Source organism: Balaenoptera physalus, assembly GCF_965194825.1.
Source record: "Balaenoptera physalus genome assembly, chromosome: 6".
Lineage (NCBI taxonomy): Eukaryota > Metazoa > Chordata > Mammalia > Artiodactyla > Balaenopteridae > Balaenoptera > Balaenoptera physalus.
Genome location: NC_138885.1, coordinates 84,751,562 through 84,823,650, shown reverse-complemented (window position 1 = coordinate 84,823,650; position 72,089 = coordinate 84,751,562). Strand labels below are relative to the sequence as shown.

Sequence of the window (72,089 nt, the reverse complement as noted above, 5' to 3'; positions counted from 1 at the left end):
TATAAATCTAGTGAAAGGAATCGCTGATAATGTACACAATTCCTAAAATCTAAAATATTTTTAAATTACTCTGATGGAGAATAACTTCCTGATAATAATGCCCAAAAAAAATTCCCGTCACATGATTCCATAGAGAAGACACTATGCAAAGCATCAAACACATTTTTTAAAATGCCTACATATTTAATACATAAAAGAAGAAACTGTTTCTTGCTGGACTTCTAGTTATAAATTCTAAATACTTTTTAGGGACCAGAAGAAATCCTCTGCCATGGATATAACTATTCTCAAGCCAAAGAGAGGTATATTTTCCACATACAGTTGACAGACAGAATAATGATGAGGACTGGGAGAGTGACTTCTGAAATTTAGTGGGAAGAACCATGAATAATGAACATCCTGTGGAAATAAATCAGTCCTTGTCAAAGACCCACCCAATTTGTCAATAGTGTCTTGGTGAGAAACTCTATATCTAAACCCTCCTTTAATCATTCATTAGCCTATAGACTTTGAACAACTATTAACTATAGCTTCCATATATACAGATTGGGAAATATTATGTCTGCCTATTTTACAGTAGTGATGCCCCTTTCACATTAATCAAATTATATAAATGGAATCTTATGAAACTATTCCCCACTGTATTAATAAGTTATATCCTAAAATTAAGTAGAATTATAATTAAGTGAGCTCTCTTAAATTCTCTCAAATTATTCCTATAGTGGCATAAATAAAATTTAAAGATAATTTTGAGAAATCCAGTGGAGCCTAATCAATAGTAATTTTTAAAGCTATATTATCTTATATATAATAAACAGAAGATCTGCCACTTTCCCTCTCATATATTTTACAAAGCTCATTTTCTTTTAAAATCATATCAAAGAATGACATATTTTAAATAATGACTGGTTCTTGGTTTATAATACTGTCAAGCTAATAACAGCTTATTTATATCTCATATCTATTTAGGAAAAAGTCTAAGAAAGACCAAAAAAAGAAAAAAAACATAAAAGATGTGAAATAAAATTATTTACAAGATGGCAAGAATATGGGAAGAATTTCCATTAATTGTAAAAACTTTATTGTTAAACAGTCCAAGTGAAGATTCAAAGATGTCTGCCTTTGCATCATAGGCATCAAGAAAAATTAATTTCTGAGATAACTAAGGTTCCCTTACCCTAACTTTCATAATCAATTCTAAACATAATGTTCCCAAAGTGACACTCTGCCTTGCTCAGGTGTCCCTACAGCTTTCCCCCTAAGCCTAAGACAGTGAGCAACTGTGTCATTTAGATATATTAATAAAGAAAGGTGTGCTTACTTAGTGCAAGTAATAGATAGAAAGGGAGAAATAGTAAAAGCAGGGAACTTCAATACCTCACTTTCAACAATGGATATTATCATCCAGACAGAAAATCAATGAAGAAATAGTGGACTCAACCTACATCTTACACCATATGAGCCTAACAAACATATATAGAATGAATATTCTATGCAATAGCAGCATAATATATATTCTTCTCAAGTACATATGGAACAGTCTCAGGATAAATCATATATTAGGCCACAAAACACGTCTAAGTAAATTTAAGAAGACCAAAATCATGTAAGTCAGCTTTTTAAAACACAATGGTGTGAAACCAGAAATCAATTATAAGAAGAAAACTGGGAAATTCACAAAAAGGTGGAGATTAAACAACTTGCTCCTGAACAAACAGTGCTTCTTCAAAGAAATCAAAAAGAAAAAAATATATATCTTGAGACAAATAAAAATGGAAACACACATACCAAAATTATGAGATGCAGCAAAAGCTGTTCTAAGAGGGAAATTGATAGTGATAAACATCTACATCAAGAAAAAAGAAAGATCTGAAATAACCTAATTTTATACCTCAAGGAACTAGAAAAATAATAACAAAGCCCACAGTTAGTAGAAGGAAGGCAATAAAGATCAGAGCAGAAATAAATGAAATAAAAACTAAAAAGACAATAGAAAAGACCAGTGAAACTAAAAGCTATTTTTTAAAAGATAAAATTGACAAACCATTAGCTAGACCTACCAAGAAAAGAGAAAAGACTCAAATATGTAAAATGGGAAATGAAACAGAAGAAAATACAACTTAAGCCACAGAAATACTAAGGAATATAGTGAACTACCCTGAAAAAGCATATATCAAAAATTTAGATAATATAGTAGAAATGGATAAATTCCTAGATACATACAACTTACCAAGACTGAATCATGAAGATAAAGAAAATCTGAACAGATCAATAATGAATAAGTTGACTGAATCAGTAATCAAAAATCTCCCAAAAAAAAAAAAGGCCAGAACTAAATACCTTTCTCTAGGGAATACGACAAAATGTTTAAAGAAGAATTAATACCAGTTTCCCTGGTGGCACAGTGGTTAAGAATCTGCCTGCCAATGCAGGGGACACAGGTTCGAGCCATGGTCTGGGAAGATCCCACATGCTGCAGAGCAACTAAGCCTGTGTGTCACAACTACTGAAGCCCATGTGCCTAGAGCCTGTGTTCCAAAACAAAGAGAAGCCACCGCAATGAGAAGTCCATGCACTGCAATGAAGAGTAGACCCCATGCGCCGCAACTAGAGAAAGCCCATGCACAGCAACGAAGACCCAACGCAGCCAAAAATAAGACAAATTAATTTTAAAAACAGAATTTGTTAAAAAAAATTAATATCAATCCTCCTCAAACTCTTCCAAAAACTGAAGAAGAGGAAATACTTCCAAATTCATTTTTTTGAAGCCAGACAAGGACATTAGAAAAAAAAGAAAATCACAGGCCAATATCCCTCATAAACATAGATGTAAAAATCCTTGACAAAATACCAGCAAACTGAATTCAACAGAACCTTAAAAGAGAATCATACATCATGATCAAGTGAGATTTATCCTTGGGATGCAAGGATGGTTCAATATAGGCAAATCAATAAAAGTGATACACCACATTAATAAAATGAAGGATAAAAAAACACATGATTATCTCAATAGGTGCAGACAAAGCATTAGACAAAATTTAACACCCTTTCATGATAAAACTCTCAACCACCTGTGTATAGAATTACTGTACCTCCACAATAAAGGGGAAATATAGGGCATATATAACAAGTCACAGTTAACATTAAACTCAAGGATAAAAACATGAAAGCTTTTCCTTTAAGATCAGGAATAAGACAAGGATGTACATTCTCACCACTTTTGTTCAACACAGCACTGACACTCCCAAGCAAAGCAACCAGGAAAGAAAATGAAATAAAAGACATCAAAATGAGAAAGCAGTAAAATTGTCTCTGTTTGCAGATGACATAATATTTTATGTTGAAAACCCTAAAGACTCCACCAAAAATAGATATAATAAATGAATTCAGTAAATTTGCAGGATACAAAATGAATATATAAAAATCAGTGGTGTGTCTATATATATGGACTACTGGTAAGAAAAATTAACAATCCCATTTATAATAACATCAAAAGCAATAAAATACTTAGGAATAAATTTAACCAAGGAAGTAAAAAACCTGTACACTTGAAAATTTAAAGACACTGGAGAAAGTAATTAAAGAAGATACAAACAAATGGACAGATATTCCATGTTCATGGATTGGAAGATAATATTGTTAGAATATCCATACTACCCAAACTATCTACAGATTCAATGCAATCCCTATTAAAATTCCAATGGCATTTTTTGCAGAAATAGAAAAACAATCTTAAAATTCATATGGAACCACAAAAGACCTCGAATAGCCAAAGCAAACTTGAAAAAGAACACAGCTGGAGGCCTCACACTCCCTGATTTCAAACTATATTACAAAGCTATGGTAATCATAACCTTATGATACAGACATAAAAACAGACACATAGATCAAGGGGACAGAATAGATTTAATTAATTTAAGACAGAGGAGCCAAGAATATACAAAGGGAAAAGAATAGTCTCTTTAATAACTGGTGTTGGGAAAACAGGATAGCCACATACAAAAGAATGAAACTTGATCCCTATATTATACCATACACAAAAATCAACTCAGAATGCATTGAAGATTTGAACATAAGACCTGAAACCATAATACTCCTAAAGGAAAGTGTAGGAGGTTAGCTCCTTGACATTGGTCTTAGCAAGAATCTTTTTGGATTTGACATTTTTCCAAAGAAGACATACAAATAACAAAAAGACACATGAAAAAGTACATAACACATCATTAATCATCAGGGAAATGAAAATCAAAAACCACAATGATTTTTCACCTCACACATGTAAGAATGTCTATTATCAGAAAGATAAGAGATAATAAATGGTAGCAATATGTGGAAAAAAGGGGACCCTTGTACACTGTTGAGAATGGAAACTGGTATAGTGACTATGGAAAACAGTATGGAGACTCCTCAAGAAATCAGAAATAGAACTAAATGTGACCCACCAATCCAATTTCTGGGTATACATCCAAGTTTCATTGTCAATAATATCTGGAGGAACAATACTTTAATGTGTCACTTAGAATAAAGCTTTTTAAGAAACAGTTATATGCTACATTCTACAGTAAACATGTTTTTAAATTAATATTAATACATAATTATAGTTTTTAAATTATAGCAGCAGCAAACACATGCTACAAGGCATTAGAGATTAGTGATTAGATGATCGATTACATTGATTTCATTGGAGAACTGTGATTATATGTCAATTTTTACCTATTTTAATATCATTTCAGTTTCTCTAGGGTTCTAATCAAAGAATAAGTACTGTATTCCCTTTAATTCTTAAAAAATATTAATATAACTTCACATATACAAATTAAATCAGAGAAACAATTCTAGAATCCTATCTTTAATATTCCCATATTTAGTAAGCTACAGTAATCAAGACAGTATGGTACTGGCACAAAAAACAGAAATATAGATAAATGGAACAGGATAGAAAGCCCAGAGATAAACCCACACACATAATGGTCACCTTATCTTTGACAAAGGAGGCAAGAATATACAATGGAGAAAAGACAGCCTCTTCAATAAGTGGTGCTGGGAAAACTGGACAGCTACATGTAAAAGAATTAAATTAGAACAATGCCTAGCACCATACACAAAAATAAACTCAAAATGGATTAAAGACCTAAATGTAAGGCCAGACACTATAAAACTCTTAGAGGAAAACATAGGCAGAACACTCTTTGACATAAATCACAGCAAGATGTTTTTTGACCCACTCCTAGAATAATGGAAATAAAATAAAAAATAAACAAATGGGACCTAATGAAATTTAAAAGCTTTTGCACAGCAAAGGAAACCATAAACAAGATGAAAAGACAACCCTCAGAGTGGGAGAAAATATTTGCAAATGAAGAAACTGACAAAGGATTAATCTCCAAAATATACAAGCAGCTCATGCAGCTCAATATCAGAAAAACAAACAACCCAGTCCAAAAATGGGCAGAAGACCTAAATAGACATTTCTCCAAGGAAGACATACAGGTTGCCAACAAACACATGGAAAGATGCTCAACATCACTAATCATTAGAGAAATGTAAATCGAAACCACAATGAAGTATCACCTGACACCAGTCAGAATGGTTATCACCTGACACCAGTCAGAATGGCCAAAAAATCTACAAACAGTAAATGCTGGAATGGGTGTGGAGAAAAGGGGACCCTCCTACACTGTTGGTGGGAATGTAAATTGATACAGCCACTATGGAGAACAGTATGAAGGTTCCTTAAAAAACTAAAAATAGAACTACCATATGACCCAGCAATCACACTACTGGGTATATACCCTGAGAGAACCATAATTCAAAAAGATACATGTACCACAATGTCCATTTCAGTACTATTTACCACTGCCAGGACATGGAAGCAATCTAAGTGTCCATCGACAGGTGAATGGATAAAGAAGATGTGGTACATATATACAATGGAATATTATTCAGCCATAAAAAGGAACAAAATTGAGTGATTTGTAATGAGGTGGATGGACCGAGAGTCTGTCATACAGAGTGAAGTAAGTCAGAAAGAGAAAAACAAATACTGTATTTCCTTGAAACTATTTTTAATATCCAAACCATATCATTCATTGGTTACTCAGGAACACGGAAGCCTCTCTAAGGGTATTAAGTATTAAAGGTAAAAAAGTTTCACATATGTTTTTGGATCCAAGACTTGGTAGAGCTGGAGGACCAAAAGTTAGAGAATCCAAAACTGAAGACCTCTGTTTGAAACAATGAAGGAGAAACTTCTCCAAAGCCAGAAAGTTTCTGGATTTGAAAACAAAAACAACAACAAAAAAATTTTTTTGGAATAAGTTTAGACTTACAGAAGAACTGCAAAAATACTAAAAATACTACAGGGTTCTTTCACCCACCTTCCACTAATGTTAACAACTTACATAACCACTGCACAATTATTAAAACTAGGAAATTAACATCAACATAATATTATAATTAATCTACAGATCTTATTATAACTGTACCAGTTTTCTCACTAATATTTTTGTTTCTTTGTTTTTGTGGTCCAGAGTCCAATCCAGGATTTCATATCATACTAACATTGTCATGTCTCTCCAGTGTCCTCTACTCTTTACATATTTTCAATTTTTGTTTGTTTGTTTTGTTTTATTTTTGAGACACTGCAAGTTTTACAGAGCACTGGCGGAATGTCCCTAAATTTATTTTTGAATGATATTTACCCATGATTATACTTAGGTTATGTATTGTTGGCAAAAATACCACAGAAACAATGTTACACGCTTCTCAGTTCATCATGCCAGAGGGTGTTATAAAAAACTATAACAATCTGAAATTAAACTACAATCTGAAATTGAAAACACTCTGAGCCTCCAATTGCCATTACTTTTTGTGTTACCACTACAAAAATAATAGTTTAACTAGTACTGCTGTTTTCCCATTGATCATCTGAACGGGTTAACAGTAAGCCCAGCGCAATGAAAATTGCTCTCAAGGCTACAGCAGCTGTCGACAAAATGCATTCCTTGTGGAAGGGTTGAAATCAAACAACCCCCAGATAAATTTCCACTATGTAGTAGTAGACTAAAGCAGATAAGCAAATGCCTTTTGTTAAAATACTCTCTAAAGCTTCAACTAGCCTTACCAAAATTTAGATTTTCTGGTCTTTTATTTAGATTTATACATTTACAAGGGAAGCAAAAGAGAGAGTACTATGTGGTTAATATTTTATTTAATCTTTTAAAAAACACTAAATTTTAAAATGTATGTATTGCCTTCACTAGATTAATTACAACCCATTTACTGTTTTAGAAGGCGTGCTTCTCAGTTCACTTTATGTGATAGGTATTATCAAATTATTTTATATTCCTGAAAAATAAGAATTATGTGTTCTTCAGTTAAGTCTCCCCTTCAAGCATACAATGATTCCTCGATAGAAGTTGTTGACTTATAGTAATTATGTACTGTGAGATACATAATTTTGCAGAAATGGATTAAGATATATAAACTATGCATATGAAATATACTTACCTAAGTTAAGACATAAAAATATAGCTGTACAATCAAGAAATAAACCCACTACAAAAATAATCACTTATTATAAATCCCTTACTCTTTCTATTTGCAATGTTTCATCTATTGCAGGATGTATTATATTTTATGGTATTATATGTATTATATTATATTGTATTATATTTTATGGTAAGACTATAATTACTAACATATTTTGTTTATACTAAAGAGAAGATAGCAGCATGCTTTTTTGGGCATGTTGTCAAGATTCAGTGACGTGTGTCCATGCAAATTACTTAATACTATTTTGAGTTTGAATATACATATCAATGCATAGATTTTTTATATGTATTAAGTGATTTATAAATTAAAGAAGTTATTATGAACATAAAGATTACATGCATTATTGCTGGTAGATATTGGTAAACATTCTTATTATGTCATCCAGAAAACACTACCATATACATTATAATAATAACTAAAAAGAGAGAAAAAAGCCTTAAACTAATAGTCTCATAGGACTATCCAAAAACTTACAAAAACAGATTATGAAAACAACATCCGGAAAGGAAGAATAAATAAGGGTAGGATATTAATAAGAACTAATGACATGAAAGTTAGTATCTGAAATAAGATGAGCTATTAGAGCATATTATATATTTTTTTAAATTGGCTATTCAGACATAGTGAATTAAATTTCCTTTTCACATTGAATTACTCCAGTGATGTGTAGTACAAACATGTAGTATGGCAAATGTTTATTTTAGTTACTAAATATTATTGGTATTTGTTAGTTTCCAATGAATATATTTAATAAGCTTTATCTTATTAACCAGACATTAGTTTAATGTTAAACTCACATATATCTATAGTAGCTCCATTTACCATTCAATTATTCTTATAATTTTAAAATGTAGGAATACTCTATACTTTCCAAAATATTTGAGAAAATTCTCATTTTATGAGGAAATGTAAAAATGCCAATGTACAATGACTGCCAAGAATTAAACCAAGTCAGTTACCTAAATTTTTAGGCAATTAGAGTTATTGGCATGTTATTCTCAACAAGTTCTTAACAGCTTTAATATACTAAGAATTTTGGAACTCACACTTGTGTCAGAAGCATCTTCATTTACCAACCTTTATCTTCATAGTTTTATGTCTACAGAGGAATTCACCATGTAAAACTTAACAAGTATCTTATCTAACATCCTTATTTTGAAAGTTAATATAAATCTATGTAATTTTTCTGCAGTAATTCGGGCCATTTTTCGGAGACTGTTTGGTCAAGGGTCATTGCACAACTCTTCATATAATAAAGTTTTGTCTTCAGAATGAATATTTTTACTGGAAAATTGGAATCAATTAGCAAAGAGAATGTTCTTTCAGGACACAATCAGAGAGAAAACAACTGATGACCATTGCTACATTTTCTATCACATTTCTTATTTTCAAAATCAGAATACACACAGAAAATAAATTTATTAAAAAATATTGTCTCCTTCCACAAGGGCCAGAGAGACCCTAAAGCTCTCTGGAATGGCACCCAAGCACCCCTCACAGGCTACACAAGTGATCCGTCTTGGCAGAGGCCACCAGAACCCTTCCAATGCTGCACCAGAATAAATACACATCCCTCTTCTGACTGCACTGGCCAGAAGATTGATGCCCCATCTTGAGGCTTTCTTCTCACATTTTTCTTTCCTGAGTCAAAGTTTCACATTAATGTGTCTGATTGGCTAAACCTGCACTTCTTAGACGTAGGGTAGTTTGGCAAAAATATTTTTCTGGTTTCTAGCTTTGAATTGTAAAACCCAAAACCCAGGAAGGGAATTGAAAGAGTTTTAGTGACTACAAATGTTCCAAATACCCTGAAATAAGTAACCACAACCTTGAGGTAGATACAAAGTGGTAAGGGAGCAGGTAGAGATGTGTACGGGGTGTGAGGTGGTTACATTAGACAATGGCAGCAAGTGTCTTTTGGAGGACCTAGTAATTTGGAGGTGATTCCAGAAAGAACCTTAAAGATATGACAGTTTGCCTCTCACCTAGCAAGTTTCATGAGAAATGCTGGCATTTACCAGAAAAAAGAGAATAAAAAAGATGAATGGCCAGGCATAGTGATCTGACATTTCAAAGCGTGCAGAGGGCTACAGGAAGTTGTCAGCTTTTCAGAGGTATGATAGAATACAAATATTGGAGTTATTAAATGTTTCAACGTGTTGATTCTAAAACCTCAGGAGCTAAAGAAGTAACTAATATTACATTATTTAGAAATTTCAATATTTGCTTTAGTATTAAAATTAGTATTAAATGGCATTTTTCTCATATTAATAATATTAAGCAAAATTAATGTAAATATGATAGTCATTAATTTTCTTTTATAGGTCAAACCTATCATGTATAATTAATTACTATCCTTTAGGCTATTTTCTCACTTGTTGAAGACCATTTTCTATATCCCTTCTTTTCTTGTGATCTCAGGTTTTTTTTTAAAGTTCTGTTCCTCTTGCTTCTTGAACCTATTCCGAACAAAATATTCTATCTCCAAAAGTGGATATCGATTCTGATTCTCACTTCAAGGTGGAAAACTTTCTGACCTTCATTACCAGTCTCCAATTTCTGATTATGCAGCTCAGCCCTCTCTATATCATACAAGAAGATGGCTCATTTGTGTTTACTAATCATGAAATTACTCTGGTTGATGTCTTCCTGTTTACATGCTTGAACACTCAGATATCTGCTTTAGGTAGTAATCTTTTATAGAAAAATGCCAATGTACAATGACTTATACAGAATTAAGCTAAGTCAGTGACCTAATTTTTCAGGCAATTAGAGTTACTGACTTATTGTTCATAACATGATTCTTACAGCCTTTTATATATTAAGAATTTTGGAACTTGAAAGACTTTGTATAGATATTTCACTTTTTGAATAGGTAAAGTTTTGTCTTTGACGTGTAACTAATGTGTCTGAAAGGCACTTCTAAAAAGGATCTTTAACTAACACACGGCACCTGCTTTTTCTTAGAAGAACAATGGTACGTATGAGTTTCAAAGGATGGTTAAATGTTACTTTCAGGCAGAATGGTTCCAAAGTCCTTGACTTATTTAAATAACTGAAAACAAAAAGGCTGTGTTGAGTCACATGAAAAGAATAAAATAGATCACCTTAACCCTTTAAAAACAGTACGTCTTTTCAGATGGTCTCTTAAGGGGCTGGTGAAGGGGACATTATACCTAAAACACACAAGAGATCCTAAAAATGCTTACTGCTACAAAAAAAGAGATTTCCTACAACAGCTGCTCAACTTAATTTTCCCTGTTCCTTTCATTTTCTCATTACTCTCTCCTCCTCTCCCAAATTTATTTTCCTTAAATTCCTTAGTATTCTTCAGAGCTTTCTCCTGTGGATTAATGGGCAAACATCAAGTTTTTGCCATTCTCCTCTGTTTTTCACCTGAGAGCAGAATAAAATCAAAAATGGAAGAGGGGGACTGTAAATACACACACACACACACACACACACACACACACACACACACATATCCTAGACAGAATTATATACCACCTGCTATATACATGAGTTAAGGATTAAACATGTGTTCATCATTCTACTTTATGTATTTGACCGGTCATATATGTAGATTATTCATACTCATGTATTTACTATTTATTTTATACATTAATCCTCAACATGGCATATCACAGTTTTTAACCTAATATCAGAGATTATGAATAGTTTATAAGGATTCATGTTGCTTGTTACTAATTCTTACTTTCAATTTGAATATTTCCATTGACTTTATTTTTTATTTTTATTATTTGGCCGCATTGTGCTGCTCAAGGGATCTTAGTTCCCTGACCAGGGATTGAACCCGTGCCCCCTGCAGTGGAAACATGGAGTCCTAAGCACTGGACCACCAGGGAATTCCTCCATTGACTTTAAATAGAAGTTTTCAAACTTGAAAAATTATTTAAAGCTAATTATTTAAGAACTATTTAACTAAATTAAAATTCAGAGGAATTGCTCAAAATATTTTATTTTTGTAAGAAGAAAAAATAGCTAATTGTTTTAATTTTGCATTAAATTATTGTATTGTATTGATAATGGTATTTAAAATGTTATGTAATTTCCTTTATCTACAAAACTGTGATTAAAGAGAATGGTTTTTAAAGGTATACATGTCAGAAGCAAAAATGAGATAAAAATAGCTATTAATAAAAACTGCCTTTTCTTAATATACATTTATTCAATGATTTATTTATTTATTCAATCAAACATAGAATTCTAGGTGTCCTAAGACATAGGTTCTCAAAATCTGCCTGATCCCCAGGAACACCTGCACTGTAATCTTTTTTCCTTTTTTGTGGCAGTTACTTTGATGCATGTATTTTGGACCCAACATTCACTCCAGATATTTTTATTTCCCCAGAAGAATTGTAATTAGCAGTGAGACTTGGGAATTTCTGTACCACAATGCTGTTTCAGCCCTATCCCCTCACTCTTCTGACTTGCCAGATTCATGAAAGCCTCTCACCCCCATATACTGTTGCTGTGGTGAATGTTTCCAGGTACTTGTTCCTATTTCCACTCCTCAGTCTTATCTTCTCTCTTTTATTTTGCTGATTGTTTACTTTAATCCTGTTCTTGCCTTCTAACTGTGATCTTGGGTGGATACTTCTGACCACCCATTGCTTTCCAGGATCTATATGCCTCGAAACTGAACTTTTATCTTATATCCATGGGTTAGTCTACTCACTCCCATGCCCATTTATGGGTCATAGCAGAGAGAATGAGCCAGACTCTATTCTCAGTTTAGACTAGATAGTTCACATGTGCAGATGATATAATAAAAAAAAATTATTCTGATAACCTGATGTTTTTCAAAAAACACATTTTTAAATATATAAATTTTTATGAACTAAATTGTGCCCCCCCCAAAATTCATATATAGAAGCCCTAACTCCAAACGTGACTATATTTGGAGATATGATATATGAGGTGATAAAGGTTAAAGGCCCCATAATAGTGGGGCCCTAACCTAACAGGGCTGGTGTCCTTATAAGAAGAAAAAGAGATAATCACAGCTCTCTTTCCACCATGTGAGGACACAGCTGGAAGGTAGCCATCTATAAGCCAGGAAGAAATTCCTCATCAGGGACTGAACTGGCCGTCCCCTTAATCTTGGACTTCTCAGCCTTGAGAATTGTGAAAAAATAATTCTGTTATTCAAGCCACCCAATCTGTGGTATTTTGTTATGGCAGTCTGACCAGAGTAACACATAGGTAATATGTGTTAATCTAAAAATCCTCTAATCTAAAAATAATCTGTAAATAGAATTGGCATGATTTTGAGAAATTGTTAATTTCACTTTTAAAATCAACTTTATGTCTATGTTACTTATTTGGTAAACTATTATGCCTATTTGGGAGGAATCAGGCAGATTATATGGCATTTTATCAGCCTGAAACCCAAATATAAATATCTCCTAGGCTGAAATTATACAACTGAATTTTTTCATTCTAATTTATAGACGAAAAACAAATAAACTAGGCCAAGATATGTTTCTTAAGCAATCTCTATAAAATATGTTAAGGCCTTATCAAGTGGACATAATCACTGACCAGTCTCCATCTGCAGTAATGTAATAACTGAGGTAAAAAATTACAGTGCTGAGAAGAAGTTATATATATATATATAATTTAAATGTATTTTGTTTTTATTGATACATACATAGCATAAAAACCACTAACAAGATTATTTCTATTATTATTCAGTGTTCATCTAGTCATTCTTTAAATGCATTTTATGGAGCATCTAATATTTGCTTAATATAGAATTGGACATATCAAGACAAAAAAAGCAATAGTCTGTGATTTCAGAGTACAGATTCTAAACATGTGGAAGGAGTGTAGACAGGGCAATCATGTGAGTGCATGGATGAAGACCCAAACCTAGGGTGGGCTTAGCAGAGAGGGAACAAAGAACAGTTAATCAACTGTTCAATAAGAGAATGTAATGAAATGCTTCAGATAAACAGAGTAATTTATGCAAAGTAGTAGAGGGTAGAGGGAACAGTTCCGCTATGAATAAGAATTTGGCAGGGCAGGGCAAGATAATGAAAGGTTAGAGGGAAATTATAAACATATCAGGAACCAAATAGTTAAGAACTGTCCACAGTATGTAAGAAGTCAATGAGGAGCTTTTGTGAAAAGTTCTAAGGCATAATATTGTCAGATTTACATGTTACAATGTTTGTTGTGATCACTGTAGAAAACTGATAACAGTGGGATAATGCTGAAGGGAGATGAGTCACTCTTGGAGCCATTTAATAGGACAGGTGAAAGTTGGTTGGGCTTTCTGTAGAAGGGTAACAAAGAGGATAATACAATTATTCCAGTTAATGGTCATAATGGAACAGATAAAATGTGAGAACCAACTAGAATTGTAACCTATGGGAAAATGAATAGTCAATGTATGTTTTGGTTTCTCTGACATAAGGAAAACATGAGAGAAAATATTTTCATATGGCCAATAATGAATGTAGTTTTGTATTCTCTTATGATATTAAAAAATAATTTATAGATACTTCATAAAGGCCTAATATAACTTTAATAATATATTATTACTATAACTTTAGAGTCTAACATGTGCTAAAATAAAAATCCAGTATAGTGGGTTCTGGTGAGGGTCTGTTTTCTGGTTCATAGATAGCTGTCTTTTCCATGTAACCTCATATGTCAGAAGGGGTAAGCTAGCACTATAGAGTTTTTTAAATAAGAACACTAATCCCATTCATGAAGTCTCCACCCTCATGGCCTAAGCACCTCCCGAATGCCCACTGTCTAATACCATCACATTGGGCATTAGATTTCAACATATGAATTTTGCAGGAAATATTCAGTCTGTAGCATATTTGTTTAAAAATAATAAATTTTCCTTTTGGTGTCTAAGTCATTTTATTTAGGTATTTTAATTACATGAGCCAGTTGCTCATAGATTAATCTTCTATATAAACTGAAAACAGTAACCAGAAAAGCTTTCTGAAAGGAAGCCTAGATACAGAAACTCAGAATCTAATAGATATCTCATTTTTCTATGGAAAATATTCACGTAAATGGAATAACTACTGCTTTCTTTCATCTCTCATTTTCAAGTAATTTCTACATTAAGAACCTGTGCTTTGAGGATTAATATGTTTAAAAAGAAAGTTCATGCATTAATGTATTAATTTATATAATAAATATTTATCAAATATTTGGTATTATTAGGTGCTTTGAATGCAATAGAGAACAATTAAATGACCTCCCTTCACAAAAGTCACAGTTTAGCAGGGTATGGCATTAAACAAGCAATAACAAATGTGATAGTTACAAGGAAATAAAAATGCACAATGCTCTGGAAGTTCAATATACAGACAAACCCTTAGGTGGAGGTTAGAGAAAGCTTTACTTGAGGAAGTGATTTTAAGCTCAGAAACTTAATAGATAACTGTAAGTGATCTAGATAAATTTTCAAGTGGTGGACCTTATTTAAACCCAGAACATGTAGACATATTCTTTCAGTACACACAAATAAAGCAAGAAACAGAGGAAGTAAAGAGAAAGTATTTTTTGTTGTGATTGCCCTGTTAATTAAGATAAACCTCTAATTCTTATTTCATTACAAATGTAATCTGCACTGATGGAATCACTGTCTTTCTCATTTGTACAGTGAAAAAATACATGACAAGTCTCAAAGACCAGGTAAAAGTTGCAGGACAGCCTTCTCTAGGTCAGTACCGTCTGAAATAACACAGCCATGCAAAACCCTAAAAGACTGTGTTGGAAATGTGATATTCGTCTAGGGAAAATATGGGTACCTTCTTTTACAGTCTACAAAATAATAAGTTTAACTGACACAAAATACATAGATACATACTTTGTATGATAGAATTTTATTGAAATTTTGCTTGAGACAAATGGAATTACTCTGCTAGGAACCTACTTAGAAATAAACTTTGAGTCAAAGATTATAGATAGATTTATACTTTAAAAAATGCCAGTCTCCCCAAATAAAATGATTACATTGTCTTACTAAGAAAATATAAGCTTTACATAAACCCTTATGTGACATTTCCCAGAAATCAGAAGGAAAAAAGTTAAGCCACAAGAAGTGAGTTGAGAATTTGTTATGAAAGCTGAAAATGAGACTATGAGATTGTAAAAATGAATATGACTTGGCAAAAATAACTTAAAAATCATAAGCTCACTATAAAAATATAACAGACCCCCCCCAAAATGCATGCAACACATCTGACAAAGAAACAAACAAACAAACAAACAAAAACTTTAAGAGTAAAGGTAAAGGAAAGCGAGTCTTCATGGCTTTATCATTTAAGATCTTTTACAATCTAGTTTTAGACTTAAAGAAAATATACAAAGATAGTACAGTGAATGTTTCTGTATACCACTCACCCAGTTTCCCCCTTAACATCCTACGTTACCATTGTACATTCATCAAAACTGAGTAACTGACATTGCTATATTACTATTAACTAAATTCCAGACTTTATTTGGATTTCACAGCTTTCCATTACGTCCTCGTTCTGTTCCAGGATCCTATCCACGATATTAAACATTTCGTGGTCATGTCTCTCCAGTATTCTCTTGTCAGTGACTGTTTCTCAGTCTTTCCTTGCTTTTCATACTCTTCATAGTCTTGAGGAGTACTGGCCAGGTATTCTGTACAATGTGCTTTAATTTAGGTTTGTTTATTTTTTTCTCATGTTTAAGTTGAGGTTATGAGTTTTCAGAAAAAAAATACTCAGAGGGAAAGTGCCCTTCTTGTCTTTTCATATCATATAGCAAGGGAAATTACTATCTTAATGACATCATTGGTAATGTTAATCTTCATCTCTTAAAGTAAGGTAGGAACTGACCAAAGCAACTTTGCAACAATGGTGTTTTGATTACATATTGCAGGGCTAAAGAAAAAGGAACTATAAATAGTGTACTCAAGTTAAATTCATTTCTCAAGGGGATATGGTTAGCAATTCTAACAATTCTTTATCTGTATACTGGGATTGAACATATAAGTAAATACATGGTGGATGGTGGGAGCCAGGCTTCTCACTGTCACAGAGAGAAGTTAAAAGATAAAGAAGAATGGAAGATTAGAATTGTGCTGATGGATTAGAAGCAGAAACATTGCTATATACTAATATGTTTATGGCATATATGTTTATGGCATCCCACAAATTCTGATATAGTATGATTTTTTGATATAGTTAAAATACTTTTTAATTTCTCTTTTGATTTATTATCTGACCCAGGGGTTATTCACAAGTGTTTTAGACCTAAATATTTGGGGAATTTTCCAGAATTCTATTATTGATTTCCAAATTAATTGCACTAGGGTTAGAGACATACTTTAAAATTATTAAAGCTTGTTATGTGGCCTAAAAGATGTCCTAAGTTGGACAATGTTGCAAGCGCACTTGAAAAGAATGTGTATTCTACTGCTCTTGCCAGTTCTAAAAATGAAGACAAGTTTGTGAATAATGTTGTTCTACAGTTTCTATCAATTTTTGAGAGATGGATGTTAAAAATTCTGCCTATATTTATGGATTTGTCTATCTTTGCAGATTTGTCTATCATTGCAGTTATATCAGTGTTTGCTTCATTTATTTTGGAGCTCTTTTATTTTGTTCATAAACTTTAAAAATTGTTACATCCTCCTGATAAATTGAGCCCATTATTGTTATGAAATGACCGTTCTTAACCCTGGTAGTATTCTTTGCTCTGAAATCTATACTATCTGGTATAAGTAAAGCTATTCCAGCTCTTCTTTTAGTACTGTTAGCATGCTATTACTTTGTCAATTGTTACTTTTAAACTGTATATGAATTTATACTTAAAATGCATATGCTATCTACACACAGCATGTAGTTAAGTCTTGCTTTATATTCATTCTGAAAATGTGATTTTTAAATGGGAGTGTTTAGATTATTTACATGTAATGAGATTAATGATACGTTTAGGTTTATATTTATCATTTTGGCATTTGCTTCTTACCTGACTCTGTTATCCTTTCCTTTTCAAAGTTTTCTACCTTCAACATTTGAGTATTTTTATTATATTTAATCTCATTTTTAAGTTATTAGCTATAACATTTTATTTTAGGGTTCATTTTTGGTTTAGAGTATATAACTTTATTAAATTATATCTTCAAATGATATTACACTGCTTCACAAATAGCATAAGAACCTTAAAACAGTATATTTCCATTTCAATCCTCCAGACTTTATGATATTAAGATAAATGTCAGACATTTTTATTATATTTTTGTATAGACCACAAAACACATTGCTGTTTTTTCATTTAAATCAATTATATTTTATAGAGATTTAAGTAATAAAATGATCTTATATTTTTACCCAATTTACCATTTCTAATGCTAGACAAATAGATCAAATAGATCAATGGAATAAAATAGAGATTTCAGAAATAGAACCATACATATATAAATCTTTGGTTAGGCAACCAAAGATCTAACAAAATTGCTAAACAAAATCTACTAAGCGAAAACATAGGCATGAATAAGCTGTTATTTTTTCACTTACTTTTATTTACTGTAATTATGCAAATACTTTGTCAATAGAAATATAGGAAGGTAAGTACTAGTGACCTTCAGATTTTATTAAAAAGATGAACTGATAATCCTAAAGGATATGGTCAACTTGGGGAGATTTCTCAGCACTCTAGAATCAAGTTTCTGATATCAGAGATAATTATTAATTTTAGGTGAGGAATACAAAGTACTAATCAAACTTTTGACGATTAGTGTGTATAAAATTAGAAATCCACATGATTTTCAATTTGTAAAAATTCAATTGTTTGCATTTAAAAATCAATATTTAATTTGTGAATATAGCATAGAGCACTAAATATATAATGTGGTTCTCCTTTAGAATCATCCAGCAGAGATATTAAAAAACATAGATATCCAATACGTCCCATCCCATACAACATAAATCATACTATCAGGGTCAAAACTTGGGCATTTTAACTCCTCTCCATGTGATAAAAATATTCAGTCAAGACTGAGAGTTACTGATGAAAGTTAGCTTGGCTTAGTCATCTTCATTCCCAAGTAAACCTGTGAATCATAATCCTGTTGCTTATGTGGCTTGGGTAAATGACTTGATATTTTTGGAGGTAATAGAACTGTCTTTAAATATACTTAATAGTATGGTATGTGCAAGATAGTTTTGAACAGTTTGAATAATATATACAAAAATTCATTTTTTTAAAAATGCCTTCCATCTTGAAGGGCTCAATCAATATTAGTTCACATCCCCAATTAAGTACAGTTTATATAGATTGTTATAAAACAAATATTCTATAAAGAAATATTCTGTTGAATTTATTATTTCTAGAGATTTATTGACATTTATTTACGTATGATGGTGAACTACTTGTTGCCAAATAAAAATTACTATAATCACTTTGAAATTATCTCAGTGTTATAAAAGTGTTATTTCAGTGTCTGAAAATTGAGTAAAATTAACCATGTTGCCAGTGGAACTGTTTCTCAGACACTTCTATCCTTAGCTCAGTAAAAGAATTTTAATTAGATTTTTATGTGAAACTGGTTTATTTTGACATCTAAAAACTATGCTTTTCATGTAATCATTGGGATAATTCTCTAAGTAACCATTCATAAAATATGCCATGTTTCAATAACGTCTGTCTAGAATCTCTAGAAAATAGTGTATCAAATAAAATTATTCCAGCCTAAGTGCAGATGTCTCAGATACCTCAGTGTCCTTCTCAGTATATGACACATGGCAAATAATAATAGTAAAATCATGATTAAGGCATCAATTTATCCCTTATGTCATGGAGATCTGGTAATAGTCACTCACTCATAAAGCTTTTCAAATTGACCAATATAAGAAAAGCATTTTACCCTCTTCCAGTCTCACAAGTAAGGTTTCATGTATTATGAGAAACTCAAATTATAGGGATTCACAGTTTACATAGTTACCAAAAATAAACAAATAAATGATTTAAGGGATGGAAAAATTCATGATATTTCTTAATTTGAGCAACTCAGCATGAGATACTTATAGGTCAGACAAAGAATAAGATGATTTGGTGATTTTAAAATTGCAGCTCTTTCAAGAAATTAAAATAATAAAAACATGCTTAGAAAAGAGAAATGATGAAAGAACACTCTTAGTATTTCTGTAAGATAGCAGGACTGAAAAAATAACTGTAAAAGAATAATACTAACACTGCTGAAGAATAAATTAATTAAAAAAACTAAAAATCACTATGGGAAAACCGTTTCTTACTTGATATAAAGAGAGAAGTGGGAGGTGAAACAAAAACTATGAATGATACAGAAAAGAGAATTGGGAGAAATAGGGGAGGGGGATATGATTTGCTTAATTTAAAGAAAAATGGTCATTAGAAAAAGATGTTTTTGTTTGTTTGAAAATTTGAAAGTAATACAATTTTGATAAAAAATATTTTAGTTAGTAATAATAATATATCAACTTTCTCTCAGGAAGTTCAAATTTCATTATCAACTTTTGCATTTCCACAAAATCAAATTTAGCTTTGACTTCACAGGATATATAAGGTACAGTTACTCTCTGCATTGTGTGTATAAAAACAGATAAATATTTTTAGATATTTGGCTGAAATATATGAAAGATATTACTTTATTGAAATCAACAAATCAAATGTGCTAATGTATCATTAACTTATATCTGCTAGTAATATTACTCTAAAGTAAATGGGTAAATGAATTTAACTGGATTTAAAATATGAATATTTTAAATAAATGGAGCAAATTCATTTTTAAATGGTTAATGATTTTTTAAAAGAATAACTAAAAGTGAAATAAATATAAAACAATATATTTTTTTAAAGTCACATTAATTAATTGATGAGGTTATATGCTTAAATATATTTGAATTTAATTCATTGAATTATTAAGAACTTTTATGGTGACATTGTTAAAAAAGCCTATATATATGCAACAGCTTACTGATTCAGATGATTGTATATAGTATCACATGTTTCTATTAGAATAACATTATCATTAACTTAGTTAACTTAAATTTATTGAAATGAGGTCAGCATTCACTTAAAGGAATATAATAAAACCCATAGAACAGCAGCCACACACACACACAATTTTTCTTTGTCTTTTGCCAAGTCATCCAGGTTAGACATATGAAAAAAATGTAAAGCCTGCAAGTTAACAACTTTTCCTCAAGTCAGCAGAAAACCAAGATCAAAGGAAAAACAAGTAATTCGAAATCTGGAGAGATACAGGCATCTACAGAGAAAACAGGATCTAAGCATTTACTTCCAAAGGATAGACACAACTGAACGGACAATATATAAGCCAGTAAGAATATCCAGCTAGGGACTTTATAAAGAATTGCGAAAGACTGACCGAGTATGGGCTAGCATGAAAGTGTGAAGTATACAAACTTAAGGGAGTTTGTACCTCTAAATAGGCTTTTCCTCCATGAATTCCATGAGGGATTTCCTCCCTTCCCCATGAGGCACTCACAGGGAAGTTCAAAGAGAATCCCAAGAAAGCTTCCTATATGGTGCAGGCTGAGGAAGGAGAAAAGGAGCAGTCAAAAGGTTTAACCTGAGTTCAATAGTGAAAACCTGCAGCTAGTTGATGGGAACAGGCTCTAACATTGCGGGAAGGGCTGTATTAGGAGCTAGTCCCAGCATTACTTGTGAAGGAGGGGCAGGAAAGCTTGTGAAGGCTACACTCTCCAGAACTAAGTGCTAGTGACTTAAATAAAATTGAGGTTTAATAAGAATGTCAAAGAATGACCCCTCCTTTGTCCCTCACTACCAGCCTAACATGTGTCTGGTAGGAGAGCTGCAAGAAAAAGTTCTCCCTTGAGAACACCATAAAGGGGAAACTCTAAGATAAGTAGGGAGACTCAAATGGGAAGCAAATTTTCAACACTCCAATTCCTATGAGAGTAACACAAATTCACACTAAAGACCTCAGGAAAGATATACTGATATCCAAGCATAAACATATTTACTTTATTTACTGTCCAATAAAGCAAGTCTAGCTTTCAACAAAATGTTTACAATACATATGAAAAAGAAAGACAAATCACAGTGTGGAGAGACAAAGGAATCATCAGAACTGACATAGATATGGACAAAAGTGGACCTCTGTGACACAGAATTTTAAATAGCTATGTTAAAGACTGTTATTGAAATGGTAGATAACTTGCAAGATCCAACAGGTAGTTTTGGCAAACAGATAATAACTCTAAGAAGGATTCCAATGAAGTGCTAAGAACAAAAGTACAGTAAACATACATGTCAGATGCCTTCTGAAGTGCTTATCAGTAGACTCAATACAGCTGAAGAGAGCAGCATTAAGCTATAATATACATCAACAAAAATCACTGAAACTAAAACACTAACAGAAAAGAGTGAAAAATATGGAAAAGAAAATACAAGATATGTAAAAATATACAAAATGGTCTAACATATGTGTTATTGGAAACCCAGAAAGAGAACTTTCTGGGTTCATGGAAAATTAAACTTTAAATATATAATAGCTAATAATTTTCTAAAAGTAGTAACAGAAACCAAACCACAAATTCAAGAGCTCAGAAAACAGGAGAATGAATAAATATTAAAATAAACAATAAGTAAATTTTAAAAATAAAAAATAACCCAGGCATGTCATGTTCAAATTTCAGAATGCTAAAGAGAAAGCAAAAATCCTGAAGGCTGGAAGAGTAAGACACATTAATATGAAAGAAACAAGGATATGAATTACAGAAGTCTTCTTATCAGAAGCCATGAAAGTAAGAAGACAATGAAGTGACATTTTTAAAGTGCTGAAAGAAAAAAAAAGTCAACTCAACATTCTATACTCAACAATAATACTCTTGTTAGTGAAGGACAGCTAAAGACTGAAGGAATTCTTTTCTAGCACTCCTACACTACAAGAATGTTAAAGGAAAATTTTCAGACAATAGGAATATGATACAGTAGGAAATGTAAATCTATACAAAGAAAATGAAGAGCACTGGAAATTAAATTAAGAAAAAGTATAAATATGTTTTCTCATTGTAACTCTTCTAAAAGCAAAAAATTAACAATATATTATGTGTTTATAGAATATGCAAATGAGAAATTTTTGACAACAGTGCCACAGATTACAAAAGAGATAAATTGGAAATAATCTAAGTTTCTTATATCACACATGAAGTGAGTAGTCAGTCAACATTATTTAAATTATATTTTGTAATTATATATTGTTAATGGAGAAAATAAGTGGAATTATAAAAAATGCACAAAGAAGAAAAACATAGAAACAACATAAATATAATGAGATAATATATTTTAATCAAAACATATCCATAATCATTTCTGTGAAAGTTTTAAACACATCATTAAAAAATTAAAAGCCAATAATAGACTGAATAAAAACGTAAGACGTGATCTGCTATCTACAAGGAAACAGTTTAAGTATAAATACTTCAATATGGGAAAAGAAATGACATGGAATAAAACATACACTAACCAAAATAAAGCTAGGTTAGGTATATTAATTTCAGACAACATAGACATCAGAGTAAGGACTAATACAAGGATACAGAGGAACAGTACATGATATTAAAGGGGTCATTTTTCCAAAAAAAAACACAAAAAAACCCACAAGGCTTGATGTGCATACACCAAAAAACAGAGGTTCAAAATACAGGAGGTAAAATCTGATAGTTTGGGACTTCAACACTCATCTCTCACTAATTGATAGAAAAATTAAGGAGAAAGTCAGTGAAGATATAGATGATGAGAACAACATTATTAACAACTTTGACCTAACTGGTATTTATAGAATGTTCTACCCAACAACTGCAGAATACACATTCATCTCAAGAACACATGGAACATTCATCAAGATGCCATACTCTGAGTTACAATAGAAACTTCAAAACATTTTTAAAAATATGATTTATATAATGTATAATCTGAGATCACAATACAATTAAATTAGAAATCAGTCACACAAAGGTATCTTGAAAATCCTCTAATGTTTAGAAACTCAATAACTAATTTCTATGTAAACAATGTGTCAAAAAATTTCAAGGGAAATTTTAAAATATTTTAGCAAAAATGACAATGAAATGTTAACTATCAAAATATGCGGGATACAGCTAAATCTGTATAACATGCAATAGTCTGTTGTTACTTAACTAAGAAAATTGAAAGCAAATATTTTATTATTCATTTTTGCTTTCCCTAGACCTAGCAGAGGTCCTGAAAGACATACATTTTTAACCGAATACTGAATATCTCAAACAACAACCACAAAAAAAATCAAGTGTTGAATATATGTTAAGCATATTTGACATTCAGTGCTTGTAATTTTGTTTTGGAAAGCAACATAAAATATGAGAAAATTTTGAATATATCTTCTTCACATCTTTTTTAAAATTTTGCTCAGTTCTTTCATTGGAAAATTAATATAATGGTATATTTTGTGCCATAATTATTAATAGCCATCATAAATAGAGATAGAGTAGTCATTGATATCTATCAAGGTAACATTTAAGTGATCTAAAAATCCTGGTTTACATAAGTAAAAGGAAAAATATTTTTGTTTCTTTGTACTTCCTATTATACTCAGTATTTTTTTAAGTTTATTTTTAGACTAAGTGTATATATATTAGATCTAGATATTTTGGAGAATTGAAAATTGGCTTTTAATTTAAAAATAAACCATTTACATATAATATATTGCATATAATTATTATATAATGTACAATAATATATAATACATAATACACTTGCAATATATTTCTGTTAGCAACATCAATCCCTTATATGAAATAAAAGTAGTTACAGGTAAAACTAATCTTTAAAGTTTAATATAATCTAATTTTGAATATAAAATATTTAAAACTAATTTTTAGATAAGTACTTAAGTTAGAATTTACGTAAGATATTACACTTATTTTTTTCCTTGTTTTTAAATTCAACTAACATGTTCAAAATGATTGAAAAATCTTACACCATTTAAAAATGTTATTAACATATGCAATAGTACTTTTCTATGCAATTAAATGTGAAGGAAACTTTCCAATTATAATTTTTTTGAAAATATCAGAGGTAGAATATTAATTTCACTATATGTTCCTCTTTCTCCTAAGATAAATCAGTTTAATATTCATTAGGTTTGCTTTTTTAATCAAATGCCAGAAACACAGTTAGAAGATGCTGACCACAATCATTTCTGAATGATTAAGAAAAAAGTCTCAGTAGGTAAAGTAGTAGGATATAAAAAAGAATTTCAAAATATTCTTGTAGAGTCCATTGGAAAATATCTAGTTAATTTAGTAAAAAACAAATAAGTAAAATTTGGTCTAGAAAAGAACTATGAACACTAAATATATGTATTCAACTTTTCCCCTTCACTACAAGGATACCCCTAAGCATACAGAAATGCCTAGATTCTTTTGGTTGAAATATTTAACTGTAAAAGTCTGAAAGAAACTTATGAAAGGAAGAAATTGGTAGCTTACTTCCATCAGTATATTTATAGTCCCTTTGTGCAACAAATAGGCTATAATTTGAATTTGTATAAGCTATTATATGAAAAAATTTAAATCTATCATGACTGGTGTTTGTTTTAGATAATCTACATTAATTAATTTAAATTCCACTTATATAGCCAAAGGTACACTTATTTAAAATAAAAATAGATGAAATCTGGAGCTATACAATAAACCTCTATAAAGTATATTAGATATAATATAATAATAATGACTGACTATAGAAAAATAGTATTTAAATCATAAATTTTTCTCAATCATAAAACATGCTCCTGATGATGAAATGAATGAGCACTTATGCAGCAGAATAAATTTATAGAAAAATTTATATAAATTTCTAAAGTTATAAATATACTACATTTTCCTATACTTGTATTTTTTTGTTCTGTTGTACAGGCTCTTAATACATGATTATATATATATTAATATATATTGCTAACTTGTATATTATAATATATATATTATATATATTATAATATGCAAGTTAGTAAAATAATTTGTATCAATTTTTGCTTTTTACAACATTCTTTTTCTATGTGGTACTGAGGTGTTCCTATCTCCTATTAGGATGATTTCAGCTACTAAAAAGAGATATGTTATAATTACCCCATTTATGTTGAAGGGAAGGTGTTTGAACGGACCCTTAGGCTCAATGATGACGTATGGAACAAGGTTCTTTTTATTCATTTGCCTGCCTGACTAGTACCCATTATATTGGAGGATGTTTCTTTCCCCTTTTATTCATAAAATAGATGCCAATGGCAGTTAGGTTAATATAGTTCCCTGTTGATGTCCAATCAGAAAGAATCACTTCCCATGTCTTCTTTCTCTGAAACCCCCTGCAATACTCAATTCTCTCATTGCTCAAATTGAATTAGGCCCATTGCCCCTCACGGATTTATTAATTAAATGGCATTCATTAATCTCCAGAGCCTATTCTTTAAGCCAAGAATATAAAAGTGACAAAATAAAATTTCTCAGTTCATGGAGTTTACTGTTTGGGGAAATCAAATTATTTAAAATATGTATAATATAATACTAGATAGTGATAGGTGCAATAAAGAGGGAGAGAAAACAAATAGCAGGCATTTAAAAGTAACAAGCATAAGGAATGCTTTTCTGGATAGGGCTATCATGGATGAACCCTCTGAGAAAGTGATCTTTGATCAGAGACCTAATGGAGCCAAGTGAACCACTGAGAGGACAACAACAATTCCTTATGGACTCTGAGGTAAAGAACTCTGGGAACTTTTTGTCTCACAGACACTCAAAATATAAATCAAGGTCACACATGTCCCTGTACATTGAAAGGACTCAATAGGACATTTCTGATCCCCTTTGACATTCTAAACACTACTGATGGTGATCAAGATACTCATTTCACTTTACAAGTTACATAATGCTGGACTCAACAGAACTTCCACCTCCCTTACCAGCCTCAGGCTACAGGCCTTCTAGAGCAGTAGAATGGCTTACTTAAACAAGTTTGAATTCAATCTAATTAAACATGTTCCATTTCAGTTATCAGTCTAATTCCAAAAGTAGATTTTAATACAAAGTTTGACTATATTTGATATTTTCTGACAAACTTCAAGCACCTCCCCTCCAGCTTCTACTCTTGCCCCAGATCTGGGCAAACCAATAAGAAAGCTCCATGCTCCACTGACATAAAGTTCAAATCACTCAACCCTAGCCAGTGTGGAAATCCTCACCCCAGTTGCACAAAGTAAGCACAATAAAACCCAAGCCAGTATCTCTTCCCTACTCTTTCAAGATACTTTTCAGATCTGCTTGGGATCCTGCCCATCTCTCCACAGAACACTCCATTATATGGGTAACAAATCACTTCATACTCTCTTAGTGCATGTGTGACATTAACTAGAATCAATCTTGTAAGGAGGGTCCATCTGTATCAAAAAAAGAACATACATTAAAAGATTTTTAAATAAGTTTCTCTATTCCATTTCCCAAATTGGACTTCTATACTTTTTCATCTCATTCAGTTTTGACTTCTGACAAAATATGTCATTTCTTTTCATTGATGTTGATTTCCATTTGATATACTACATCCTCAAAAAGTTCAATATATCTTTTTCTCTAGAAAACACAGTGTTTACACATTGAATTGCTTACAAAATGAAGCCATTAAAAAAAAAATAAAATTCATCGATAATATGATAGTCCTCAGAATATTTAAGTTAGTCATACTCTTTAAATGCCTTGAAAGTTTCATTGAATATACTTTGTGGGAATTTCTTGCTATAAACTACAATTTTCTAAAAAAAATTACATTTTTTCTTCCTATTTCCTTACTTGAAATCTATTCCAGATTTGTATTAAACAATGAAACTTTTATAAAGCCTTCAGGAGTCATTGTTATTTTAAAATTATTTTGGTGTTCACAAAATGTTAATGTTTCAGAATAGGATCACCTAAGTATTTTTAATGTATAGATAAAAGTCAGGTAAAATGATGATAAATAAATTGTGCTACACAATACATTTTAACTCCATGTCATTACCCAGTGAAGACTACTATCATAGTTTAACCTTCTTAACCAAATCTAACCTTAACTTACATATTTTAAGTGAAGTTAAAGGAGATAGTAATACTTCTTACCTTATCAGTTTATTTCAATTAGCCCAGTAAGTTCAGCAAATATTTAATAAGATAAATTACATGACCAAATGAAATATGAGTTTTGTTCTACTTTGTTTTGTTTGCCTAACTTTGAAAAATTATTCAGCTCTACAACATTCTGAGCAAATACCCCTTCTATTCAGGTAGGTGTCCCTTTCTGCCAGTCGAGACAGTAGGTAAACCAAGTCTATTCTGTGCACAGATTTTTCACTGCATAAAATACCGTCATGATAATAGGTGGTAATTACACACAGAAATCTGCATTAACGATAGAGCTGTATCTATTTCTGCAATAATTCCTCGTCTTTATTGAAAAAAAGAAAAAAGAAACATTTGAGTATAGTTGTCACATAATAAAATCAGTATGCCTAAGTGTCCTCATGTGGGGAGAGTTAACTGTCAATATCTCTGATATGAATATTATACTCACATAGGAGCCTGAAGAGTCAGATTTAAGTTGACTTGTTTTAAATAATTATAGTTACAATGAATCTATCAGAAAATAAGTACAATTATAAAACCATAAAATGTATTGTTATTATATTTTTATTTTTCTAATGTCTTATATTATTCCTAGTTATCATGATACAGAGAAATGTTTAGAGGAGAAGATTCTAAAACTGTGATGAATCTAGTCTTCATAACAATGACCAGAGAGAGAAAAGAAAGTAGAAAAATTTTGTAAACATACTATTTTTAATAAAATATAATCTATAAGGGCAAACATGAATTAAGGATATGATAAAGTATTGATGAAAATAAATCCTACTGTTTCCTTTGTAGAACATAGATTATTATAAGTGGTTACTTTTTATTTTCTAACTTGGCAACAGTTTAGTACGATAAGCCCAAGAGAAAAGTTAATATATTCAAGATATATTAATATCTGAGTTTGAATATGCAAAATATTTTTAAAAACTAATATTATAAAAATGAAAGTCCTTGAGCATATGCTGACAGATCATTTGTCTATCATCTCATATTGAAAATACATATTTAAAGGTTAAAGACATGATGGTTTCCCCTAAATCTTCCATAAACATTGACTTATTTTTAAACTCTGTGATTTTGCTTCTGAATTTTTCCAAAAATAAAAACAAGAAATAAAAATTTAGACAACATAAAACAATAGGTCAGATGCTTAAATATAAAACATCCTTTTGAAAGTGTCTTATATTTAAGGGATTTGGAAACATAAGACCCACTGTGGTTTTCCCATATGCAATGCTGAGACTTTTAGAGATTATCTCAATGTAACATGTACTCTTCTAGGAGCCTACAGACTCTGGTAGGTCATGAGCATAGCTATTTATTTGAATCCTCCCAGAATTCATTTAATTAAGTATTGCTATCCTTATTTAACTGATGTGAAATTGATGTTTACAGAAGTTAATCGCTCTTACATTCTAAAAAGATATCCCCAAGTAACAAAATTGTAACTGGGCACAGGGGTAGTGTATGACTGGAATTCAGAGCCCCTGAGCCCTGTGATGTCCTTCCAGGGGTTTCTGCTTGCTCTGTGAGAAGCCTAGTTCTCTCCGGTCTATTTCACAACTAGGTTTGCCTGGATTCATTAGTTCTTGTCAATTCCATATTAATTCCCCAATTTATCACACATTTTAAACTGATAAATTACTTATATGTCGGACCCAGAAACTTCTCCTCTGAATTGTGTCAATAAATTGATGGATTAGCTATGTTCACATCTCTCTTCTTTTGCCCATGCCTCTCATGTCTGACCTCAACCTACTACCAACACATCACAAAAGGCTAGAGCTAGGGCCACACAAACAGCAGAATCATGTTGTAACATCATTTCTGTTCCATTTTGAAGGGAACTGTACTTTGAAAAAATTATACTTAAGAATGTTGCAAATATAGTATAACGGAGCCCCAAGAATTCTTCACCTAGATTCCCAATTTTGCTACATTTACTTTTTACTTTATCTTTCTTTCTCTGAATCCCATACAATGTTAACAGCAAACCACAGTTGAGTTAAGGGGATGGAAGTGTCCCTACTCCAAAAAAGTTTCCTTAGTTGAAAAAATACTAGGCCCTCCTCAAGAAAAATTTTATTCTTACATACAAATGTCTACAATATTTTGTAATTTTTAAAATGTCATAAAATAAGTAGGCAAATTTTGTCTGCAGAGTGTGAAACAAGGGGCTAATTATTTAGCTGAGATTACGTTCAGTATAAATCAATGTCCCATTGGTTTTATGTCTTTTATATAGCCCTTGGCAATCATTTTAAAAGAAGAAACCTTAATAGTAACAAACTTTTATAGACCTATTTAAAAGGGGTAAATATTAAATTACTACACTAAGATTGACTAATGGAAAAGGTTGATGCCCTTGTTTCATTGGTGCTTTCTTGGAACCTCAGAGTGGTCTGTTTTCTTCATAAAGAAAATATATTTAATCAGTCTCGTGTTGGAAATTAAGCATGAAATAAAAAGGAAAATAAAACTGAAAAGTTTCATTTGACTCTCTAAACCACTTATATGTCAGCAATCCAAATTTATTTTCAAGTGGGCTCAGGTGTATTTAAAAATAAATAAAGCAGAATGCATCATGTGGTCTCTCCATACTCCACGGAACCACAGGAATATCTGGACTCTAAGAATTACTTGGAAAACATTGTGATTAAACAGCTAATAACAGTTGGTTAACAGCTTTTATTTTTCTAGTGCTAAAGAATTTAAAACAAAAACTTCTCACTATTTTTTCACAGGAAACAAAAAGTCCTCAGTGACAAATAGAACAATTAAACCACACATTTGTAGAGAGCGAGACAGTTTGGGGAGAGCTAGAAACGGTTGTATTGACTTTTTTCTTCAAAAAATTTAGCTGAAAACTTAGCAAAATATTTGGAAGCATTTTTCTCAGGGTAAAAACTCAACTCTAAAAATAACCATGAGTTGAATTAAATATCAAATTAACAGAAAATTACTGCCAATGGGTGGCAATAACTAATCATATAAAAGCATTATTATTGATTTACTAAATATTTTTATTAGACTCTTCACAGTTCTTGTCAAAGAATTACCTCGTACTGGCAAACATTACTCAAGAAAAGTGTAATGAAGAAACTAATGAGTCATTTTAAGTACACCACTCACTGTTCTGAAGTGAATGATGTTAAAGGTATTTTGGCATAATCCCTAAGTATGTATTCTGATTCCAAAGAAATGTATTTAGAGATTTTTTCCCTATTATGCAGTCACAAAAGTAGACATATGTGCATGTATAAGTACATGTATGTATGTGCACCTAAACACATAGATAGATAGATAGATGATAGATAGATAGATAGATAGATAGATAGATAGATAGATAGATAGATAGATAGATAGATGATAGATAGACAGACTGGATTTATTAGGAACAGGTATGTAGAATTTAGGATGCTGACTTCGGCAAAATAAAAAAAAAACTGTACATGTCAAAATTAAGGGTGCAAGATATAAAGAAGCAGGTCTGATTCATTGATGTGCTAGAGCTGGCTTGTATCATTTTGTGAGAACTAATTGTTAACATCTCTTCCCATCTCAGTGTTCAGTGAGGTAGCTTGAAATCTGTCATGAGAGTATCTGCAGCAGGGAAGTCAGCAAATGCTGTAAAATCAGGGATCTTTCCCAGCTACATCTCACTCCCACCTCAGACAGCTGGTTGTTAAACATTTACCAGCACACCAGTGGTTTAATCCAGCCTCTTTTTTTAGTATAGAAATTGCACTAATTATTTTACTGTTCTCTACATCACATTTCTCAACTGTCAAATGGAAATAGCAGTATTTATCTTAAATCAATTTGGAGACAACTGAAGTTGGTGCATTTTTTAAATCACCTGATATTCATTAGATGCTCAAAATGAGCTGATATGTAAATTTAAAAGTCCTTTAACCACAAAGAATTCAGAAGTCATTGTTCAATCTTAAGAATATCAAGCATAACATATTGAGAGAAAAAACACAGCAGGATTTAATTCATAAATCGATACTAAAGATACAGCTGTACAGTATATACACATGTGTATATATAGCTACAATTCTAAGTATTAGCCTAAAATGAGCCCAGTGCATAGTATTCAACAACAGAATAAAAATATATTTTGTAACTTAGCAGAAAGTCATAACCCAAAGGGGTTAAACCAGAGGCTCTAAGGATTTATACTAGAGGACCCAAAAAAGAAAAAATGAAATCAACATGTTTTTCATTCATACATTTGCTGTTCATGCAAGCACACTCAATGTCTCTTATATATTAGGCATTACTCTGAATGGTGATAATGCAAAGTATAAAGCATTAAAGTTTTGTAAAACCAATGCCACGTTGTAGCTCTTGACATATAGAAAAAACAATGATAGCTAACTTTTTTGTATGTTTTTTATTTATGAGATACTACTCTATGTATCTTATTACTATTAGCCACATTTTACAAATGAGGAAAATAAAGTAGTAGAAAGTTATTTAGAAGCTGGCAAAGTCTGGCTACCATGTTTAAAGAATAAAAAATCTAATTTTAGGGCTTCCCTGGTGGCGCAGTGGTTGAGAATCTGCCTGCCAATGCAGGGGACACGGGTTCGAGCCCTGGTCTGGGAAGATCCCACATGCCGCGGAGCAACTGGGCCCGTGCGCCACAGCTACTGAGCCTGTGCTCTAGAGCCTGAGAGCCACAACTACTGGGCCCATGAGCCACAACTGCTGAGCCTGCGCGTCTGGAGCCTGTGCTCCGCAACAAGAGAGGCCACAATAGTGAGAGGCCCGCGCACCGCGATGAAGAGTGGCCCCCGTTTGCCGCAACTAGAGAAAGCCCTCGCACAGAAACGAAGACCCAACACAGCTAAAAATAAATAAATAAATTAATTTTTTTTAAAAATCTAATTTTAAATCAATAAAATTAAATGTATAATCAAACACAAGTTTTCTTGTTTCTGTTTTTGTTTTACTGTGGATTACATGCTCTTATAAGAAATACAACTGCAAGAGAGATTCCATATATCCCTTACTCAGTGTCCCCCACTGTAACATCTTGCATTAGTATAGTAAAACATCACAACCAAGAAACTGAGGTTGATACAATCCATCCACCTTATTCAGTTTTCATCAGTTTTACATGCAAACATGTGAGTGTGTTTGTGTATGTGTATGTATTTAGTTCTATGTAGTTTTAACACATGGATATTTGTGTGACCACCATCACAGTCAACATACAGAATAATTCCACTACAACGATGGTATGCGCTGTCCTTTCACAGTCACAGCCACATCACTTCTGCCCTCCCTCCCTAATCCCTAGCAATCACTAATCTGTTCTCCATCTTTACAGTCTTGTTATTTTAAGAAGGGTATATGAATGGAATCACATACAACTAAACTTCTGAGATTCTTTTTCACTCAGGATATTTCTCTTTGGATCCATCCAAATAGTATCTTGTAGCAATAGTTTTTATTTCTGAATTGTTTCTCGTGGTAGAGATGTATGACAGATTGTTCATACATTCATCAATTGAAGGACATTAGACTTTTTCCAGTTTTTAGCCACTACAAATAAAGCTTCTGTGAACATTTGTGTACAGGATATTGTATGAACATAAGTTTTCATTTCTTTGGAATAAATGTCCCAGAGTGCAATTACTTGATTGTATGGTATGTGCATTTTTAGTTTTGTAAGATACTGTCATACTCTTTTCCAGAGTGACTATAATATTTTGCACTTCCCTAGCAACAATGTAGGAGTGATCCAGTTTCTCCACATCCTTGCCAGCATTTGCTGTTGTCAGCATTTCTTATATTTAGCCATCATGATAGGTTTTTAGTGATATCTCATTGTGGTTTTAATTTGTGTTTCTTTAATGACTAAAGATGATAAACATCTTTCATGTATTTATTTGCCACCTGTACACAATGCTTTATTGCTATAGGATTGGGGCAGTAGCTCAGCTCCCCACTGGGCCCCTTTGACATGAGGGGAAGTCAGGGATATAATTGCAGTCCAATTAGCCCCGCATCCCACCACTTCATTTTTTTTTGATGCCAAATGAATGTGGAGTCTCAGCTCCCCACTGGAGCCTCCTGACACCAGTGGGGGACTGGTGAAGTACAGTGGTGCCTGGCCCTACCTCATCCTGGATCATTAAGTTTTATTGTTTCCAGGTTGAGGATGGGTGGCACAGAGGCTAAGATCTCCAGTGGACCCCACTGGTACTATTCTGGCAAGGGAATCTGAAGAACTGCCTGCTTCCACTAAGAAGTGTTGGAAGATCAACTGTCTTCAACAATTCTGACACTATCTTGACAGGGGAATTGGAGTGCGGTCTGCTTCTGCCAGGAGAGGATAGAAGATTAGATTCCTGCTTGGCTCCACTGATACCACAGGATGGGGGTATAGCTGCAAAGCCACGTGCTTCATTAGACATCTGATTGGGATGAAAGATCACTTCCCCTCTCAGCCCCACTGAAACCACTGGGAGAGGAGGGTTGGTTTTTTTCATTGGTGTTTTATTGGAGTAAGACGAGTACTGACAGAAGAGTTTGTTGTTGTTAGGACACCCTTTTCCCAGTCTTATGGTTAAGAGGAACTGACTTTTCTTGGAGTTCTTTTTGTGTCTACCTGTTGGAAAATCTGGATTGGAAGCTTCTGCAGAACCCCATTCAGCGACATTCACCCTCATGACATTCCTCCAATCCCAGTCTCCAGGCTGTCCCTCTTTAACTTTTACCCTTCATAGTCTCTCTATGTTTATTTGTTGTGTTATACCCAGCACTTTTACTTCATTTTGCCAGTTGTAAAAGAGTGGAACTGGAAAAAATGTGGCCACTCCATCTTGGCTGAAATCCACACAGGGTTATGTAGATTAATGAGGAACAAATTTTTAAAAATCCATTTTAAAGATTAATACCAACACCATATTTTCTTTTAAACTTAATACTTTCAAGTTAGTATTATAACTTGTAGTTTATATTTTCCTAGATATTAAATCCCAAATCATTTTTTCTGCATATCAAGGCATTTTCTACAATTTTACAGTAAAAAGTATCTATGCAAATGGCTCACATCTGCACAGTAGGTATTGAATAAGAACAGAAATGTTCTACCTCTACAAAGATATTTTGAAAAACACTTTAGAATTTAGTTGAGTTAATTCATTTAATATTTTATAGTTTGTAATATATTTAATAAATTTCACAACTACTCAGTTATATAACTTTTTCATTTTTGATATCCCCAGATATTATTGATTATCCAATTTCCTTAGTAGTTTAGTAGGCTTAAAACATTAAGCAACACAGTTCAGTTAATAAATGTCAAATGGTCAGGGACTCTTATTATGATAATCTGGAATTAATTATCCTGGAGAATGCTTATTATTAAAAGTATAGTATCAGATTGGAAATCATTTTTCAATGTTAATCTAATTATATCTTGTAGTATTTGAAGAACTAGTAAATCTGAAATTTATGCTTTTATAGGTATTTAGCATATAATATTTTTATTAATTATATACCAAGGTAGACCTGGTAATATACTATAAATTATAAACCAAAATAGTATGGTTTAATATTTAATGAAAAATCTGAAAATAGAGTTATTTTACTATATAACAATATAATAATCTTTGTTAAAAATATTCCATCGTAGTAATATGCTAATTTGGGGAGAAATAAAACAATTTAATGAATAACGTTATCATTACTATTGGATAATAAAGTTATTGTTGCACACATTCCCTAATTCAAATTTCCTTAAAAATATACCATCTAGTTATCTAGTGGCAAAATTACAAGTTTTAATTCAGTGTTTTTTTGCAAGCATCATCATTATCAGACTGTGATAAACAGCAACAACAACCAAAAACAACTTAAAGTTTAAACTGAACATCTTACTTTGGAAAAACAACTTTCTGGGAAATTTTTCAAACACTGTTATTATTAACTTGCACCTTAACAAATAAGGTGAACTCAAAAAACAGAGGAGTTACTGTGAACTCTTGTGACTTTGCTATTTATGAGAAACACTTGTATAAATGCTATAACACATGCTCATTTTCATCACCTAGAAATAAACATTATCTTTCATGATTGCTATACAATTATACTATATATAAATACATATTTGATGTACTCATGCTCTTGGGTTTCTGTTTCATATAAATATAAACTGGATAAAATGTTTTCTAAACAAATAGAAAGGAGTGGCGAGAGGCTGACATTAAAAACATAATTGGAATAGTGTGGAAAATAAGACAATTTAATGTCTTCTTACTTCCATCTTTCTTTTTATACAGTTTATTTAAGTAGATACTCTACATTGACTGCCAGAAATACATAGTGATACCATTCAGATTTCCTTATCATCTATTTCAAAAATTTTCATAACTTAAAAATTCCTTTTTCTTTTTTTTCAATCTAACTTATAAAATATCCCTGGATCCACATACATTTCACATTCCTCAAATCCACAATCCAATTCCCATTTCCTCACTTTCAATATATTATCTAAAAAATCAGGTTCATCTCACACGGATGATTACTCAATTCCCAGCCCTTCCACCTCAAAATGCCTTTGTGTCTTTATTCTTTGTCTTCACTGTAACATGAGGGGGAAGCATACTTCCTCCTCCTCCCTTCCCAAAGTTACTATCTTTCTTAATTCTATTCCCTCCCTATTTCTCCAAATCTTAGCTCTGTCAAATTTCCAAATCCACTTTATAGCATCAAGCTCTGTGTCTATAATGCCTTCACTTGGATTTAATCCTTATAGAAACAACAATAACACAAAATAATACACTCTCCTTGATAATGGTACCCACTGGTTTCTCTATTTTCTCCCAATCCATCAGACATACTCTTCCTAAATTATTTCTGATAAGCAAAATCTAAAATATCATACAACCATTTGATCTTGAATTTTTATTTCAACTTTTAGGGGATTGCTCTTTTACACATAAATGAAATAAAGTACTATTCAGAGAATTCTAGCTTTGTGCCTATTTTCTCCTTCCTATTCCCTCCCTCCAAACCAAGCTTTTATGTTTTTAATTTATAAATTGTTCGTCAATTTTTTTTTTACTTTGAAAGTGTGTATATGTGTATGTGATAAAATACTATATTATTCTCCCCCACAATATTTTTCACTTAAAAGTTTTATCCCAGTGTTAATACCATAATAAAGGATTTTTCAACCTTGGCACTACTGACATTTGGCGCTGGATAATTCTTTGTTTTGGGGGGCTGTCCTGTACATGGTGAGATGATTAACAACATCCCTGGCCTCTACCAACTAAATGTCAGTAGGAACCCCAAGTTGTAACAAACAAAAATGTTTTCAGACATGTCTTGGGCATGGGCAAAACTACTACCAGTTGAAAACCACTGAGAAAGTAATATGTAAAAGATATTTCTCATTTCTTTTTATAGCACTCATTCTTGAGGATGCACCACCATTTGTTGACTAGTCCCTTATTGGTGAACATTTTGGGTCGCTTCCCATCTTTGTTATTGCTAATAGTTCTACAATTAGTAGCTTATCATATTTTAAGGTGTTTTTAGAATTGATTTTTAGAAGTGAGACTACTAAATTAAAAAAAATGTAACTGTGTAATGTCACTAGATGTTGCCAAAGTACCCTTAATTTGCATTCCCACCAATCATGTATGGGTCAATAAATTTTGAATGATATACCTTTACTGAGAAAACAATCACCTATTAGCTACTTGATTGAAAACAGTCATCCTTCATCCTGATTAACTCCCTTTCTTTCTTGTCACACTTTGGTGAATAAAATGTTTATTTCCATATTTTGATATTCTTATTGATTTAATATTTGAATTTATAGCTAATTACTGAAAATATATGGTTAGTCTATATTAATGCTAAAATGAGCAAGTTTAGTTCTACAGGCAAAAAAAAAAAAGCCATCAGGAAAACTGAACAAAATAAAAAGTACTCATACCAACTGCATCTCCCAATTGTAGCTTTAAAACAGACAAAAAATATAGAGCATACAATTCATTTTGGACTCATCTATTACCTCACTTACCTTTTCCTTTATTCGTTTTGTCACAAAGAGAAAAATATACTAGATGCCAAAAGTGTAAACAATGAATAAGAGGGTCTAGACAGAATTTGTACCATAGAAAACCTATAAAATTATAATTGGCATACATTTCAATTTATAATATGTCCTCATGTTTTACTTTAAGTTTTTCATTATCATTTTATGGTTATATAATATAGTGTCTCTGTCTGAAAGAAGTTCTTGAGATTTCCACCACAAGATCCCATTTAATGAAAATTTCACTAACCCATTTACACAGGGTTATTTTAATGTGGGGCAAGTCAAGTAACCTTTACTATAACCAAAGGCATTTCAAAAGAAATTAGGAATTCTTACTTACACTTTTAAAGCAAAATGAAGCAAAATATTAAAACTCTAACACTGAACAAAATTAAGAATCACATTTACTCTCCAGGTTTTCCTAAGAATCAGTATTTTAACTAATATAAATTTAGGTTTAATCAGAAAAACAGAAAAAAAAAAAAACCTGTAGGATTTTAAAATAAGAACATCAATATAAGAAATTGGTAATGTGGGATGGAATAGGTGACAAGACAGAGAATGGCTGGAACACTCCTATACTGGCAGGGAGATAGCGACTAATCATGGGGCTAAAGGAACAATGGGAGAAAGATGTGGAACCTGGACCAAGAAGCCTGGACCTTTTGGGGGCTGATGTACCCCAGCTATATGAGAAGCTGCTTAGAGAGAGCTGGAACTCTGTAGGACTGCGTTCTCCATTGGCAGCTAGAGCCACAGAGCATAGAGCAACTCCTGGAGATACCAGCGACAAAGAGAATACCTGTGATTTTCCATTCTTCCATCTCCCAATCTCCTACCGACCAATGCCTTTTTTTTTTTTAAGCTCTTTATTGGAGTATAATTGCTTTATAATGGTGTGTTAGTTTCTGCTTTATAACAAAGTGAATCAGCTACACATATACATATATCCCCATATCTCTTCCCTCTTGCGTCACCCTCCCTCCCGCCCTCCCTATCCCACCCCTCTAGGTGGTCACAAAGCACCAAGCTGATCTCCCTGTGCTATGCGGCTGCTTCCCACTAGCTATAGGTTTTACATTTGGTAGTGTATATATGTCCATGCCACTCTCTCACTTTGTCCCAGCTTACCCTTCCCCCTCCCCATGTCCTCAAGTCCATTCTCTAGTAGGTCTGCATCTTTATTCCTGCCCTGCCCCTACGTTCTTCATGACCTTTTTTTTTTAGATTCCATATATATGTGTTAGCATACAGTATTTGCTTTTCTCTTTCTGACTTACTTCACTCTGTATGACAGACTCACTGGTCCCAGGTGGAACCTGCAGCAATACACTTCTTAAACACAGTGGAACCAAGAAGGGATAAGAAAAATATCTGAAACCAATGAGGCAAACGACTTGCACAAAATTTCTTCTCATTCTTGTTATTAATGGTCATTAATCAACAGAGAATCCCTAATTAATTGAGAGCTAGCTTTTTTGTTGCTATTCTTTTGTAGCTTTTAATGTAATTTAGGGTTTTTGTTTTTGTTTTTCCTTGCTGTAACATTACTCTGTATACTTTTCTTACTGTGACATTATCATTCTGCAAAAAAATGCTATGAGAAGAGATATGATGTTTCTGTTCTGTACATGGCTGTGCCCCCAGTACTTAAAAGATCCTGGCTCATATTAGTTGGTCAACACAGTATGGTAAATAATAGATGAATGACTATATCCCAATTTATTAGAGAACAAGATCATGGGCAAAATATAACACTCTGAAATTTAATTATTGTTCTGGCTGGTTTGGTTTCTTATTTGAAATTTGAAACTCATAAAATAACTATTGTTCTGGCTGGTTTGGTTTCTTATTTGAAATTTGAAACTAATATTCCAATGAGGATGAATGTCACATGATCAGAAGATACATATGACATGCACATTTCTCACCATTTTAAATACCAAACAATATTTTGTTTCTATATTTATATCATCTTTATTTACCTCAATATATATTATTTAACAAAATTTATCCAAAATATGTTTCTGAATCAAACTTTCTAATGTATGTCCTTATCCTTTATTGTATTACAAGAAATTTAAGATTCCATCTAAAATTTTGATGTCATACAATGTCATACATGTCATACATGATACTTAAATAGCTGAGTTACCAACAGATGATCCATAAGACAGCTGACTGTTCTCGTTATAACTAAATAATGTTAGAAAAATAATTAAGGTTATTGTATTCTGAAATATATACCGAGGATAAAAGAATAAATTACCTACATAGATTTACAGATTACACTAGAAAGATGAAGAAGACATCCACAGAAAGAGAAAATTTGATATTTTCTAAATGCTTCATGTAGAACAATTAAAACAAATAGCAACTTAATCATTAAGTTACTGAATTTACAGAATATGTGAAAATATTTTGACATAGGAAGACTAAGAACAGACTCACTGTAATATGCCCTCAGAAGTGATGTGTGTATTTAACACAATTGTGTCAACCATGTTTAATTGAACTCAATCATATTTGAATTAATTGATTAATTACCTCTCATAAAGCTATAGTTCTGGATATCAAGTTTGGTTTTACTGTCCATGACAGCAAGACATTTTATAGCAAATGCAATGTTGAACAAAATGTGATATTCCATGACAATACTTTTTTCCATTACCTCTCAGAATATTTTGGAAAGTGTTCTTCAACCACAAACAATTTAGGAATGTTTATATTTGCCTTTTCTTTGGATTTTTGCAAAGGCGTGGGGCACAAATATACATAATTAAGATAGTTCAATTTAAAATATATTCAGTTTCCCTCCATTACATATTCAGCTAGAATAATTATATGGTTAATTTGACATTTATCTAGATATCTGTCCGCAAGCAATTAGTAGTTATCACAATGATTTGCACAGCAATTCAGTTGCATTAAAAAAAAAAAAAACCTGTTGTAACTATTTAACTCGATCTGACTACAGAATCTCAATATTAATCTAATTATAGAGGAAAAGGACTGTTTGAGATAGACTGTTAGTCTCCAAATAATATTTAGGTCAAATACTAAAAAATGTAAATATGTAAAAACCTAATTATAATTACAACTAGTTGATTCACTTTTGACTTTGACATCCATATCATACATGAGACAGAGTAAACTTTAGCCAAGTATTGAAAATAATAGTTACTCAATTTTAGAATCAGTAGTATGCATGACCTATTCCCCTCAAAACAAATTCTGAAATCTTTTGCATTCTATTTCTGTTTTCGAACTTTAGACACCTGTTATTGAGAAATAAAGGAAATTGATTAGGTTGGTCAAATTAATTGAAGCTTTCTTTAGAAGCACCTAATGCAAAATTTTTATGTAATGCTACCTCTAGCACTGATATTTCTAATAATCTAGCATGTCAAGATTTGTTTAACCTCATTTAGAGTGCATCACTGTATACTTCAAAGACATTTCTATCACTTTTTGTGTTTCAATGTATGCAACTAATAGAGACTATTCTAACAGAATGGAATGACTCACTTTTCCTGGTTACTAAATCTCTCATGAGTCAGAATGTTGATAGAGGAATGAGTAAGTGGAAAGTAGTCTGAACTTTGGATCTTATAATTTTATTATTGTTTTCAGTTTCTTCTGTTGAGCCTGAGAACCTTCTCTAGGTTATTTCTCTTAGAAACTTTGATGTTCTGGTATATTAAATGTCTTATTCTTTTAATTTCACCAAAATTGTCCTGCCAAGCTTTTAATTAAGAAGCTTCCAGTTTTTCTTTATGTTTTCTTCCAGTCTTGTATACTTTTTTTTTAATGAGGAACAGATGTTGACCACCATTCACTCTTTATTTATTTATTTATTTATTTTAGGCTGTGTTGGGTCTTTGTTTCTGTGCAAGGGCTTTCTCCAGTTGCGGCGAGCGGGGGCCACTCTTCACCGCGGTGCGCAGGCCTCTCACTGTCGCGGCCTCTCCCGTTGCGGAGCACAGGCTCCAGATGCACAGGCTCAGTAGTTGTGGCTCACGGGTCTAGCCGCTCCATGGCATGTGGGATCTTCCCGGACCGGGCCACGAACCCGTGTCCCCTGAATTGGCAGGCGGATTCCTAACCACTGCGCCACCAGGGAAGCCCCAGTCTTGTATACTTTTAATGGTGATAATCATATATGCAGCTTCTTTGCCTTGATCAGAATACTTGGAATTCTTAGTTGTAAACATCTCAATATGTTTGTAATTTGGCATGCTTACTGTATTTTAGATGCTTTACTTGGACATTTTCTAATGTACCTGGAGTTCCATTCTTAGTTATAAAAGCACAGGAATAAGTATTCTTTATCGTGCATTCAAATATCCTTTCATAAATTTATTATTTTTCCACACTGGATCCCTATATACAGGATATAGTCTAAGCAACATTTCAATAATAGTTATTTAAAATCTACATGTTTTCTTTTTGTTAGACAAATTAGTGCCAGAAATTTTGAACTTAAAAATCACATAAGGTGTGTTCTGTGAGGAAAGATGTAATTTGGAAATTTTCCAGGAACATTTTGTCATTAAGCATGGATGCAAAGTTCCAAATGGCTCTTATCTTAAAATATCAACTTCCCTGATGGCACTGGAAGTTAGTCATAACTATATATGATATATAAAAATAAACACAATTATCACTCTATTTGGAAGAGCACAGACTATGTTATACCTAAAGAAGATTTGACCATAGTGTTTTTATATATAATATTGCACTGTAATGAGAAAAATACAAAGTGTATGCTTTGGCATGCAATTATATGAAAAGTATATGTATGTTAATTAAAAATATAATCAACTAAAATGACATATTTGTAATAAAAGGTCTTAAACTGAAAATATAGAAAAAACTTGACAGTGGTGGACTTTGGTGTGTGACTGATAGAAATGACATGGGGTGAGAAACAAATGATGCTTTGTCAAAATAAAAAATTACAATTTAATATTTCATAGTTTATATATAAATATATTCTTTTAGAGTCTCTAAGTAAAAAATAAAATTTAAAATTACATATTTTCTTTTAATCAAATTTAAGTAGTATGTATCTGAGAATGAAGTTTTATATGATATAAGAGTAACAGGTCTAATATAATATATTCTTAAAGGGATGTAATTTTACATGAAATGTGACCAAATATCTCATTTTGATTTTAACATGACATCAATTTAATATGGAAGGAATTTACAAACTATATTTTACTCTCATTAAATCATTGACTTTTCAATTAATTTTGAATTACTGTTTTCTGAAACCATATCCATGACAAACTCATTATTTTGAGGCTTTGCAGTAAATTATTACACAATTCCTTAAACTCAAATTCCAAAATTTCTTTATATTACATATTGACTTTCATCAAAATAAGACTGAAAATAGTAATACATTTTATAATACCATGAATTTGATCAACCATATTGTCTCTAATAATCATAAATCCTGTTCAAATAAATCACTAAACCTAATTTAAAATATACACTTTCTTGCTTATTTCTCATGTTCTTTTGATTCTAAAGATTTGATGTGATATAATTTTATTGATGCATATTTTTATTCAAATATATATGAATTCAAGCATTTTCATCTATGTACTTACTCAAAGTAGAATATGCCATGAATGCTGTACTTAGTTATATATCTGTCATTTTAATTTTTATAATTTTTTCTATCATTTTGTTTCTTAAGAATTTTAATGATTTTTCCCTACAGAACCTATTTTTTTGTATAAGTTATAGTGTAATGGCTAATAGTTTGGGTTCTTGAATTAAACAATCATTCAAATCTTGCTTCTGCCTATTAATAACTATGTAATCTTTAAAAGACATTGTGATAATTAAATAATTCCTGTGAGATATTTAATATAAAACATCAGTTTCAGTAAGCATGCAATCAATGCTAATATTGATATTACTTTCAATCCATGAGTATAATTTTCATTTAAAATTGATATTTTTCTCTATAATGAGTTATTCATGCTACATTTATACCTAATTAGTGGTTACATTAAGGTAAAGACAAAAGTGACATTATTTAGAGTATAGGAAGCGGTGAATGACTACTTTTAAAAACAATTATTTTAAAAAATACTCTAGGATATGCAAGGAAAATAATAAGAATTGTGCTTTATTGTTTGTTTTTAATCTATCTAGATCAGATGAGACACTTTCATTTTTCTTCAGAATTTCTAAATGTTTACATGACTAGGGTTAGAACGAGAAACAAACACTTAGCATAGCAGCAAGGACACAATTAAATAGCTACCATTTTGCTAGTCACCTCGGAGATTACTGAAAAGTATGATGTTGGATAAAAGTTTTATCTATAAAACAGAGATATCTTTTTGCTCATCTCTCAACCATATCAGTGTTATTTGGCTCTTGATCTGGCTTTGGTTTTAATGCCGGCAATATTTATATGATTTCCTTATCCTGTCTTTCGGACAGTTGGAGGATTTTTTTCTTGTTAACAATCAACTTTTCCTTTGGCAGATCTCTGGGGCAAAAGATTGGAGCTCGAACTGGTGTGGAGAGAGATAACAGTTGACAGAGAAACAACCTACACTTGTTCATGCCTGAAATGTGCACAATTAGATGAGGTCTGTACCTGGCTCTTTAAGGCAATATTTCCTTCTTAGGGTAAATCATATAATTTCTGCAAGTCTTGATGGCAGCTTCCTAAATAAAGAAACTAACAGGATTTTAGTTCTGTGACTGCTTATCATCTCTTGTGTGACTTTGGACAATTATTTAACCTATCTAAGAATCAACATTCTCATCTGTAAATGAAGTAATTTGGGATAAATGATCTGTATATTCTTTTCTAGATCTGAAGTTCTATGAATTTAAAGAATGGATTAAAGGGCTGCTCTTATGCACTAATATGCTCATTGGTTTCTTTGCTCCTATTCTAAGAAATACTTATATAAAAAATGATTCTTGAGCCTCACTAATAGGTGTGCAGTTTTTCACAGGGAATGAACATGCAAGTTCAGTGCATAGTAAATTATGACCCATATTCACATTTCCTTTCCTCAATTCTCTTAGGGACTTTTAGTATATGTATACTACCTCATCTTGTATATGAGAAAAAAAAGACAATAGGACTCATCAATCTAAGTGGGTCTTGTATGTGTGTGTGTGTGTATATATTATTTTTTTATATATCCTTATAATATTAATTTTTATGCAGAATAATATTTTGCAAAATTTTTACCCTTACTCCTTCTTCAAATAACAGACCTCAGCCCAGCAGTTTTCTCCTAACTACCTCCACAAAGCAGTATCCTGGGGGCAACAAAACAAAAGATGTCAGACAACTCCTTCCAAAAAATTTTCTGCTAAAATCAATGAGAGAAAACTTCTGGACTCTGCAATTATGATATCAAAAAAACATGACTCTGTTTTCTGTTCATTGCTCAGGTTGTTTTTTCTTACAGGATATTTTTGGAGTGTTAAAGAATGAGAACAACAAAAGAGAAGAGCTGGAAGAAGGGACAACAAAGATGGTTCTGATAATCACTTTTAAGCCCTAGATCCAGTTTTGCTTGAAAACAATGGTATCAACCTTTGTTCTTCCATGATATAATGAAAACAAATCAGTTATTAAAGTTTATTGATTATTTTTTTAACATAACTTAATTTGGGTTAGATTTCCAATAACTAAAGGAGTCATAATTTTCCTGAATGTATATATTTGAATGTATATCAGGTATAAACCTTATTTAAAAGTGTAATTTGTTACCTTCAGTCTTTCAATCCATATGAGCACATTTAAAAGAACAGTTGGTGGAACAATTATCTACTTGGAGAGCAATCTTAAAATGCTAGTTTAAATGACCAAGTACCTACTATATGTAGGAGTAGAAGAAACAATACATATTTATATATTATTTTTCAAGTAGCTCAGGGTGGAAAAAAAAATCAATCCCCTGTACTGTCTTACATCTTTAATAAATTTAAACTTTTATGCAAAAGAATGGAAGACCAAGAAAGTATTAATATAGGAAAACTTTTCTACTCTCCACAAGTGAATACAGATCATGAAGCTTTTGTGGTAATGAAAAAAAATATGCTTTCCTAGTTACATAAATCACATACTCCTTCAAGAAAGAGAGACACACCACTATTTACTAGTTTAAGATCATTCTCTACATTGGTGATTAATTGTTATTTCTTGACTACACCATAATAATAAAAACTGCTTCAAAGAAATTACAGTAAAATACGTTGTACACTTTCATAATATAGTAATTTGAGAAGGTAGATTCAGCTGTTCACTGAATGCTCTCCCAGGTTGATAGTACCATATATCTAAATATATTTCAAAGACAGCAAACATTAATTGAAATGGTAAGTGAATATGCTCTCAGAGAAATGCAAAGAGGACTGTATGTTAATATTAGAGAATATTTATTTTGCTTTCCATCTGTGACTGTTTTCTTGAAGAATCTGTACCTTTATCCACATGAGTAATATATTTAGACTTCATAAAACAAAATATCTCTTTTTTATCATTTACCCCTCTATGTGCCTTTGAAATAGAATGTTAATTATGACTCTTTCACAAGGCAGAATTTTAAAACTGATGACTCTGATTTTGCAATATTTAAAATGTATAGTTTATCCCAATAATATTTGATATAATTCAGTATTGAGGAATTATGATGATAATTCACAGATTATATTCAAGAAAAGAAATTACATGTGTCAAAGGTTAACAAAGGAATTTATAGTTAGAATGGTTGAAATCAATTAACTAGGATGAATGAAAAATGGAGTTACTAAACGTCCAGCTAAATTAAATTAAAAATAACCAATTAAGGTGACAATGTGCTAGAAGATCAAATTATTCATAGAAAGTTTGTTAAAAATAAGATGGCCTGTAAGATTAAAAAACATGCAGTCTAATGTAGCAGTTTTGAGAAAAGAAGAACTGGATGATTACAATTTAGAAACTCTGTCATATTTTTTTATCAGAAAGGGTGCTCTGCAATTACTATAGTTCCTATTTCCAAAGCATTTCATCACACGAAATAGAAACCCCACACGCATTAAGCAGTTACTCACTACTCCTCCCTACCACTACCTGCTGATAACTACTAATATGCTTTCTGTCTTTATGAATTTACCTTTTATACATATTTCATATAAACGGAATCATACAATATTTGGCCTTTGTCGTTTATTTTCTTTTACTTAGCATAATGTTTACAGGGGTCATCATGTTGTAGGAAGTAGGAATATTTCACTCCTTTTTATTGTTGAATAATATTCCATTATATACTATGCTACATTTTGTTTATCCATTTGTCAGTTGATTAATATTTGTGTTGTTTCTACCTTTTGGCTATTGTGAATAGTGTAGCTTTGAACATTCTTGTATAAATGTATCATCAAAAGCTTACAATTCTTTAAAGCATATACTAGAAGAAAAACTGCTGTGTTATACAGTAATTCTATGTCTCATTTATTGAGAAATCAAACTTTTCTAGAGTGGCTGCACTATTTTACATTATTATTAACAATGTATGAAGTTTCTAATTACTCCACATTTCCACCAACATATCTTAGTTTCTGTTGTTTTGTTTTGTTTTAAATTATAGCCAATTCTAGTGGGCATGGAGTGGTATTTCATTGTGGTTTTGATATGCATTTCCCTAATGTCCAATGATGTTTAATATCTTTTCATATTTTCATGTTAGCCATTTGTTTATCTTCTTTGGAGAAAGTTCTATACAAGCTCTTTACCCATTTATTGTCTTTTTATTGTTGAGTTATATGGGTTCTTCATGAAGTCTGGATACTAGACTTTATCAGCTATATGATCTTCAAATATTTTCTCTCTTTCTGCAGGTTTTCTTCCCTCTCTCGACAGTGTCTGTTTATGCACGTTTTTTAATTTTGATGAAGTCCAGTTTAGCTATTTTCTGTTTTGTTGTTTGTGCTTCAGTGTCATATCTAAGACTGTTGCTGAATCCAAGGTTATACAGACTTACCCCCATGTTTTCTTCTAAGCCTTCAAGTTTTATCTCATATTTAAGTCATTGATTCTTTTTTAGTTAATTTTATACATGATCTGAGATAGAGTCCCTCTTTATTTCTTTTGCAAGTGGATGTGCAGTTTTTCCAGTACTATCTATTGAAGAGTCTATTCTCCCATTAAATAGTGTTGTCCATTCGCTGAAAATGAAATGACCATGGACATATGAATTTATTTCCATTCTCTTGATTCTATTCCATTGTTCTGTATGTCTGTCCTTATACCAGAGCCATGCTGTTTTGAGTAATGTCGCTTTGTAGTAACTTTAGGAATCAGGATGTAGATGTGTAAATCTTCTAACTTTGTACTTTTGTTTTCAAGAGGTTATTTTTTGGTTATTTTAATTCATTTTAAATTTTATGAATTTGAGGGTCAGCTTTTTTAATTCTGAAACAAAAGCCGTCAGGTTTTTTTTTTTTTAATAAGGATTGTATTAAACCTGTACATCAATTTGGGCAAAATTTCTATCTTAAAATATTAAGTTCTCCAATTCTTGAACATGAGACATATTTTCATTTATTAGATTTTCTTAAGTATCCTTCAGGAACATATTGTAGTTTTCAGTGTATAAGTCTTAACGGCTCCTTGGTTAAACTAATTCCTAAGTATTTTATTCTTTTTATTGTTATTGCAAATGGAATCATTTCCTTTATTTCTTTTTCAGATTGTTTATTGCTGGTGTAAAAAAATACAACTGATTTTTGCATATTGATATTAAACCTACAAATTTGCTGAATTCATTTTTTAGCTCTAATGGTTTCTTTTTGTGAACTTTTTAGGATTTTTAGGATCATGTCATATAAAATTAGATGTAGTTTTACTTCTTTCTTTCCAATTAGGATGCCTTTTATTTCTTATCTTCTTGCCTAATTGTTCTGGTAAGAACTTCTGGTGCTATGTTAAATAGAATTGATAAGAGTGAGAAATTTTGTCTTTTTCTTGATCTTAAGGGTTGTCTTAATTTCCTAGGTCTGCTGTAACAAGTTGCCACAAACTGAGTGGCTTGACACCACAGAAATGTATTCTCACACATATCCAGAGGCTAGAAGTACAAATCAAGGTATCATGGCAGGACCATGTTCTCTGTTCTACCTCCTGATGGTTAAAGGCAATCCTTGATGTTCCTTGGATGCAACAAAATAACTCCAATCTCTGCCTCTATTGCCACATGGCTGTCTTCCCTCTGATTGTGTGTGTCTTTACACATCATTCTCTTCTCTCTGTGTATCTGTGTCTGTGTCTCTTCCACTCTTCTTATAAGATTACTAGTCTTATTAGATTAAGAGTTACCCTACTCAAAGACTAAAACTAGAAGCGTAACCTCTCCAAACTTCAGACAATACTACAAAGTGACAGTACTCAAAACAGCATGGTATTGGCACAAAAACAGACATATAGATCAATGGAACAGAATAGAGAGCCCAAAAATAAATTCACACATCTACAGCCAATTAATCTTCAACAAAGGAGGTAAGAATATGCAATGAAGAAAAGATAGTCTCTTCAGCAAGTGGTGCTGGGAAAGCTGGACAGCTGCATGCAAATCAATGAAATTAGAACACTCCCTCACACCATGCACAAAAATAAAATAAAAATGGCTACAAAGACTTAAATATAAGACATGACACCATAAAACCCCTAGAAGAGAACATAGGCAAAACATTCTTGACATAAATTGTAGTAACGTTTTCTTAGGTAAGTCTCTCAAGGCAAAATAAATACAAGCAAAATAAACAAATGGGACCTAATTAAACTTAAAGGTTTTTATACAGCAAAGGAAACCATAAACAAAATGAAAAGACAACCTACAGAATGAGAGAAAATATTTGCAAACAATGCAACCAACAAGGGACTAATTTCCAAAATATACAAACAGCTCACACAGCTCAATATCAAAACAAACAAACAAACAATACAATCAAAAAATGGGCAGAAGACCTAAATAGACATTACTCCAAAGAAGACATACAGATGGCCAACAGGCACATGAAAAGATGCTCAACATCGTTAATTATTAGAGAAATGCAAATCAAAACTACAATGAGGTATCACCACACACCAGTCAGAATAGCCATCATAAAAAGTCTACAAACAATAAATGCTGGAGAGGGTGTGGAGAAAAAGGGACCTTCTACACTGTTGGTGGGAATGTAAATTGGTACAGCCCCTTTGGAGAACAACATGAAGACCCTTTAAAAAGCTAAAAATAGAGTTATGATATGACCCAGCAATCCCACTCCTGGACATATATCCAGAGAAGACTCTAATTTGAAAAGATACATGCACCCTAATGTTCACAGCAGCAATATTTACAGTATCCAAGACATGGAAACAACCTAAGTGTCCATTGACAGATGGATCGATAAAGAAGAAGCAGTATATATATACAATGGAATATTACTCAGCCAAAAAAAGAATGAAATAATGCCATATGCAGCAACATAGATGGACCTAGAGATACTAAGTGAAGTAAGTCAGACAGAAAAAAGACAAATATCATATGACATCACTTATATGTGGAATCTAAAAAATGATACAAATGAACCTATTTACAAAACAGAAACAGACTCACAGACATAGAAAACAAACTTATGGTTACCAAGGGAAAAAGGGTGGGAAGGGGTAAATTAGGAATTTGGGATTAGCAGATCCAAACTACTATATATCAAATAGATAAACAACAAGGATCTATTGTATAGCACAGTGAACTATATTCACTATCTTTTAATAAACTATAATGGAAAAGAATCTGAAAAAGATTGTATTATCTAAAATATATATATAATTGAATCACTTTGCTGTACACCAGAAACTTAGCACAAATTGTAAATCAACTATACTTCAATTAGCAGTAGAAACAAGCACACCCTCCTCCATTATGACCTCATCCTTACTTACTTACATCTTAATTACATCTGCAAATATGTTATTTCCAAGTAAGACTACATTCCAGGTATAAGGGGTTCTGATTTCAACATGTCTTTTTCAGGAGCATAATGCAACCCACAAAAGAAAAACTTTCAGTTTTTCATCAATGTTAGCTGTGAGTTTTTCCTTGATGCTATCAAGTTGAGAAAGTTCTGTTCTATTCTTAACATACCGTGCACTTTTCTCATAATCGATATTAGATTTTTGTCAACTTTTTTTTTTTTGCTTCAATGGAAGTAATTGTGTGTGTGTGTTTAATCTTTTATTCTATTGGTGTGATGTATTACACTGATTATATGTCTTACATTGAATCGATCTTGTATTCCTGGGATAAATGCCACTTGATCGTGGTGTACAATCCTTTTAACATGCTGCTAAACTCAGTTTTCTAGTATTATACTGAGGAATTTTGTTTCTATATTCATAAAGATACTGGTCTGTAATTTTTGTTTTTGTGGTCTTTGTTTGGCTTTGATATCAGGGTAATGCTGGCCTCTTCTACTTATTGGAAATGTTTGAGAAATACTTGTATAAATTCTTCTTTAAATGTTTGAAAAAACTGACCAATGAAGCCACATACTCCTGGAATTTGGAATATTCTTTGCTGGGAATTTTGAATTCTGATTCAATTGTTTTACTTGTTATAGGTCTGTTTACATTTTCTATTTCTTCTTGAGTCACTTCTGGTAGTTTTTGTTTTCTGTATATTTTTTTCTTTTTCATCTACTAGATATCTAATTTGTTGGTGTACAATTCTTCATAGAATTCTCTTATAATCCTTTTAATTTCTGTAAGTTGGTAGTAATGTGTATACATTCATTTCTGATTTTAGGGAATTGAATCTTCACTCTTTCTTAGTCAATCTAGCTAAAGGCACATCAATTTGTTGATCTTTTCAGAGAACCAAATTTTGCTTTCATTGATTGTCTCTGTTGTTCCAGTCTCCATTTCATTTATACTTAACTTGATTATTTCCTTTTTTGCTATAGGCTTTGGTTTTAATTTCACTCTTCTTTTTATAGATCCTTAAGGTATAAAGTTAGGTTGCTGATTTAAGAGCATTCTTTTTTTTTGAATGTTGGTGTTTACAGCTATGGATTTATCACTAAACAAACACTTCTTTTGCTATGTTCCATAAGATTTGGCATATGCTTTAGTTTTCATTCATTTTACATGATTTTCTAATTTCTCTTTTTATTCATTCTTTGACACATTGTTTAAAAGTGTATTGTTTAATATTGACATATTTGTGAACTTTTCAAGTGTTTCTGCTGTTATAGATTTTTGAGTTTCATTCCACTCATGTGTGTGTGTCTGTGAGAGAGAGAGAGAGAGAGATAACATATGGCATATCCTGGAGAATGTTCTGTGTATGCTTAAGAAGAATATGTATCCTGTTTTTAGGTAGAGTGTTATGTAAATGTTTGGTAGGACTAGTTAGTTGGTAGTGTTGTTCATGTCCTCATGTTTCTTTACTGATCTTCAGTCTACTTGTTCAGTCCATTATTGAAAGTGGGACAGTGCAGTCTCCAATTATTATTTTAGAATGGTAAATTTCTCTCTTCAATTCTGTCAATTTCTGCTTCATATACTTTGGTGGTCTTTTGTTAAGTGGGTACATGTTTAGAATTGTTATATCTTCTTTATGGATTGGCTCTTTTAGCAGTGTATAATATCCTTTTGGTTTTTTTAACTATATTTGACTTAGAGTCTATTTTGTCTGATATTAGTATATTCATCTGAGGTCACTTTGGGTTACTATTTTCATGGACTTTTTTCATTTGTTCAGTTTCTACCTATTTCTATCTTTGCATCTAAAGTAAGTCTCTTTTAGAGAGCTAGTAACTCGATCAAGATTTTTTTTAACCCCTTTCAGCCAATTTTTGCATTTTGATAAGGATTATCCCATTTTTATTTAAAGCAATTACTAATTTGAAAGTTCCTATTTATGTCATTTTGTTATTTTTTTCTACCTGTCTTATATACTTTTTGTTCCTTAATTTCCTCATTATTTTCTTTTTGTTTACTTTTTAAAGATGTTTTTGAATTATTTTAAATGTATTGCTTAGATATTGTCAATGGAAAAAAAAATATCACAAATTGTCACAACAGAATGTGTGGGTTGATTAGCAAATTGAACTAATAAGAGTGAAAACTTTTATCCAGTTTAAAAGGGAGAGTCTGGAGATAATACACACACTGATAGTGCCCAATAGTCCTCAGATACCAGATACACAGTATAGGTAGACTGGCAATTCAATGGGTCTAGCAGGTAAGAGACTCCACAAAATACTACTAAGAAACAAGGTCAATGAGTTCTAATCCAGTGACAGAGATTATTTCCTTCTTGATCTGTTTTATCTTGTCAGTCCTGATAAGGTGGTGACATAGCCTCTAAGATACCAGAGTACATAAGGAAAACCTGCCTCAGATTTTGGACATATTTGCAAGTGATATGAATATCTTCACAGGCACCAACAAAATTCCAATATTCAAATCACTAGGAGGTCTCTTTTAAAAAAAAAATTAGAAGAAATTTTATTTTATTTTATTTATTTATTTATTTTGGCCTCACCACATGGCGTGTGGGATCTTAGTTCCCAGACCAGGGATTGAACCCAGGCCCTTAGCAGTGAAAGTGCCAAGTCCTAACCACTGGGAAACCAGGGAATTCCCAAGAAATTAGAAGAAATTTTAAAAACTTACAAATGGCTTTCAGAACCTGACCTGTTGGCGTGGCTAGGATTGCTGTATTTTTTTAAGTTAATTTTTATTGGAGTATAGTTGCTTTACAATGTTGTGTTAGTTTCTACTGTACAGCAAAATGAATCAGCCACACATATACATATATCCCCTCCCTTTTGGACTTCCTTCCCATTCAGGTCACCACAGTGCATTAATTAGAGTTCCCTGTGCTATACAGTATGTTCTCACTAGTTATCTGTTTTACACATAGTATCAATAGTGTATATGTGTCAATCCCAATCTCCTAATTCCTCCCACCCCCACCTTTCCCCCTTGGTATCCACACATTTGTTCTCTACATCTATGTCTCTATTTCTGCTGTGCAAATAAGATCATCTATACCATTTTTCTAGATTCTACATATATGTGTTAATCTTTTTGTTTACTTTTTAATTGAATTTGATTTCCTCCCAATTTCCTTGTCTATATAATATTTTTATTATTTTCTTAGTGGTCACTTGACATCTTAAATTAATAACAAGACACTTTGAATTAATACTGATTTACCTTCAATAGTATATCTCTAATTTTGCTGTAAGTTTCTTGAGTGCAGGTCAGACCATCTTTCTAAACTCTCTGTATGTGTCAAATATATCACATACACACACTGTGTATACATATCTGAATATATCCATAAAAATGGGAATTTTTGTCACTAGTTTTTTAATTCTCTATCAAACCACTTACTTTGTATTATATACTTCCCTAATCCAGATAGTAGTAGCTCTGTGCTAATGCCCACATCTAAAGTCCTACTGCTGATATTGTAATTCTTACTAAACATAACTCTAGATGTCACTGACACAAAGGGCATTAAATACTGTACTGTCCCAGCTTTGGAGATCCAAAGTTTGACCTTGAACTATTAGTTAGGACTACATATGAGTCTTCTGTATGATATGTAGATATTGATTTAGTTCTTTTGCACAATATTTTTAAAAAATTAAAGGCAGAAGTTAAATTATTCTCTTTCTTAAATTTGATTTTTTCATATCAGCATCTTTGACACTGTCTCCCAGCTTTTGCTTGACACATAGTTAAAATGTCTGCAAATTTGAAAATTGATGTATTTTCAATACTGGATGAATTTTAAGCAATACCTATATACCTATATTTATGTGTATCTTATTGAATGAATAAGCTTATTGAATGAGCTCCCTAGATTGTTATGTGTATGCCCTCTAACAATGATGTCATAATTTCTCTAGCAGAGCAACTGACAAATTAGTCATGTAACACAAAGTTATGGTAATAATGTCATGATCTTATTTACATTATCATTTACAAATTAACTCCATAGCTTTGTGAGATAAGAACACATGTTATAATTTCCATATTGATAGGATTAAATATAAATCCACACATTTACAGATAGGTAAATATCATACTTATTTACAGACTTGGAATGCAGAGCAGCTCTCTTGTCTGAATTTACATAAACTTCCATTCTCTGTCTATCAGTCAGGTCTCAATGTAAGAAACAAAAATTCCTCTAGGTACTTTAAGAAGTAAGGGGTTTTATCTATTTAGAAATGAGAGATTACGAAAGACTCTTGAGCACAAAAGCCATACTTACTATGAAGACAGGGATTTCATGAAGTGGTGCCTGGTATGCAGAAAGCACTCACCAAATATTTGTTGAGTGAACATGTGGCTATATGAGATCTGATACTACCTGTTAATTGTGGGTCACCTGCTTAGTGTCAGTACCGTGCTACTTGCTTTATGAACATTATCTGGCTTAGCACTCACAACAAATGTTTAAGGTAGTTCCTATTAATTTCATTTATAGATGATCAAACCAAAGCACAGGTAATTTAAATGATTCTAAGGCCACATTGTTAGAAAATTAAAATATGAATGAAGCCAAAAGTCTTGCTTTTTCCAGTGTTTCTTGCTGACTCTAAATAAGCTTTTCCCTAAATCAAAAGACTTTTATCTTTTAGGGTAGTTTTAGGTTTAAAACTAATTGAGTAGAATAATTGAGTATAAAATAAAGTTCCCACATATCATCTCAGCACCCCCCACCCTGCCCAGTTTCTCCTATTGTTAACATCTTGCATTGATGTGATATATTTGTTACAATTAATAAGCCAATATTAGGGCTTCCCTGGTGGTGCAGTGGTTAAGAATTCACCTGCCAATGCAGGGGACACGGGTTCGAGCCCTGGTCCTGGAAGATCCCACATGCCGTGGAGCAACTAAGCCCGTGCACCACAACTACTGAGCCTGCGCTCTAGAGCCCGCAAACCACAACTACTGAGCCTGTGCACCACAACTAGTGAAGCCCGCATGCCTAGAGCCTGTGCTTCACAGTAAGAGAAGCCACCGCAATGAGAAGCTCGCTCACCACAATGAAGAGTAGCCCCCACTCGCGGCAACTAGAGAAAGCCCGCACGCAGCAACGAAGACCCAACGCAGCCTAAAATAAATAAATCAACAAATAAATTTATTTTTTTAAAAAAGCCAATATTAATACATTATTATTAACTAAGGCTCATAGTTGAAATTAGGGTTCATTCTTTGTGTTATACATCCTATGGATTATGACAAATGTGTAATGAAATTTATGAACCATTACAGTATTGTACAGACTAGTTTTATTGCCCTAAAATTTCCCTGTGTTCCATCTATTCATCCCCCCTTCCTAAATCCCTAAACCCCTGGCAACCAATCATGGTTTTACTGTCTCGATAGAGAAATTAAATTAACTTTTTTCAGCTTTTAGTTAATGCTTTTTACTTTATTAAATTCAGAAGTAATTATTTAATGAAATGTATTGTTACTTTATAACTTGTCATGTTTAGAAAACATTAAAAGCACTTTGTCTATATGTGGCCCAAGTCTTCACAAAATTTACTGATAAAAAAAGAGATAATGTGAATACAAATGAATTCTCTATAATATAATATGAAGAATCTTAGCAAGTATATAATTAATTAAATGGTTAATTAATTCTGAGATCATAATCATACATGAATCCTGACAGACTGGTAGAATGTATTTTGAGTGGTGAATATTCTATGTGGAGAATGTATAGATATGGTAACTGTGTAAGTATAAAAATTTAATGGAATCACATTTTATATAAACCAAAACGAAAGAAGGCGGCATAAATACTGGAATAAATTAAGTATTTTATTAAGAATCAGCATATGATCTGAATAACTTTAAGGTCATGTGTGGCCTGTATACTTTGTGCAAAACAGAGGAATTCAGAAAGCTAAAATTAAGGGAAAAATAGGTCTGAGAGAAAGTGGTGAAATAAGAAATTAACCCAACATAGTCAATATGTATTGTGTTTTCTACCAGCAAGGGCATAAAATAACTGGCATTTAAAAAGTAATCTACATTGTTTAAAAATTCTGCAGTTTTGCATGACACATATTGTAGGTTAAGCTGCAGTAAAATATACATCATAATTTCCATAACTCTAGGGTAAGATATAAAACTACTTTATCTCAACAATCTAAAAGTTACCATATTCCATATAGTGTTATGTGTGTAAATAAACAATAATCCTTAAAGTACTGCAATGTTCAAGTGTATAATAAACTTGCACCCCCATTTGCTAGTATTTACTTGCTACTCAACTAAGGCTTCTAAGTTAAAAATATTTTCTATATGAATTAAGAAAGAGTTGTTTTGTTAAATAAAATTTAAAGAAATAATATTTGAGAGTCTACCCATTTCTTCTTCAATAATAATAATAAAGAAAATCTCATAGCAGTATGCAGTTATTCTAATTTAACTATCTTTTTTCATTAAACGGTGTTCTACAAAGATTATCCCATATAAGTTTAGAGCAAAATTAAAATTCACATTATACCCAAAATGCAAATACAGTTTAAAGACTCTTCCGATATAACTATTGACATAAGTGTAAATGTATGACTTACCCTTAGTTTACATGTAAGTAAAGCATTATTTCCTGGGAACACCACATGCTAGAAAGGAATTAGATCTGTAATATTGTTTTTATTTCCTAAAGTGCTAGAGAGAATTGAACTGCTGCATCCACAAATTTCTATCCCTCCATTATTCAGTACATTTTAGAACTTCTTTAGTGCTTTAAAGGCATTAACTAATCATTACAATCAAAAACTTAAGTTGTTATACCTTTTTACACAACCAAAAGTAGGAGAGTAAGTGGTTTTCACAGGTCGGCACCATTAAGTCAGCATAACGCCAAACTAGAAGTATCTGATGTCTATGATATGATTTAGATGACTAGACTCATGTTTCCCAAAGTGATGTACACAAGGGAATTACTGATAGAGGCCAAGGGGAAGGTCCTGGCAGTTGAGGTGGGAGGAAGTCCAAAGAAATGCTTGACTTGGTCATTAGAAATGATACATCATTTCTCAGTAACATTTCATCATGCCTCTTGTCTATGATCAATAAGAATAGTTGGAAATTGAAAAGTAGGCACCAGAGCTTATCTAGAGATGAAAAATTAGTTTAATGTGCCTGCTGAAAATGACCTATATTTTTCCCTGGAAGGAATACTTAGTGATTTTTGCTTACATTGATCAAAGGGGCCCTTGTAATCATCTAGGGTTTGATATTTAACAAAACATGAATTAGTTTAGGATCATTATCACCATATTATATTATCCTTTTTTTTTCTGATCACCTACTTTCACATCATGGTTCCTAATAATTTCTTTGAGACTTCCAAAGATAGATTATGTATTTTGGGCAAATTATTTTGGATCTACACTCACAATTTTCCATAGTCACATCCCCTCCTTTGGGCCTACCAGGTTTAGGAACAGTTGCAGTGTGTAGGAGCTTTGCCATCAATTCGTAGCACTCAATTTCTGTCTGCCTTCCCCACTTGTGTTAGAACAGATCAGACCTAACATGCATAACAAATATAAAATTAATTTTATTCCCTTTCCCATATTCTATTTTTCTGACATTTTGCATGTGTCTTAGGTTGTGCCTCAAACATACACTTTAATATTTGAGAATACTGCTCTAAAGTCATACTACTTACATACAATTATGTTTCCACATTGTTAATCATGGAAAAATTAACTAAATCCTCTGGGTTCCTCATTACTCATTTTAAAAATGTGATAATAATAAGCACATACATTTCTTGTGCAGATTAAATGAGGTTTTATACATAAATTATTTAGAGTAGTGTTCCACATATAGTAAGCTCTCAATAAACGTTAACCAATATTATTAGTAATATTATTTTAATTAACTTAATCTTATTAAACCGGAATTTTCCTGTTTCTTCTAGTTGAGATTTTGATACATTTTCACAAGTTATCCAAATTTCATCCCTGGGTAAAGCTCCAGATTGGAAAATGAAAGAACTGTTTTCTAGTTTTGCTTCTAATTTACTCTTTACCATAAGGAGTCCACTTTAACCTTCTGGTTTATTCTTCTGAAAATATATGAACATAAACTATGTCAAGGCATAACTTTGGGTTACAAATGACCAGAGGTTTGAATATCCCCAGTCAAATTTTGTCTTCTGAAATAATCTGCATATTGACTACCTAATTTGCATCATAAAATGGTCATATTGATTTTTTAAATCATTTTAATGTTTGCAATAATATGGATGAACAATTTTAAACAGAGGAGATTCTGTACATTTTACTGTGTATTACCACACCTATGAATACATTAAAGACCAAACTCTTGGTTAATATAGCCTCCTCAAAATGTCTTTGGATTTCAACTTTTAAATTATGTTAAAAACACAATTCATTAGTGGTATAAAATAATTTTTCTTGGAACATTTTTTTCTTTTAGAGAAATCATAAGACATACGTTGTAAATAATGCAGGTAATCAAGTATATAGAGGTTGCCTAATTGAAAACAATGTGTGCTGACCAAAACAAGTAATACTGTGTGTATGTGCATGTGTGTATGTGTGTATCTGACTCAAAGCAATTCCAAAAGATTATTCCCAAGAAAAGGAAGAAAAAACCCAAGATTGATGTCAGTGACAACACTGATTTAAGCTGTTAAATTTTGCAACGTTGGGAGTGCGTTGTTCCTCCCAACTACCTGAATGAGAGAACAAATCTCATCTATGTTATTCCCATTGTGGAGCACAGAATGAACCCAATAAATGAGTGAAGGTATGATAACAAATTAGTTTCAGGTTGACCATTTGGTAGGATTTGTTTCCATGTGGAAGAAAAATAAAATTATTTACTTAATATGTGTGACTGATTTCATGCATCTGAGTAAGATATATATATATCATATATATGTATTATCTATCTATCTATATCATGGAGGGAATCTATTTCATATTTATAGTAAAACCTTTTGAGGAGAGACACTCCTTCATGGCTCTCTCGTGCTCCTGCATATCTTGCTGAATGTGCCTAGAATGTAAGGTTCTGACAACTCTTTACCTGGCATATTTCTCAGGTCTGGATTTTCAGAGAATAACCTTGAGGAATAAGGTAATATCTGGATTTGGGACAAAGAGGAAGCTTGCTTCTTAGGTAGTGGATCCTCAAAGGTCAGTATTCCTCAGCTGCCATTTGGACCAATACTGCTTCATCCCTGTGGTACTCTGGGGCAACCAAACTATTAAAAACATGCGGATTTACCTGTTACTTATGCTGTGCTGTGAATATTAAGAATATTTTGTCTCTGAACCAGTAGTCTTTTTCTTCTGTCAGCATCTATAAAATACTAACAGGCTAAATTAATGGTTTGTAAATAGGCTAAAATCTAATCTGAGACCTGACAAAGCTAATGTTTTTGTGGATTTTTCTTTTTCTGTAAGACTTCAGAAGTAAAATTTTACCATTTGACATTGTAATCCATGATACCGTGTTTGACTAAATTTATGGCTCTATCTTATTAAATTTATTTGAAAAACATGATGAATACTAAAAAAAATCAATATGGAATTATAACTATTATATAGCTTTAGAGTAAAATATTGTAATTTTTATTTATTCTAAATTGATTACCTACTTTTTATAATGAATTTTAAGAGACTAATGAATGAAGGGTAAAAGTACATTTTATGATAAAGGTATTCTCCACGTGGTATCTAATAAAGATGTAAATATTACTTTGTTTGTAATTTTAGTCTCAGGCTCTGTCTTTATGATGGTAAATTATCTAGTCTATTTAATAAAATAAATTAATTAATCTGTCTGGTATCTTGCTTTATTAGCCCTACAACTAAAGTTGCAAAACTACATCAGGATTTTAAAGATAAAAGTACAAGAAATATCAGGGCATAAAGAAACAAAATTGAATATATCTACAATAGGAAAATTTGTATTTTTCAGGGTAAATTAAGACAGTCACCCCACCATCCAGATGTTTTGCTCCCCAAATTCCAGGAATCAACTGTTTCATGGCTACAATTATCGAAATTTTAGAGAAACACTCTGTTCAAAGGACCAGGAGATTGAACTAAGTTGTTTTTGAAGCCTGTTGTTTTGGCGTGATGAAAGATGGGTCCATTTACAACAACAGATTCTGACAGGGCAAAAAGATGTTTTTCCTGTAAATAGCAGTGTCTATACAGTGGCTTAATTCCTCTTCTTCAAGCAAGGAGAGGATAGTCTAGATAACAGTTACATACTATATGAGTCTCTTCCTCATGAATACAGCTGATATTGATTTGCTTAGAGAAAACATTTTAATTCTGTTTTTGAGTAACACATGATCTCCTTCCAATATCACATTACACCATCATGTTCTTTTATTCCAATTATTCTGCTTCTCAAAGTTTCCCATTATGTATTATCCTTTCTGATCATGAAAATATACATTGGTAACATTCAAAACTCTATTTAGAAACTCATCAATCATAGTATTGAATAATAATAGGTTTATAATATTCCCCTGTGAAGTGTCATTTTCAAACATAAATTCATTAAAAATATAGCTTAAATCTCACTTTGCAGAAGAGATGTCAAGCCATTTGTTAATTAAGGACCACTTAAGAAAACTAAATAAGCGCAAAGTGCCACAGGATGATGAAGGTACATAAACATGATGACAAGAAAGGAAAGAGCTAAAAGCATTTGTATATGACATGAATTTGAAGCTACTCAGAGAATGCATTCCTATTAACTTAGAAACAAATCACCAGTAATGATGTTAGACTGTATGAAAAACATTGCAGGTTGTTCCTTAAAACAAGAAAAAAACTGATTTTTTTTTAATAAAGATGTCTAGGGGCTTCCCTGGTGGCGCAGTGGTTGAGAATCTGCCTGCCAATGCAGGGGACACAGGTTCGAGCCCTGGTCTGGGAAGATCCCACATGCCGCAGAGCAACTGGGCCCGTGAGCCACAATTACTGAGCCTGCGCGTCTGGAGCCTGTGCTCCGCAACAAGAGAGGCCGCGACAGTGAGAGGCCCGCGCACCGCGATGAGGAGTGGCCCCCACTTGCCGCAACTAGAGAAAGCCCTCGCACAGAAACGAAGACCCAACACAACCAAAAATAAATAAATAAATAAATAAAATTAAAAAAAAAAAACAAGTCTACAGTTTATAATATTGTGATATTGACTAATATAACTGTCTCCTCTCCAAACTATACTTACTCACTTCTGCATTCATAAGCTTTTAATTATTCTAAATTAAAAGTAATATGTACAAAGGGAAATATTTACTTTTGAAAAAAATATGATATAAAATTTTCTTTATCTATACTGGAGAATTTTATTTATTTATTTATTTTACTATTATTTTCTGCTCATCATGTACTCACTTTTCCTCTAACATCAGTATTTAAATTTTTCTGTAAGGGATCATTACTCCTACATGTCCAGTGATATGATTTAGATAAGACTTGCTACACCCCCAGCTCCAGGTCATGGCTATCACTGTTGGCTACAGCCATGTTACTCTGTTAACTACTTTTATAAGTTAGAGTCCCATCAGAATGCTATTATACAAGGATCTGTTACAGAGATTAGAGTTTATAGATTCATCATAAGCCAATTATTGGGTTGGGCAAAAAGTTTGGGTTTTTTCCTTAACATCTTATGGAACACTACATTCCCAGCAAGATTTTTAAAATACAGTAGAATTCAAAAAGTGATTATATTATGTGGAAAAGCAAATGCACTAGAGTATACAAAACAAAGGCAGAAGACCCAACATTATCTGAATTCAGATAATGCCCTAAAATAAAGCTAGTGTTATCGACACAGTATAGTATTGGTGAATGAACAGACTTGAACTGTACATTGTGGACCTATAGACCCTTACATAAATGGTCAACTGATTTGATACAAATGTGCCAAGCAACTCCATGAAAAAAAGGACATTTTAGTCAGCTAATGGTAATGGAATAATTTGATATCACATACAGTCAAGTGAACCTCAAACTTATACACTGTGCTACATTAAAAAAAAAAAAAAAAAACTAAACTAAAAGTTTATCATAGACCAAAATGTAAAACCTCAAATATATACCTTCTACAAGAAAACACTGAAGAGATTCATTGTGACTTTGGGTTAGGCAAAATTAAAATATTCATAAATTGGACTTCAAAATAGAAACTTCTACTTTTCCAAAGTCATTGTAAGAAAAACTAATGGAAAGGCACAAAGAAAAAGTATTTTCAATAATTTTCAAAACATTTTTCAGATAAAATAGTTATATTCAGTGCATATAAAAACTCAAAACTCAGTAATAATATTTTTAAATAACAGATGACTTTCATAAATTCTTGATCAAAGAAGATATATGAATGGCAAATAAGCAAATGAAAAATGCTCATCATTTGTCACTAGCGAAATTAAAACCATGACACAACTAATAGAAAGACTGGAAGGAGAAAAAAAGATAAAGGCAATTTGACGATACCAATTGGGGAACAACATAAACTCTCCTCCATTAATAGTGAAAATGAAAAATAGTATAGCTACTTTAGAAAATAGTTTGGCAGTTTCCTATAAATTTAAACTTGCCTTAAATGACGTAGGAGTCTCAAATATCTTAGATATTTGCCAAAGATAAATGAAAACATATGTCCACAAAAACATCAGTAGCAGCTTCATTTATAAACTCCAGACCTGAAACAACCTATATGTCCTGGAACTTGTAAATATGTAAACAAACTATAGTTCACTCATATTATGGAATACTACTCAGCAATATAAATAGATGTGCTACTGATACATACAACCAAATGGCTGCAACCAAAAGCATCATGCTCTGTAAAAGAAGCAGGACCAAAACATTTATAATGTATGATCCTAATTATATGACATTTGGAACAAGCAAAACTATAGAAATAGAAAACAAATCACTAATTGCAAGGGAATTGAATAATAGAGGGGTCTGAATGCAAAGGGCTTAAGAGAACGTTTTCGGCTTATGAAAGTATTCTACATCATGACTGTGGTTGCAACATGACTGCATTTTTTTGTCAAAATGCATTTTTTTGAAGTGAAAAGTTGACAATCACTCTATGTAAAGTTGACATTCACTCTATGTAAATTAAAACACAATGAACCTGATATTTTAAATAAACTTCAGTAAACAGTGAATAAAAGATAATTGCCTTAGAAGATCTCAGACACACAGCTATAAATGGATTATTTGAACTATAATGTGGTAAATACCACAATAAAAGTATAAGAGTTATTTAGAAGGGGATGTAATTACATTTGTTTGGAGAAACATGGGGAAAATCTTTAAAAGAGAAAAAGGGCCTTAGGTGTTTTTCCAAGAGGAAGAAATGTAAGAGAAACATAGGTAGAGGGAATAGAATTTGCAAAGACAGCAAACCCTCTTTTGAAAGATATGTTTAAATAATTACTATTATTATTAATTACTATTAATTAATAATATTAATATATTAATATTATTAATTTATTATTAATAAATTAATTACTAGTAATTGATAATCATTATTTAAACATATCTTTAAGTTCTGAGCAAATTATACTTGGCCAGAAGTAGTGGTGAGAATGATTGAGAATAGTTATTTGATAATAAAGTTTCAAGATTTTAACTGATTCTAATTTACCTTGTACCCACTTACTGTTGCTTACTAGCCTCCATACATCATGGTCTTCTATAAGGTCGCAGAAACTCTTTCTCAAATTAGGGTACTTTTAGATGCTGCTCTTATGTCTAAAATGCTGTTTCTCTACACTGTTGGCAGAGCTAGATCCTTCTCATTCTCTACATTTCAGCTAAAATATTATTTACTTAGAGAAGACGGTCCCAGGGCTCTGTTATTCTCTGCTTTAGTCATTCATTTAGGTCCTTTCATAATATTTATCAAATTGTGTAATATCTCATTTGTTTACTTACTTTTTTTTTTGTTTTTATCCCTCACTAGGATGTACATTTCCATAGAACATAAACCATACTGGTTTTGTTCATCATTTTACCCCAAGTGCCTTGAATATGAAGTGATGAGAGCTCACTAAATCACAATAAATGTTTAAAAAGAAAGAAGGAAGGACAAGGAAGGAGAGGAAAGGAATGAAGGAGGGTAAGAAGGAAAGAAGAAAGATGGAAGGAAAGGAAGGAAAGAAGGAAAGACCAGAGAAAGGAAGGAAGGAGAGAATGAAGGACATAACAGGATTTTTGTTTTGGGCAGCCCTAGGTTTGAATTCTGATACTAATTACCTGTTAACTCAATTGAAATGATCATTTCCCTCATCTGTACAGCAGAGACAATAATACACCTACTTAATTTTATTGCAATTATTAAATGAACTAACACATGCAAAAACTTTCCATGCTGTCCTTTCCATAATAAACACTGAAAACTATTTTATTAAAAGGAAATTATAAGCAAAAATTATGAGGCAATGTAACTTACCATTTAAGCATACAGGCCCTGAAGTCAGACTGCTGGGGTTCAGATTCAACTTCTTTCATTTAAACTCTCTGTGATTGACAGATGTCTCAATCTTTATGGAATTTATACCTAGTAGGAGAGAAGAATTATAAGCATATAAATCACTAACCAATCAAATAATATATTTGCAGTGAGGAGTTCTTCCAGTAAGTAAAATTAATTCACAATGGGGACTTTCTTGTTCCAGCAAAAGTATAGATTAGAAAGTTCTCAAACTCCCCTTCTAGAAGTAATTAGAAATAAAGCCAAATAAAAATAAAAGAAGAATAATATGAAATTTGGCTGCCTTCCCAAGAAAGAAAGAAAAATTCCTAAATATAAAAAACCAAAGGGAATTTGCACAGATAAGCAGAGAAGTGGTCACATAAATTTATACAGTGCTGGTTCTGGGATATTATCATACCAACATTTGGGATCTAATGCCCTTTTTTGTCCAAAGTACAAAAAAGTCTTTGGTCCATATCATTTGTCTGAGTTTTAAATGAAACATGTCTAATGTCATGGTCTTACCACCTAATTGTAAGCGATCCTAATAATTTCCTACTGCCTAGATCTATATCTCTGGCTTAGGTCTTTTCTGTTTTTTTGAAGCTTTATAAGTGCTCTTCCAAAACCGACAGGCCCAAGTGGGAGGAAATTAGCAGTTCCTGGGATTAGCCCTCAATACAGAACTGATATATATATGTATACACACACACACAAACACACACACACACACACACACAAACACACACACACACACACACACACACACACACACAAATATACCCAGCTCCCTTGATCCTCAGGTGGGATAACACTGTTTCTTAGAGTTGGGGCAACACCATTCCTCATTTCCTGGCAGAATCAAGTTCCATTGGACCATAGCTTGAAAATGTATTCCTGTATGGGCTGATTTGTCTTTTCTATGACCTCTACCTGCATTTCCTGCAATGGTCAAATAAATTCCTTTCACTTGAATTCCTGTCTCAGTATCTTGTTCTGGGAAAATAGAAACTAAGAAAGCCAGTGAAAGATAAACTAATGACTCATCCTGCTAGTCCAGGAAAATGAATAGGAAGTGACAAAACAAACAGGATATTTCCCCAAGAAATTTAGATAATCAAAAATCAATTTGAGAATCTATAAAATAGGTACTCAATTTTCATTTTTAGAAATATAGAAACATATTTTCACTTTTACTCATATCACTGAAACCTCAAAATTTCATTCAAAAAATCCACCACCACCTGGAGGTTAAATTTCCTTTAAAAATATTGGGAAAATATTCTCTTTTTCTTTTTGCAGAAATGATCTGGTTATTCTAAAGCAAATGAATCCTTAAGCCTGAACAATCTATCATCCTCATGTATTTGAAACCTAAATTTTAAAAATGATAATAATTGAAGAAAAAAAAGACATTATTTCAAAGATGCAAGTAGTTTTCTGCCTTGCAATTAGAGTGTACTTAAAAGCATTCTTGGGTTAATCCCCACTTTCTCACCTGTTATGATCTTGGGAAACAGCCATTTAGCTAGGAATTTTAAAACAGTGACTGAATTGAAAAGGAGTCATCTCAGAAAGACTCCAAAGAACTTGCTCACTCTGGGTGATGGTGTGACGTCCACTAAACAGAACAGTTGTATTTCTGATTTCAGTGCCTTCACTGGAGAAATCTTTCTTGAACAAATAAAAATTTAGGTTGTGTTATGCCTACAAAGTGTTTCTTGTTCTTGTGGAGGTGTGTGCCATCTTATTTGAGCAATTTGCTAGGAAATTAAACCTAGGAGGTGGGAGGAAGAATGCGAAAATTAAGCGTGGATTTAAATGTCTCCTGAGAAGAAAAAAAAAGTTGTTTCTTCATTCACGATTGAATAAAGCCTTTAAGGGTTAACCAAACCTGAACCTTTTAGGACAGACACACTTGCAAAGGATGAATATCAATTGCATGTTACTCATATAAGGATGCACAATAAAGAAATGACAGCCCAAAAAAAAGAAAAAAAAAAAAAGACTAGGATCACAGAATCAAAACATAACTGAAGACACCTCACCAAAAAAGATATTCAGATGTCAAATAAGACATGAAATGATGCTCAGTATGTTATTAGTTACATGCAAATTAAAACATTAATGTGATACCACTACACACCTAATAGAATGTCTAAAATCCAAACAAAGAACAATACCAAGTGCTAGTCGGATGCAGAGCAACAGGACCTCTCACTGATTACTAGTGGGAATGTTAAATGATATGGTCACTTTAGAAGACACTTTGGAGTTTCTTGCAAAGTTAAACATAGACTTACCATACAATCCAGCAATCGCACTCCTCCTGTATAAGGTAAACAACTTGACATCTCCGCAAGCAATGGGCAATGCCTAACTATGTCAAGGAGTCTGTCACCAGCAAAGCTCACTGGGATCTCTGAGGGCCGGGGGGAAATAAGATGGAAACTAGGTGATAAGGTCTCACGTCTTCTTTTGTCCTTAGTCTAGTTTCACTTGCATATAGGGGGCCATGTACAGAGGCCTCGCACCTAACATGTCAGATTAGAGTTCCCAGTGCAGAACCACTATCCCTGGCAACCCAAATTGACAGACTCTCGGCAGAATCGCGGCCGCGCAGCACACCTCAAGTCAAGATGGCGACTGCGCGCCGTGTGCGGAGAGGCTGCGCAGAGCGAACTTCAGCCTGAGTTGCCGTAACAGCCTGCGCTGGACAGCAAGGACTCCGCCCCTCCCTCCACCGACCAGAACCTTGTAAAACAGCCTCGCCATGGCCTGTAGAGGAGAGCGTGTACACTAGAGCCTGAGCTCACACCTTTCCGTTCTTTGATCGAAGAATAAAACTTTCCTTTGCTTCTGACCAAACTCGGTCTCGTTCTGTTGGCAGGAGTGACACCTGGCAAAAGGACCCTTTTTGGGGGCCTACTTGAAAGGGTCGGTAGCAAGTCCTTACCTTGGCATAAACTACTTGATTAGAACTGGTAAAAGGTTTATAAAATTCTCTAGCCCTGGCCACAGATTTTCGACCTTCTTTCCAGTTTCATCAGCTATATAATCTTAATGGTAACTCTCTTAAACAAGCAGGAAATAAATGAATAAAAAGAAAAATGTGACAAATAAAATCAGAATTTGAAATACAATAATATAAATAAGAATACAAATTTTTAAGTATATTGAAGAAACTTTACATCCCTAGCATTTGTACCTTTGTAACTGGATTGCATGTAAAAATATTAATTGCAATTACAATCATTGTGTTGTTTTATGTTGCTATTTAAGGTGTTCAAAACATTAAAATGTGTAATTTAATAGTATTGAAATTGCCATCAAATATTCAGAAGTATTTTTTGATTAAGTAAATCAACATTTTTAAGATTTAAGGAAATATAATTTGTCAAATTCATGAATTTTTTTATTACTTTTGGTAGTATGTGATTAATGAGATCAGTGTTAATTGTTTAATAATTAACAAATTGGACATTAGTCGAAGTATAAATAATATTTTACTTCCCATGAGAAAATGCTTTAAATATCAAAGAATATGTCAAGAATAAGATGTTCATCTCACACTGAAAGCAGAAGTACTTAAAAAAACCAACAAAGTAGCAGTTTAGCAAATGTTAGTAGCTGTATATCCCTTCACATAAATATGAACAGACAGACACACAATTATCTCGCCCTTTCCCTTCTTTTCTGTCGGCTAACATATTGTCCCCCCTTTTTTTTTTTTCTAACCAAAGTTTGATTGTTTTTTTTGTTGTTTTTTGGCCTCTACCTTGTCTTCTCAAAGTTTTCCATACAGGTTTCAAATAGTTGCACTCAGACTTGGCTGATTTCTATGGGAAGAGTCTCATAAATGCTTTGCTCAAAAAAAAATTCATTTTATTCACTTAAAAAATATGTATATTTTAAGCACTATGGTATTTTTCAGGCAACTAAATCCTTTCCTGGAGCAAAAGATACTTTCATTTGCTTTCCCCTCCTTAAAATGTCCCAGTGGATCTTTTCATAGTATCAGGTAGAATACTTCTTTACTGAATTTATATATCATTCAACTAGAGGAAGTATTCCTTGTAGTGGAGGTAAAACATTTCAGTTTTCATTATTCTTCTCTACCTACCATAAATATCTAATTGAATGCACTCTGTTCAGTGCATTACTTGAGAATGCTCCAAATATTTCTGAAATAATGTTGCCGAAGAAAAATATTAACAGTCTAGAAACTATGTGAAACTTAACTGTGTTCTGAGGAGATAAACTATGTAAAAACACATATGCTAGAGGTCCGTGTAATACACATGACACTAGATACTGCATTCTAGCTAAGGTTCTAGCATAATCAAATAAATACCTTAGTTCAAGGATTTCTTTCTACTCTTCAAATAACCTTGAGAAATGCTGAACACCACTGTAGAAAACAGTGAACATTCTCCAAAATAGAGGCCATTCTTTCAACTCGGACACCAAATTTGGCACCTAAATGCACAATTATTTCACTGCAGTAGGCCCATAAGCATGAAAGTAGGTATTTGCTTAGCTAAGTGTCAACAAAGGGACTCAAATGTGCAATTTACTTACACCTTTTAGATGCCAGGTTTTGAAAATTTCATCCTGAATATATTGACAAATTGTGAAGTTTTTCACATATGTAAAATGCTGATTTGACCAGGTCAAATATACCTTTGAGTATTGTGAAATTTTATTAAAACAACTCCTAAAGGACCAGCATAAGGGAACAAACATAAACATTAAAATTAAACACTCATTCCAATAGTGAGAAATCTATTTGAAGAGCAGATTTATGACTTGACACATACTAAATTGATTGTAAATTACTGCACATTGTGCCATTTTATGCTCCCATAATTTTACATTGTATAATTCAGGTCTCTTTATAGTCCCAGATTCCAAGGTAATAAAGCATCAGAGCTATTTTCTCATCCTTTCATTTATTCATTTTTTTTCATGTGCAGCACAATTCATACAAGCTGGACTGTACCCAAGTTAGAATTCCTAGCGGGAGGATAAGTGCCCTTTTTCATAATAATGGTGATGATGGCGATGGTGATGATGATGATGATAACAATAGCAATAATGCCTTTTTTGCCTGCCAGAAGTTATACAGCACTCTGGTTGAATGACAGTGTGTGCATCTTCAGCCAAATGTGAAGTTCCTTTGAGTATTGAACATGGCACTTCAAATGAGAATTCTAACCCATTTGCTGCTATTTGTTTAAGTTAAACTTTTTTTCCATCAATGAGGTAAAGTGGATGGGGGTAGGTGGGAGGAGATATATGTATACATATATCCTCCAGAGGGAGGAGATATATGTATACATATAGCTGATTCACTTCATTGTACAGCAGAAACTAACACAACATTGTAAGGCAATTATACTCCAATTAAAAAAAAAAAACCTATTTGAAACAAAAGCTTTTTGATCCCATGGATAAACTATGGTTTTAATTATTGTCTCTTATCTACACTAATAGAGAAAAATAAATTCATTTATGTTCTGTATTCCAACTTCTCTACCCTGCTTTCTCCAATAATATCATGACAAATAAGTATTTTTGTTGTTGTTGTTAAGGCTTTATAGGAAGTTCTAATTAAAAATTTTTCTTTTACTATCTAATAATATCTTTTGGAAAGTTTGAAACACATGAGAAATGTGTAATTCACATTGCCTCACTATTTAAGAAAACCAACAATGCTGACCAGTATTAGTACAGGTGGTTTTAATTTTCTATGAGACTATCTGGAGGGAGAAGATATCTGACTAACCTTGACTGAGAGCTTAATTTAGATGCTTATATACGGCTAAAAACATTGAGTCAGGTAGTGGAATCTACTCATTACTTGGCAATCTGTAAGTAGGGCTTTGTAGAAATCAATTAACTAATTTTGATCAATAACATTGATTAACTTAACAGGTATTTATTTAGTACCTACCTGGTACCAGAGGCTGTGCTACGCCTTGGGAATAGAAGAAAAATAATTTGTCCATCTGGTACAAACAAAATGAAACATTTATGAAGAGATTAGTTGTACTTGTGAAAAATGTTTATTTAGGTAACTAATTGCATGTGGGAAAATGTCTTAGAAAAGATGGTCAAAAAAATCAGATATTTTGGGCTTCCCTGGTGGTGCAGTGGTTGAGAATCTGCCTGCAAATGCAGGGGACAAGGGTTCAAGCCCTGGTCTGGGAAGATCCCATATGCCGCGGAGCAACTAGGCCCGTGAGCCACAACTACTGAGCCTGTGCGTCTGGAGCCTGTGCTCCGCAACGAGAGGCCGTGATAGTGAAAGGCCCGCGCACCGCGATGAAGAGTGGCCCCCACTTGCCGCAACTAGAGAAAGCCCTCGCACAGAAACGAAGACCCAACACAGCCAAAAATAAATAAATAAATAAATAAATAAAATTAAAAAATCAGATATTTTGAGTATAGCAATATGTTTTCAAAGATCAAGTGAATTTAGAAATGTGACATTTTTCAATGATTGTAAAATTTTTATATTTTAACTGAACCCCAAATAGTGCTACACTGATCTTAATTCTAAATTATTAGGCTTGTGAATAGTATACCTCATCTGAAATATTATATATTTTCAGATTTTCAACTGAATTTATATCAATGAATAGGACTATGGCTAAAAATCAAAATTTCTTTTTAATCTGTGCTATTGCTATCAATTTTAGACATCATTTTTCT

General features: G+C 32.3%; 1 long non-coding RNA gene across 1 annotated transcript; it reads left to right on the top strand.

The window, feature by feature from the left end:
• The first annotated feature begins 31,111 nt into the window (after positions 1 to 31,111).
• LOC309663448 lies at positions 31,112 to 64,052 on the top strand. Its single transcript, XR_014265284.1, has 2 exons — positions 31,112 to 61,727; positions 62,040 to 64,052. It is a non-coding gene; the product is annotated as an uncharacterized lncRNA (long non-coding RNA).
• Positions 64,053 to 72,089: the final 8,037 nt, after the last annotated feature.